General features: G+C 42.2%; 1 protein-coding gene across 1 annotated transcript; it reads right to left on the bottom strand.

The window, feature by feature from the left end:
- Window positions 1–8,392: 8,392 nt before the first annotated feature.
- On the bottom strand, window positions 8,393–36,682 carry Cd55 (CD55 molecule (Cromer blood group)). The gene is made up of 11 exons (XM_051148199.1): window positions 36,491–36,682; window positions 35,735–35,920; window positions 33,497–33,688; window positions 31,847–31,946; window positions 30,401–30,486; window positions 25,807–25,995; window positions 22,896–23,072; window positions 22,641–22,844; window positions 21,561–22,334; window positions 20,780–20,800; window positions 8,393–9,165 (listed from the first exon to the last, which is right to left on the bottom strand). Exons 1-11 carry the CDS (start codon window positions 36,591–36,593, stop codon window positions 9,107–9,109), a joined length of 2,091 nt encoding a protein of 696 aa, XP_051004156.1. The 5' UTR covers window positions 36,594–36,682; the 3' UTR covers window positions 8,393–9,106.
- Window positions 36,683–72,089: the final 35,407 nt, after the last annotated feature.

Genomic DNA, 72,089 nt, shown 5'->3' on the forward strand with positions numbered 1-72,089 from the left:
CTTATACCTTCTTTCCAACCCACCTGCCTTAGATAAGAGAGATAAGGGGTAAATGAGAACAGTAGTAGACCTTTTTGAACTCAGTTCCTGGGAGCAACTCCCCTGGCATAGTTGGCAGAGTTCAGCAGACCAGCAATTCAATCAAAGTTGCTATGGGAACCTGGAACAGTAGCCAGAACACAGAGCCCCGAATCTCTGGTGCGGTTCTTTCTAGGAGCGTCTCAAAGTGGAGTGATGAAGAGCCAAACAATACCAAGACCCAAAAAGCCCCCATCTCATGTTCGGGGCATATATATATCTCCTCTCAGAATCTGTACTAAGATGTGCTTCAGCTGGCAAAAACCAAGCTCCCACATGAGGTGGTTCGCCTTCTAGTGGATAAACATCACCTGTTCTCATATAAGTCCATTCAAGCAAAACCATGTTTACATCCACTACATATCCCACAGTTAGGATCAAAACATGTGTACACCCACTACAAAGGATGTTGAGCATTTCTTTGGGTGTTTCTTGGCCATTCAATATTCTGTTGAAAATTCTGTTTAGTTCTGTACCCCATTTTTTAATTGGATTATTTGGTTTGTCGGGGTTTAATTTCTTGAGTCTTTTATATATTTTGGATATTAGCCCTCTGTCAGATGTAGGGTTGGTGAAGATCTTTTCCCAGTCTGTAGGCTGTTGTTTTGTCCTGCTGACAGTGTACTTTGCCGTATTTGCTTTTCAGTTTCATGAGATCCCATTTATTAATGTTGGTCTTATAGCCTGTTCAGGAAGTTTTCTCCTGTCCCAATGAGTTTGAGGCCCTTCCCCACTTTTTCTTCTAACAGATTTTGTATGTCTGGTTTTATGTTGAGATCTTTAATCTACTTGGACTCGAGTTTTGTGCAGGGTGATAAGTATGAATCTATTTGCTTTTTTCTACGTGTAGACATCCAGTTTGACCAGCACCATTTGTCTTTTTTCTATTGTATGGTTTTGGCTTCTTTGTCAAAAATCAAGGTATCAGTAGGTGTGTGGGTTTATTCTGTGTCTTCAATTTGATTTCATTGATCTACCAGTCTGTTTCCATGCCAATACCAAGCAACTTTTACTACTGCTGCTTGAGATTAGGGATGGAGATACCTCCAGATCTTTTATTTTACAGGATTGTCCTAGCTATTTGGGGGTATGGGGGTTGCTTTTCCATATGAAGTAGAGAATTATTCTTTCAAGTTCCGTAAAGAATTGTGTTGGCATTTTGAGGGGAATTGCATTGATTTCTTTTGGTAAGATGACCATTTTTACCATGTTAATCCTACTGATCCATGAGCATGGGAGATCTTTCCATCTTCTAATATCTTCAATTTCTTTCTTCAGAGACGTGAATTTTTTTCGTGTGTCTTTTACTTGCTTGGTTCGAGTTACACCAATATACTTTGGGTTTAGGGTTTTGTTTTGCTTTGTTTTGTTGGTGCTATTGTAGAGGATGTTGCTTCCCTAATGTCTCAGCCCGTTTGTTTTGTTTTGTTTTTATAAAGCAGAGCTACTGCTTTTTTGAGTTGGTTTTATATCCAGCCACTTTGCTGAAGGTGTTTGTCAGCTGTAGGAGTTCATTGGTAGAATTTTTGGGGCCACTTATGCACACTATCGTACTGTTTGTATTTGGCAAACTTGAAGTAAACATCTTTCCTATCTTGTGTCAGGAACTTTTCAGTTTTAACAGTTTCTTTGATGGATGCAGCAATTTCTTCCATTATGTCTTCTACACCTGAGATTCTTTCCTCCATCTCTTCTATTCTGTTGGTGATGCTTACCTCTGTAGTTCCTGTTTTCTTCTCTAAGTTCTCCCACTCCAGAATTTCCTTAGTTTGTGCTTTGTTTTCATTTCTATCTTCAGATCTTGAATTTTTTATTTCCTTCATCTATTTGTATTTTCCTCTATTTCTTTGTATGATTTATTCAATTCCTTCACCTGTTTGTATTTTCCTGAAATTCTAACAGTGATTTATTCCTCTCTAAAGGCCTCAAACTATTTGCTTGTACCTTCTTGTACATCTTTAAGGATTTTCTTCATTTCTTCCATTATCATTTTCATAAGTATAGATGTAATGTCATTTTCTTGTGTTTCAGTTGTTAGGGGGTCCAGGGATGCTTGCCTTAAGATAACTGGGTTCTGAAGATGCCATATTGCTTTGGCTTTTGTTGTGTTTTTGAGCTGGCCTTTAGCCATCTTGCTGTCTATGGTGTTGGCTGGTAGATCTGTTGCCTGCTGGGGCACTGCGAAAGCCTTGGGCAGGAAGCTGGAGGTTCAAGGTACCCTCTTCAGATTGGCAGGTGGTTCTCAGGGACTTACCTGGTGCCCTACCCAGCTGTATGATCCTGTGGACCAAGTGGATTCCTCAGGATTCCAGGCATCTTCCTCTCAAGAAAGGAAGTTCTGGGGTGGGCTGCCTTGCTACTGGCTTTCTTGCTCCAAGGTTAATGAGGTCCCACTGCCCAGCCGCTGTGCTCCGTCAATGTGCTCAGACACTGGGCTCACTGAGTTGGAAAGTCCGCTGCTGGATCTGCCTACTTGGGTAGCAGAAGATATCCATCCATTCCTCCACAGAAATGGCTGACGCTTCGGTACCCTTAAAGTCTCTGCTGCCTGGCAGTGAGTGTGGGCACCTGAAATAGGAGTACTGCCTATCCTCTTCCTAGAAGGTTAACCACTTCACGGGAGGGTCTGAGGTTGGAGCTGTGCCACCTAGGTACCAGAAGGCCTGAAGTTGAGCTCATGCCAGCAGAAGCCTAGGAGTTTTTTTTCCAGGGTTTAGCTAAGTGACCTGGGGTTGGGCCTGAGAGTTTCCCACACTGTGGGCTCTTGTCTCACCTGGGAAAGATGGACATTTGGGGTTCAGGGGTCCACTGCAGGCCTGCCAGGTGCCCTGCTCTCACTGCTGTCCTACTGTTCAGTTACAGTGCATACTCAGCACCCGCCATCTGGGATCTACCTAGAGGTTCTTTCAAGGCCTCTAATTTCTTGAACTGAGCTACGTGATTTGAGATGCGTATATACTAGAGTTCAAGGATTTAACCCCCTCCTCCCCCAAAATGTAAAGAATTTCACACGTGATGTGCACTGGTATTTTCAATTTTTTTAGGTTTAATTAAAATATTTTTAAAAGAAAAGTTTCTCATTTAGTTTGATTTTTTATAAGGTTTTGTGTTTACTGAAAAGATTGTGTAATTTTTTTTCTTTATTCTATTAGTGTGGTAAATTACATTGGATAATTTTTTAATGGGACAGCCAACCTTTTACTCCTGAACAAATCTCAGTTAATCAAAGTTTGATGTGTTCTTATGGAGTTCATTAGTGTTAATAATGGGGACATGTCATTAAACAATTCTGTTGCTGGACAAACTGAGCAGAGTACTTAACTCAAACTCAGGTGACTGTCCCATTGGGGATACAAGCCTGTTGTTGGGTAGAGCATCATTGGAGGACACAGTTATAGTATTTGACTTGACTTGTAAACATTTTGTTAATGTTTTTATATTTGGAAGGGTTATTAGTAGGCAACTTTCTCTCTCTCTCTCTCTCTCTCTCTCTCTCTCTCTCTCTCTCTCTCTCTCTCTGTCTCTCTGTCTCTCTCGTTGTAGAATACTTATCAATTCTAGAAGGTTCTTCTATAACTCATCTATCTCACAAATAATTGAGACAGAGGCCTATTGGTTTATTTAAACAAGCTTTAAGAACAATAACTGGGCAGGTATAATTTATACTAATTTTCCAAGCTAGTCAGGCTGCCTCTCAGCCTCACTTCCCAAGTTACTTGCCAATATCCATCCTGTCTGGGCTGCTCCATCAGGCCACTCCCTCTCCCTCTCTTCCTCCCTCTTCCTTTCTGAGTCTGGTGTCATTCCTTCTATAAACATTAGGAACATTAGAACCTAAAAGCCAAGCTTTGGGGCATAATTTTCTTTTTCTGAACAGATTTTAAATAAAGTATCAGTTCTTGCTTGGCATGGTATATTGTACCTATTACTCAAGATCTTGGGTGGCAGAATCAGGATTACCAAGAGTTCAATTCCAGCCTTGACAAGTCACACAGGGAATATCAGGTGAGCCTGGGCTACAAAGTAAAACTATCTCAAAAAATAAATAAATAAAAAGAAACAAAGAAACACACAAACTAAAATAAAATTCATTGAGCTAATACAGAACTATCCAGGAATTTTACTCATTATTGGGCCAGGATTAATAATTTGTACCTTCTCATGAATTGGTCCATTAAAGACAAAGTTGCTAATCATATTACCTTTCTGCCAGTCTTTGCAGTGAGTGGTATCTGTTGTATCTCTGATACTAATTATTTTGTCATTGTGTGTCTGAGTTTTGGTACCCTGCCCCCATCTAGCTTTTGGGTTACAGGATTTCTTCATTACTGTTTCATTTTCACCACCACTTACTTTCATAAAAAAAGAAAACATTCTCGTGTATCCAGTCTTGCCTCAAAGACTATGTAACTGATGACCTCAAACTTCTAATTCTCCTGCCTCCACCTCCTTGGTGTATGTGCCACTGCACCCAATTCACATGGTACTGGGGATTAAACTGAGGGCTCCACACATGCCAGACAAGCAGGGGCTGGGCTAGGCTGGCTTAGAGGCTACCACGAGGCCCTGATGATGGAATGTGGGCATTTCACCTCTCTTCTAGCCAAGGTCATACCAGACAAGGCTAGCAGTGGACTGGCACCAGGGCCTGGCATCTGGAAACTGGCACTTGGCATTTCCCCAGTATGTACATATCATGTGCTTCCATTGCCCACACAGATTGTATCTCACTAAAGGGGAAGTTGAGATATGGAAGTTTTTTATCTGATGGGTTTTACTGTTTCCTGATTCCCTACTGGAGGTGCATAAAAGAACCATGCCATTAGCAAATGTGCTGGCCTGGCTCATCAGCCCTGTAGCTCCCCTACCCCAGCTTTTGATGCTCACTACCTCCTTCCTTTCCATGCCCATCCTCCCACTAGGGACCTTGTCAACAACACTGACATGGTTGGTCTGGGTCACTACAACTGGGCTACATCCTAGGCCCCTTTTCTTTCTTTTTAATAATTAGCTTATTTTATCCTTTCTACTCAACTAACATGAGCCTATTACATTGTAGAAATGCAGTTTGTCTATTTTGTAGGCTATCCATGTTACTCTTTTTTTTTTTTTAACCCCTGAAGTTTCCTCATAACTTGAATCTATAATTTGTGTATTTTATCACTTGCAAAAATTTTTAACAATACCATAGAATGATGCCAAGTTCTTATTTGCCACATTCAAAAGATCTGTTATTTTTCCCATAGTTAGCATCACAGTGACAAAGTAGTCAAGCATAAATTCCAAGTTTTTATATTACAAAGTTCTTTTAGGTAGGAGGTGTTCTGTGTGAGAGTTAAGTGTGGGACAGAGAATTAGAAACTGTATTGCATAATGACCTGATGCCTCATCAGATCTTCACTGGTGAATCTAGCATCCATTGATGGTGTCTGCCTGAAATCATTTACTGTGATTCTACTCACGCTTATTTTTCTAAATATATAACTCCTCTGTGTATTTACAATTCTGCTGAGAGTTTTCCTCTTGTTCATTTATATGGACTCAAACTATTCTGTAATTCCATATGTTATCTACTACCAACGTCTGGGCTTGAAGGATTTCAGGCTTCCCTGGTTGGGGCTTGCCCTTGCCGGGCTCTGACTCTTTTGAACATGTCACTGTCATGGTTGAATACTTACTTTCTGAAACCCTTCATTTCTGATACTTAGAAGATCTCTCACACTCATTTCTTCTTCTTTTTTTTTTTTTTTTAATTTTTTCCCTGCTTCCATTTTGGAATTGGCTACTTGTGAACCCTAATTTTGTTCACTGAAGAAAGGCATTTATAAATAAAAATCTTGAGGTCCTGATTTTAACAAGAGTTTTCAAGGCAGATCTCTCTCCTCTCTCCTCTTCTCTCTCTCTCTCTCTCTCTCTCTCTCTCTCTCTCTCTCTCTCTCTCTCTCTCTCTCACACACACACACACACACACACACACACACGCACACACAGAGTAATAATGATTAACCTCATATGCCAACTTGTGCTCACAAAAGGGTTTCCCAGATAGCTAGTAAGCCACTATTTCTGGGTGAGTCTTGGGATGATTCTAGACCACCTAAGCATTTGCGTCAGCTGTGTAAATAAAGAGCAATCTCACAGTGTGGGCAGCCACAGTATAATCCATTGAGCACCCACCCAAACAGGGTGAAAAGATGGAGAGTGGATTTTTGCTCTCTTCTTACTCTGGGACATCCTTCCTCTTCTGTACTTGGAAGTCAGAGCTTCTCTCTGGTTTTAAAAGGGCCCCAAGAGTTTTGACTATAAGTATGCTATCAATCACTGCAACAACAACAACAAGTCCTTGAGGGGGAAAAAATTAGGCAACACAGTTAATAGACATATGAGCAACTTTATACATACTGTTCGTTCACAATGACGATACATAGTAGTTCTGAGGCAAGTTTTGTTTTTTTTTAAATGAGAACAGAGTACATTGTTTATGGTTTCATCCTGCCATAACTTTAACAGGATCATGTTGCTTTTCCAGACTTCTTCAAAGGAACAGCAGTGAAATATTTTAAGAGTCACAGTGCTCAAATATAACTGTTAATAAGTTTCAGAAAGTGTCAAGTATTTCAACATAACCATGTCCAATTTTATATATTTTGTTCAGGGGCGTTCAGATATTAGGGCTGAAGCCAGACCTAGTACTGAACGCCTGCAAGCCTAGCACTCAGGGTGCTGAGGCAAGGGGACCATGACTCTGGCAGTGAGACCTTGCCTCGAAAAGTCTAAAAGCGTATAGTCAAAGTTCAAGTTCAGCATTTCTCAATATCCGAAGTATGTGGTATCACAAACCTACCCTCGTTAACTTTCAACTTGATCAGGGGGAACGAAAAAAACCTCCTAAAGTGAACACACAGGGCACCGTCGTCTGCTTCTGAACCCACTGTGCCGTGTCAGCATCCACAGTCCAGACACCACCCATCCATTTCAGAACTACAGCGTAAGTGCCCATTCTCTCCGGCATAAGTGTGTGGTATAACTGAAGTCTATATTCTTGCTCCCTGTATATATAAAGTGCCTCACTGTTAAGCTAAAGTTCACTTGAGGACAGACATTACACTGTGCTTATCTTGATAGCCTCGGCACCAGAGCAAGGTAGCATGCGTATGTGACACTCTGAGACGGTTCTGAATAACCAAATCACTGTAATTTCTGCTGTTTTAGGAAGTATCAGGCAAACTTAACACACACAGGTATACACGGATATGAGCTTCTTCTTGTAAGTCCTAGGAGAGCTTGCAGAATTCCCTGCCATTAGAAGCTAATTCCGACGGCTGTGGTCCGCCAGAAAGTATACACCATTTCCTCCAACTGCATGTGAAAGTTTTTGCATGTGGATTTTTTTTAAAGTATTTTAACACCAAAACCAACAAAATAGTTGAAGCAATGGATGCACAGTCATTGCTAGCCTCACAGCATGTATATTATACAACAGTCCACACTTAAAATACAACTAGAAATGAAAAGACTATATTCAAAGCCTACATGTTAATGTGGTTATCTTTCAGTGAATCGATACCAGAAAAATATTGGAAGTTGACGTGCCTGAGAAGGTAGAATTTCAAATGAGCTGAAAGTAATTCACATGGGGATAGCCAAAAGGTAACAGTCTTACTACTTATGGAGAGATGAAAAAGAACCCCTTATCTAGAAATAAAATGCTCACAATTAAGAAATTTCAAATATTAATGAGACAACAGTGTGATTATTTATTTATTTCTATTTAAATAAAATTATTTTTCATTACATATTATCTTGATATACATTCAAAACCAAAATGCACATTGATATGAATAAATATAAATAGATTTATCTCAATATTACAAAACAATAAGATTTATAATTTGGCTATGAACATATCACATCAGAAGCACAGAATCTTTTCATTTGGAGAGGTTATGTAAACACAGGGCACTATTAATGACCAGTCAGTGAAGGCACCTTCCTAAGGCTTTTTCACTGGGGGGAAAAGAAAAAAGAAGAAAAAAAAAAGAAGAAGAAGAAGAAGAAAAGAATTCCCTGAGAGCAAAACTGCAGCTTATCCTTCTGAAAAACAGCGAGCTACTCCCGACTCAGATCTGTGTTTAAAGGGAGATTAATCTTTAACCTTAACCTCTTCTTTCACTACCAACTAAGTCAAAAGGCTCAAATTTCTTCATTTTTCCTATCTATCTATCTATCTATCTATCTATCTATCTATCTATCTATCTATCTACCTATCTATAACGTTTATTTCTTGAGACTGACTCTCAAGTATCCCAGACTGGCCTGAAACTCACTAGGTTACAGGGAATGACCTTTAACTTCTGACCCTTATACCTTCACCTCCCAAGTACTGGGATTACGAATGTGTGCTGAGGGAGGAACTGGGGGATTCACGCATGGTAAGCAAGCGCTCCACCACGTCAGCTACTTTCCCAACCCTCCTTCCACTAGTTTGTTAGCATGCTCTTCCTTTAGGACATCTTGCCAATCCATTTTTCATGGAGAATGAAAATGAAAACACCTTCAGGTCACAGGTTAAATTAGAATGTTCCATCTCTGTGGCAATTTTGCTTAGAAGAAAGGAAATTTAGTTTGGGGGGGTCTTTATTCTACTTTTGCAATCTAATTAATAGTTTTAGAATAACATGATAGGGCTGGCCAAAGAAATCATGGTTTCCGTTTCCCCATACCACCATTCTAAGCATGAAAAATGTCCACATTTCCCACACCTTTTAGAAAAGAGAGCATTCAATGTTGTGAATTTTTTCAGTTCTGAAATATTTTCAATAGACTTATGTGCATCGAGATACCATTACAGACAAAATCGTTTCCTCGTCCTTTGTTAACTTTCCTCACACACCTTAGAGACAGCGATAGCATATAAAAAAATACTATTACATTTATTGTATCCATTCCTCATGGGCATTCTAACAAACTAGAAGTATTCTCAGTGGTTGTGTACACTTTCTTCTTAACTCTTCTTTGGCTAAGTCAACTAGCCAATGAGTGATAGCATCGCATGCAAAACTGTCAAGGTTATTAAACATGTACGCCCTGAAAGTTAAAGAAAAAAATTAAAATCAAAACAATTTAATTTACTGATGTCAAACATTAGCTCTTTGGGTGCTATGGAGTAAAACAGAAGAACTAGCCAATTAGGGGTTCAAAACAAATGTAACAGTAGTAAGTCAGAGAGCAGGGACAGCCTTCCGCTTACTTCAGCAGACCTCAGGAATCATGGAAACAAACCACGACAGATTTGTTTCTTAGCATCCAAGCTAGAGACATTGACATTGAGATTAAGAGTCAGTGAAAGACTCTGAACATGGAAAGTTTCAAGAGATTAAGACCCTTAAGAACACTCACAAGCACATGTACATTGAGCTACGTTCAAATAAACACATAAAAAGTGTCTTTTACGACCCATAAATGTAATCATGAAAATGTATCCTAACGCAGATGTTTCTAGGACACTGGAAAGTCTAAAAGTCACCAAGCAAATAGAAGAACACATATAAACCAAGCCAGTCCACTTGTGGTGGAAACTGTCATTAACAAACCCATTTTTACTAAGCTGATTATGGCAGTTTGGGAATTACTGCAGGGTAGGCTGTGGGAGGGCAACGTACAGGACGGGCTTAAACCCACACAAGAACCTACTATTGTAGAGGCTTCCTAAAATACATACGTATATAAAATGAGCTTAAAGGGAATTACCTTATACTAGGGCATAGCAGCCTCTCAAACAAAAAGCCCAGTGCTAGGTATGGGTTCAGTCTGTTGGTCAGTTGGGTCCTATAACCTTCCCCCAAAACTACAGGCTACAGTCATTACTCTTGGTTGCCCACCAGAACGTGATGGTTAAGACTTTGTGGCTGAAAACACCATATAGTTGAGTCATAAGACACTGGAAAAATCAAGCTGATACGGACCACCTCATCCCTACTGACTGAATTTCATAGTGCCTGAAGGTGCTGTGTATACTATTCCTGGCAAGGTCATCAACAGTCTTACCCATTTATGAACCCTTTGAGCTACAGTAAGGATTAGCATGGCACCATATGCCCATTGGGACAACACTGACATGAATGTTGGGGGACAACCAACCACTCATTGGATGTAAGGCCTTTCCCCAAGATAGAACTCATGCCTGGTACTGTTACCCAGGGTTGACTAAGTCATAGGCCTGAGGGGAAACTAGTCTGCTAGCTGAGCATACTATGAAACTGCCCCCCCCCCATGCCTATAGATCAGTGAGGCTCCGGCCCTCATCAGAGATGCTTCTTTTTGTTGTAGATGGTGACTGATACTGACTCATAACTGGTCAAAGTGCAGATAATGAGAGGAAAAGGGAGATATCTTTATCACAGCCCTTCCTCCAAGGCCATGCATCATCTTAGAAAACGAGGTGGTGATATTGTAAGCGCCAGCGTGTAGTGGGGGATGTTTGTGAAACTACGTCTTTCTAAGTATGACCTGCACAAAATAAAGCCAGCGGGAATTCCAGTTTGGATTGGGGAGGGCCTCATTGAGAAACTACTGGCAACTGATGAGAGAAAGTCTTTTGTTTTGTTTTGGGTTGGGTTGTTTGTTTGTTTGTTTGTTTTGTTTTTTATGGCTGCAGCTAAGGCTCCAGTCAACAGCCTTTTATACCCATGCACAGACTGGCTGCACTAATTGGATATGGCGGTTTTGTTTTTTTTTTTTTTTTTTTCTTAAAGAGTCTATGTACTTTGGAGAGAAAGCAGTAGTGTGGGCCTGAGAGCAGTTGGAGGGGAAGAAATGGGGATATTGATCAAAACACATTCATGAGCTAAAAAGATGGCTCAGTGACTGAGAGCAATGCCTGCTTTTCCGGATGACTGGGTTCATTTCCCAGCACCCCAACACACAGCAGCTCACAGCTGTCTGTGATTCCAGTTCCAGGGAATCTGCTGGCCCCTCTGGCCCACACAGGCACTGCATGCAGGTGCTGCACATGTATACATGCAGGCGGGACATTCACACATACAAAACAAAGGTAAATAAAACTTTAATAAACATTCATCTATGAAATTCCCAAACAATATTTAAAAAAAAAAAAAAATAACTGACCACGTATATCACAGCAACAGTGGAACCAGTATGTTAGACATTCATTCAACAAATAATAAATTCAACAAACATCTCCAGCAATAACTGAAACTTAACAGGCTATTACCCAAGTCTGTAGAAGCTATAAGCCAACTGTTCTAATTAATAGACATTTTGTACGATGCAGAAACGTGGTATTAGGCCTTCCATACCTTTCATAATTAATTAGAATTGCAAAGGTCTCACGTCACACTTAGGAAAGCTGGCAGTGGGCTGACATGCTCACGTGCTCATGTTAAGTATCCTAAGTACTGCACAGGAAAGAGGGAAGCGCTGACTGGATGATATGACTTCAATTTTTTTCTTTCTTTCTTTCTTTCTTTTTTTTTTTTTTTTTTTTTGGTTTTTTAATACAGGGTTTCTCTGTGTAGCCTTGGCTATCCTGGACTCACTTTGTAGACCAGGCTGGCCTTGAACCCACAGCAATCTGCCTGCCTCTGCCTCCTGAGTGCTGGGATTAAAGGCTTGAACCACCACGCCTGGCACATGACTTCAATTTCAATCAAAAAACAAAACCAAACATTTGCTCCTACTGCCATCCCTTAACACAGATACAAACCAACGCTTCCGGGGAACTAGATAAGCCTTCTGATGGACACAGGATGGCTGGACGGAGATACATAATCACCTCGCCCACCAACTGTGTCCCTTGTCATTTCTAATTATCTAACTACAAAGTCGGGAGACTGAGCAGACACTCACAAAGCCAGGGCTCACCCTCCACAGCATATACTTCTGAAATGAGTGTTTTCATTGGTTACTGTCTGGTTCGCTCTTCAGGTACTATTGTTGTTGTTGTTTTGTTGTGTACTGAGAGGGTCCCCCACCCATGCTCTGTAGCCTCTTCCCTGAGCCGCCCCCGCGTGCTGAGATTAAAATCACCAGCGTGTGCCACCATACCTGGTCATGCGGGTCATTATTTAAGCGTGCAGGTAAAAGGCATCATTTTAGAGGCTTGCATAAATTTCTCTGTTTCAGAAACTAAGGAACTGTAGGGCAGAACACCAGAATACAACTCAGGACCAATATTCCCTAAACAGTCCAGCACTTCCAGCCTATTTAAAATGTGATGGCAAGTGACCATGAGAGTGTGCCTACAAACTGGAGGAAACCAAGATGGGGGGGGGGGGAGTCTCACAGCTCATCACACCTCCAGTCCCCTCCCCCCAGGCGCCAATTCCAGTGAGCTGCTACCACTCTGTAAATGGATAATTTGTAATTAATCAGCAACAACAAAACCAGAAAGCTGGGGCAAATCCAAACAGGACAGGAAGCAGGTGGAGTGATTTTGTTTTTCTCAGAGTGTTTTGGCTGAAGTGTCTGCACAAGTTTTATTTATTCTATGACTATGTTCATTTTTACTAAGTTCTGAATTTCATTCTCCAATGTTCTGCGAAAGCGATGCCTTAGTGCATTTGGTATGGTAGAACCCAGAATATTTAACTGGTCTCAAATAAATTCCTGTAAAAACTATTTACCATGCTCAGCCCAGACCTAATGATCAGAGGTTTTGTTTTGTTTTGTTTTTTAACAAAAGAGTGAACCCTTTAGTGGTTTGAATAATATTCATGTACTTTATAAGCCCCATTTTGGAAGAGTAGAAGATAACGCATCTTTAAAAGCAGCCATCTCTTGATGCCTACTAAGGAATGGGGGGGACTGGCTCCAGGAGGCCCTGAGGAGGCAAAGATCCACAGGTGTCCAGGTTCTTGCTACGAAACTGTTTAGTAATCACAGATCAATTAGAATCTGCACGCCTTTAATAAAGCGTGCACACAGGCTGGAGATGGCTCAGCTGCCTAGAGCACTAGCTTCTTTTCCAGAGGACCTGGGTTCAGTTCCCAGCAAAGGCAGTTCACAACTATTTGAAACTCTAGTCCCAGGGAATCTGATGCCCTCTTCTGGTCTGTGTATGCACTGTATGCACTCAGTGTATAGATGTACACGCAGGCAAAATACACACACACACACGTGAAACAAAAGAAAGAAGAAAAGTGTGCATACGTAAACACTATTGCTAGTTTAATGAGGAAAAGAATGAGACCTACAGAGGGTAAATAGAAAAACAATCTGAGCTAACCATTAAAATGGGCAATTTGGTAGCAGCATTAAAAAGTAGTTGTTCTAATTAATTGGCTGAAATAGGCAGGAAATGAGTCAGTTTTGAAGTAGTGCAAGTGTACACAAACTATTTCACTTCTGAGTAGTTACACCTCCAAAATAAAACAGCATCAACTTAAATCACCCTGCTTGTCCACGGGATATGAGAGCCAGCCATGACGTTTATATTTAGTGTGTACATTCAAAACACACCAGCTGTTTCAAATAACACTGACCGTTCCTTACCCTGCTGCTCCCTAAATGACTGGATCTTTGCTTTATGCTAAGCAACGTTTTATTCTCTTTGCAGGTGACATTCTATTTGAACCTCACTCAAAGCCCAGCAGGGAGTTTGGTCTTTCACCATCTTCAAAAAGTCAGACTACTTCAAGCCACCGGCTATAAACAGGCAGCCAGAATTCAGAACTGATCCGGGTAGCTTAGCTTCATGCCTGGACAAGATGTGAAAACTGCCTATCACAGGCAGCTCAGAGACACTACGAGCCAGCTCTCCCTGGATTTCTTTGCTTTTCTACAATACAGATATTACCACAAATTCACTAAAAAAGAGTAAATTACTCATAGATCATGAAGAGGAACTTTGATATTAATATCATTTTTCTTTGAAGTGTCATTACTACCCTAGATACTGGTGCAGGGAGTGGGGAGTCTGTCCCTCCAGAGTAGTACTAACAGAGGGGAGGAGATAATGTTCCAAAAGAGGAATTACTCTAAGAGAGCGATTCGCTAACACAGTATTCAAATCTTACAGGGGGAAAAAAAAAAAACCTAAGAATAATTTTTTTTTTTTAAATCATCAGCCTGGTGTGGTGGCTCTAATCCCAGCACTGAGGGAAGCAGAGGCAGGCGGATCTCTGTGAGTTCAAGGCCAGACTGGTCTACAAAGTAAGTTCCAGGACAGCCAAAGCTACACAGAGAAACCCTATCTTGAAAAAAAAAAAATTAATAAAATAAAATAATCAAAATTTCTGCTTACCCTGAGTTTTCATAGTGCCAGAAAAACTGACTAGCACTGGGGTACCAATTACTATATCATCAGCAGCAAATCCTGGGGAAGAGAAACTAGGTAACACATGAGCGCCAACTACATACACTGTACTGTCACAGGGTTAACGCAGAACAGTGAGAAGGCAAGTTCAAGGAATAAACATGAGAAATGAATTGCAGTTTGCATGTGGTTTCCTTATGCCAGAAGACTCAACAATAAAGAGTGTATACCACCCACGACTCTTCTTGGAAGAAAAACCAGGTGAAATATTTTATAGCATCTCAGTGCTTCAACAGGAAGGCCTGATAGCACTGGGAGAGACACTCAGTGTTTGAACATAGCCTTGCTCCAGTTTAAGTGCATTTGCTTATCAGTTAAGTCGATGACTGGTGGTGGTGACAAAAGATGTAATTTTAGAGTTGAGAACGTGCCTTAGAAGTCACTAAGACTGGGTAGGTAAATAATCTGAGTCTCAAGGGAAAGTTATGTTTTAAAGAGAGGTTGTCCGTAGAGTTCATAATAAACGCGTGGCGTTTCCGCCTCTCAGGAGAGATGCTGCGCAGAGTAAATGACGTTTACTTTCCCTGCAGAGTATGTGTGTGTGCCAGCATTCTGTCCAGTGTAAGACTGCCAGAGCCCTTTGCAGGTGACTACAGGCCAACAGGTAAATTGACTAGCACCCGACTGCTTTCACAGCGCACTGCTTATGGCTGTTGCTTTGGCTTTGGTCATGGGAACAGGGCCTGGCATGTGACAGGCAAACAGTCACCTGCTCTCACCTTTCACCAGCCTTACTCTCCCTTCCCTTTTTGTCCCACCCGCTAATGGCCCTAGACTCCACCCCTTTGACTGGTAATACACAACGGAGATGGCACATGACACTAGAAGAGTGACCAAAGCTGACACATCTAATGAGGAAAACACAAACATTGCACAACTGTGCTTCCGTGTACAGCTTAAGAATCAGTTATTCAGAAGGCAGTAAGACTTTTACAGAATTTTACCTACTGTTTCTTTAGCTGCTGCCCCAAGGCCACACTGTTACCTCAAAAAGACAATGTAATCAGAATTACTCAGAAGTTTTCAGTTTCTCTTCCTGTGATGAATTCTCATTAATCTCATCACTTTGAAATCTAATTTAGAATCTGGATGAAAAATGAAGACAGAAAATACAAACATGAGCCTGAATGTCAGGGTAACCGAAGTTAAAAAGGCTACCTTAAGAGTGTAAATCAACGTGTGTGTTTAGCTCTTGAGAAAGCTGTGGAGGTTGGTGACTTAACAGAAACCACACAAACATAAGACACAAACATAAAACCCACGATCCTACACATGTTCCCAGTGAACACATAAAAGCATAACTCTCAAGTTGCAAGCAAGGCCTTTGACATCAGTGCAATTGCCTATGATCTCAGATTCATTTGGTAATCTATTAAAAAACAAACTCAAAGGTGAGCAACTACTACCAATTTTAGGCTTGTGTAACTTAGGATAACGGAAAATATACAATTATCTATGAAATTATAATAATTCACATGCCCCTAAATCATAGCATTGAAGAGAATCAAGGAAAATTATGTAACTTTAGAAAATGCCACTCCTCAATAAAAGGAGCATCTCAGGAAGAGTCCCTGTTAGAACTGCATCTCTGCCATGTTTAAAACACCGCCTTTAGTCCTTGAACTCGGGAAGGCAGAAGCAGAAGGATCTCTGTGAGTTCGAGGCCAGCCTGGTCTACAGAGTGAGTCCAGAACAAACCAGACTACCCAGAGAAACCCTGTCTTGAAAAACTATTAAAAAACAAAAACAAAGCAGGCGTGGTGGCGCACGCCCTTAATCCCAGCACCCGAGAGGCAGAAGCAGACGGATCGCTGTGAGTTCGAGGCCAGCCTGGTCTACAATGTGAGTCCAGGACAGCCAAGGCTACACAGAGAAATCCTGTCTCGGAAAAAAAAAAAAAACCTCAAAAAACAAAAAGCCAACACTGGAAAGATTTTGTATCTCATTTGATCACCTTAATAAAGAAGCACAGTGCTGGGCAAACTGGAAGTGCTTGGTAAATAGTTACTAAACTTCACTGGCAATATTATTTTTTGCAGGTGAGAAAATTAAGACCCAAAAAAAAAATAACCAACATTGACGTTATTTTTACTTATTGTTGTTGTATATTGCCACAACAACAAAATCTTACTTTTAACCCAAGGTTCAGGCCGCAGCTTTTTTGCATTAAAACATGAGGCGGGCTAGTGAGACAGCTCAGCCGTTGAGGGCGAGCACTCCTCTTGCAGAGGACCTGACTTCAGTCCCCAGCACGCATGAGTGGTTCCCTACAGCTCCAGGGGGATCCAACACCTCCTCACTCGAGTGTATACACCCACACTCCTAGGAATTATATACACGTGTGTCATCAGCTGAATGCTATAAGCTATCACTTTGATGGCTGAAAACTCAAGTCAGACATGTTTCTGCCAGCTGCTGTCCCTTGAAATGCCGCCTGGCACGTCCTCCTGCGGAAATGTGGGGCTGGCCCTATCTTTTCAAAATGACCCACCCTGGAAACAGACTGCAGCGGCTAGACTGCATTCTTGCTTATAACCCTACTTGACAAAACAGAACAAGAAGCAGAGACACTATGGAAAAAAAAAAGAATGTGATAGAGAAAAACCTAAAATTCCAGATTTCTAAGCACAGGCTCAAAAGGAAACTTAATGGCTACCTGACTTTTTAACCGAATAACCGGCAGATGGCTGTGGCCGTTCTACAGCGGACTTTAAGTAGGTCACGTGTTAGGACCCCAGAAGCCAATGTCAATCATCAAAGCAGCATCTTTCATTCAAATACTGACATGAGATTCAGGATTCCTGCAGGCACACTTGGGTTCGGGCTGATCTGCAGTTCATACCATATTCAGGATAATGAAAATGAGTACACAGGATGTGTTTCATTAAATATTTTCTATTTTTTAAAAAATGTATTTATTTATTATGTATACAGTGCTCTACCTGCATGTACACTTGCACACCAGAAGAGGGTGTCAGATCACATTATAGATGGTTGTGAACCATCATGTGGTTGCTGGGAATTGAACTCAGAACCTCTGGAAGAACAGCCAGTGTTTTTAACCTCTGAGCCATCTCTCCAGCCGCAATTACTTTCTAAATTTAATATTACTTCAACTGATCTCTCAAACTTCAGAAGATATATGAGTGTTAAGACACCGGGTTTGAGCACATGAGTAGAGAATCCAGGTACTTTGTCTAAATTGAGTTGTACAGTCTCCTGTCTTATTAGTAAGAGAAGAGTCTGTAACTTTAAAGTGTCTGTCACTAGCCTCTACTTCCTTCCTATTTATTGTTGAAACTTTGGACAAGCTACAAATCCAGTAAACTGCATTCGTCAATGGAGAATCATTTTTCTTTGTGGGTGTGGCCACCCCAGCAGATGGGCCCTCAAGCATCTGCATACTGAACTCTGAGTCATCAAGTACATTTACAAAGAGAGCTCATCAAGTTGGGAAGGGATGAGAGATATACTGAGGGAGTTGGGGACTGGAGGGGGAAACGGGATGGGTATAAATCAAATCCACTGTATGCATGTACGAAATTCTCAACAACAACAACAAAAAAAAAATATTTCAGCTTAAAAGAAAAGAGTATATACGCTACACCCCAGTATTGTTGTAAATTAAAAAAATATATACATGTAAAAAACATCAAATACAGCAGCACTTGCTACACGGTAAACACGCAAAACTTACTTGAAAAATGGTTCTTGTTTTTCAGTGTAGCCAGAGGGATAAAATGTGCACAAATCTTCCTCAGAAAAAGAGTGGAGACTGCATGCACACTGTGGCTTTCGAGTGTCTTGTGTATTTGTCCCTTAGACTATACTAGGATGGTTTGTATCCTTCACCACATATAAGTAACACAGAATCTGTCTCATAGGGGAGAAAAATGGGACCCAGGAACATTGACTTAATTTTGGGTTGAATACTTACTAAATTCAAAAAGCCAGATTGAAACCAAAGTTTGAGTAATTCCTAAGCGCCAGTTTTTTTTTTTTTTTTTTTTTTTTTTTTTCTTCTAGATGATATTGACTTTAAAAACAAATAAACTTCATATTGCCAAATGGGGCCTCCAAGAGGGTAAAAAGATTATTTTTATGTAAAAAAAAATCACAGGCATACAGAGAACATAAGCTGAATATTTCATGTGGAGTGATTAATTAGGAAAAAAATACTTAAACAGATTTTTGACAGAGGGAAGAGAAGACTAAGAGGGGTGGGGAGCTGACACAACATAGAGCCAGAGCCATTTATAACGCAAATTAAGAAGCTCTGATGGGAACTTTAAGGCAGCAGCATAAAGGCAACCGGCAGAGGGGAAGGGGCTCGCTCGCATGTGGGAGGTTGGAGCTGCTCTTAATCCACAGCCTGTGCTAGGAAAGCATCTGTGTGCTTGAATGTGAAACCTGGAGGCAGCAAAGGAAGCAGGAATGTGTGACAAGGGAGCCAGGAGGAGTCTACTAAAGCACACTTGGGAACGAGAAGGCTGTAATGGTATCCAATGCTTTGTGTGTTAATAGTTAAATTAAAACTTTATAAACATCAAACAAAGAAGATCTGATGGTTTCTATATTCTCTTAAGAGGAATTAAGTGGGAAAAATTACAGATTTCTTATATATTACCGTATGATCGACAAAAGCATTTTCCCATGTGAGAAGAAGGTGGGGCTGAATAAGAACGGAGTATGGTGACATGTGTGCATAAACCTCTCCAGGGACACTCCTTTGTGCACTCACTAAAAAGTCAAATTAAAAACACTCCCAGCTGTCTATAGAAAGAAAAAAAAAAAAAAAAAAAAACACGAACAGATAAACATTTTCCCTGTAATATGGGTTTCGTCTTTAAAATGAGATAACAGAATAAGCCTAAGAAATAACACCATATGTCTGACTGCACGAAAGCTGTCAGAGCCCAGAAATTACAATATATCCTACAGAGAGATTCCTGGGAATGAGGTCTACAAGACAGAAGGAATTCAAATGTAAAAAAAACGAGAAGGAGGTGGAATTCATCAACACCTGTGCCTGACATGTACAAGGCCCAAGTTACATGCCCAGTACTATAAAAGTTAAATTTATTTAAAAATATGAAATAACAACTATTTCAAATCTCCACTAAATACCACTGAGTAAATAAGAGAAGCTCAGGCATCACACTCATCACTTTGCAAATCATTAAATCAGGAAATTTTTTTCACTCACTTAGAATATATTTATTTCTACATAAAATATAAAATGGACAAAAGCAATTCCAACTGCTGGGATATTTCTAGATAAATCTTTAGCTTGAGCATCAAGTAAGTATGACAAATACTGGTAAAAGTAACAATAGAAACTAAATATGTTTCTGGCTCATGTCCCTTAGCTCATACATTCATGTATAAAACAGGGGTGTCACTGCTAAGTACATAATTGTGAAATAAACATCTTTTCATGAAGGGTGTTTTCAGTTGTACATTACTTTAATATGCCACTTCGCTATTTCACTATTTAACAATTTCTCTTACCATTTTGTTCAGGGGTTTGTTGGCCTTATTAATAAGTAACAGCAAATAATAATGTAATGTAATAATGTAAATAATAATATACAAAGAAAAATACTAGCCACATGCTAGAAGGGATTGCAACACTATGTTTTTACCTTCCCCAACTATATTAGCATCAAGAGAATATATTTTAGAGACCTTTGCTTGCCGGGAGTGGTGGCGCACGCCTTTAATCCTAGCACTCAGGAGGCAGAGGCAGGTGGATCATTGTGAGTTCAAGGCCAGCCTGGTCTACAAGTGAGTCCAGGACAGTCAGGGCTACACAGAGAAACCCTGTCTCAAAAAAATCAAAAAAAAAAAAAAAAAAAAAAAGAGAGAGAGAGAGAGAGAGAGAGAGACCTTCACTTAAAATTAGAGATGGAGGAAAGATATACTCAAAAGCGGGGCCTCTTAGTTACATATGGCCTATAACAGATATCTAAAAATGGTCAAAGAGTTGGTGAATTTTAAAGCTCTGTGGATAAACACTGTATTATTGACAGTTACTTTTGTGCTTCTCATATGCCTAAGACAATGGACTGACACAGCAGGCACTCAATGCTACCTGACGGATTGGCCAAATGACCCGAAGCTGTCCTAACATTACCTTAGAGCAAGGACACTGTTGGGAATATGGCAGCCCATAGTGGGTGCCTAGCGGTGTCCACAAAACCAGCCGATTAAAAGCATTTACCCGTCTTCCCTCAGGTGCCCATAAACACTGTATTCTGATAGTTTTCCTGAGACAGTTAAAAGGTAAGACTCTCTTGCAGAAATACGGACCGCTCTTCCCACAGTGACGGCAATTTCTTTTAATTCCCTGTGAATCAAACTTACCATATATAAGATGGTCAGCACCTAAAAAAATTAAAGGGATGGGAGGGACAGAATTATAAAACTAAGCATTTGAACTTTTCATTAATTTGCTAACTTAATATAGTATATAGTAATCACCTATACCTAAGACCTCAAAACCAACCCAAATTTCCACAAGGTAAACATTATGTATACACATGTATATATATACATACATATAATTTATATTTAAATATACATATTTGAACACAATTATACATTCTTTACTTCAGAAGCATCAACACTAATATTTGAATCAGCTGGGCAGTGTTACCAATGCTGACATTAGCCACAACAGTTATAGAACACCAAAGCAAACCCTACATATATATAATTATATGACTCGATGACAAGAAACAACTCTGAAAAGCTGAACTAGAAAACAAATGACAATATGATCTACTATCAAAAACTATCAACCCAAGTATGGAGGCACAGGCCGGTCATCCCACAACTTGGGAAACTGAGGCAGGGGTGTATCAAGAGTTCCAGTTCAGCCTGGACCCCATAATGAGACTATCTCAAAAACAAGAATGAAAACCCAAGACAAAAACTATCTGAAACCCAAGTCCCTTCCCACAGACTCTAACAAGACTCAAAGTTACCTTACCAACACACGTGTCACAGTGTGCGGTGGAAATCAAAACATGGCTATGGAACACTGTAGCCACAAGCAGCTGGAGGCTGGGGAACCCCGTAGTCTTAGTTAAGTTTCCATCATAAAACAGACCTGCACACAGGAAGCTGAACAAATTCAACTGACCTGAGGAAGGCTTTTCTTTGTCTTTGGATGTTCTCGTTGGATGATGTACCGTTATCTTGGTAGCAGGTACATCTGGCGTCACTGTAATACGAGCAGAAGTGAGCCTTTGGGTAACTATCTGGAGACCCTTGGTCATTGGGAAGTGTGAAGTGGTGGCCCTCTGTGTCGCTGGCAGACTCTGTGTCAACAGAGGTTTTGCTGTGGCAAATCTCTGGGTTGTTTGTGTAGTTTTTACAGCAGGAGAGTAAACTGTGGTGGGATTCTGGGTTACCAGGAGGGTTTTTGCAGATATAGTAACTGATGTGGGGGACATCTGAGCTGTTGTTGGTTTTGTGATTGAACTTTTTGCTGTGATGGATTTCTGTGGAGTTGGTGAAATTTCTGTAGCTGGGGCATCGGCTGTGTTGGCTTTCTGAGGTGTTGGTGGGATTTCTGTAGCTGGGGCATCTGCTGTGTTGGCTTTCTGAGGTGTTAGGAGAATTTGTGAAGTTGGGACATCTGCTGTATTAGTTTTCTGAGATGCCGGTGGGATTTCTGTAGCTGGGACATCTGCTGTGTTGGTTTTCTGAGGTGTTGGTGGGATTTCTGTAGCTGGGACATCTGCTGTGTTGGTTTTCTGAGGTGTTGGTGGGATTTCTGTAGCTGGGACATCTGCTGTGTTGGTTTTCTGAGGTGTTGGTGGGATTTCTGTAGCGGGGACATCTGCTGTGTTGGCTTTCTGAGGTGTTGGTGGGATTTCTGTAGCTGGGACATCTGCTGTGTTGGCTTTCTGAGGTGTTGGTGGGATTTCTGTAGCTGGGACATCTGCTGTGTTGGTTTTCTGAGGTGTTGGTGAGATTTCTGTAGCTGGGACATCTGCTGTGTTGGTTTTCTGAGGTGTTGGTGGGATTTCTGTAGCTGGGACATCTGCTGTGTTGGTTTTCTGAGGTGTTGGTGGGATTTCTGTAGCTGGGACATCTGCTGTGTTGGTTTTCTGAGGTGTTGGTGGGATTTCTGTAGCTGGGACATCTGCTGTGTTGGTTTTCTGAGGTGTTGGTGGGATTTCTGTAGCTGGGACATCTGCTGTGTTGGTTTTCTGAGGTATTAGTGGGGCTGTTGTAGATGGAATATTCCCTTTGGTATGTCTCTGAGGTTTGGATGAGACTCTTGCACCTGCGACATTAACTGTGGTATGTCTCTGAGGTTTGGGTGAGACTGTTATACCTGAGCCATTAACTGTAGAGTGTCTCTGAGGTTTTGGTGAGATTTTTGTACCTGGAGCATTAACTGTGGTGGGTCTCTGAGGTTTTGGCGAAACTTTTGTACCTGGAGCATTAACTGTGTTGGGGCTCTGAGGTTTTGGCGAGACCGTTGTATCTACAACATTAACTGTGGTGAGTCTCTGAGTTTTTGGTGAGACTGTTGTACCTGGACCATTAACTGTAGTGGGTCTCTGAGGCGTGGGTGGGACTCTTGTACTTGGAACATGAACTGTTGTTGGTTTCCGAGGTGTTGTTGGGATCTTGGATTTCTCTATAAAGAGAAAAATGTTAAGTTAAAAAATAGCTAAGTCTTGCTAACCAAATAAATCTTCCCTAGCCATTACTTGCTCAGTGATTATTCTCTCTCTCTCTCTCCACCAACATCTAGACAGTACTTTTAGAAAGCCAGTCCTTACTTCATCTCTCACTATGCGGCATCCTGTTTTATTAGTACACTTTAACTCTACACCGCAGTGAGTTTCATAAAGATATACCCTACAAATATACCAAGTGTTTTGACAATACGCACCAGCCTCCCTCTTTGTCCCATTATTCCTACCCATTCCCCCAAGACAGTCTCATTTTTCAGAAGACAATTGAAAACCACTCTACTGGGTTAAAAGGAAAAAAAAAAAAACATTCTCTGAAAGATGAATATTGCATGTTTTCCTAGATTTTATACAACTATATATTTTTTTAAAAACCCACACATGTATGTAAGAGATCAAAGCAGAAGCGATGTCATTTTTGCTTTGCTACTAATTATACCCACACATGACTAAAGTAGGCTTAGACCAATATAATAGTTCTTAAGCTTTTTTCTTTCTGTGCCAAGAAAAAAAAAAGGTCAGACTATCTTATGTGACACGTCTCTCAATTTCCTCTTCAAAACTGTCTTCCTCTACTCACACCAAGACCAAAGGATGTTTTTATATAAAGACAATGACAGCAGTTACTTTGTCTGTTGTCTTCAGGATGTGTTGGTGCATCTGTAGACTTATTCCTTCTGGTTGCCTTTGACAAACCTCCTTTAGGCAGCCCTAAGTAAGGCTGAACTTCAGCAAAGATTTGCCTTCCTCACCCAAACTCTGAGGATGCACACAGCTCAGGCTCATCACATCATTACACTTCGTATGTTCTCTCTGAGACATCAGCTAACCCCCTAAAGTCGTATATATAAAACAAACAAAAGAACCCAGTGGAGAAAGTTTACATAAGTTACATTGCTCATGGCCTGTCCCTGAAGCCACAGGTTATGTCACCCATGACACCCTGCCCTGCCTTGCCCCACCACACATGATGTTCTAAGTGTTCAGATGCTATACGTATTGTTTCCCCGCTTTAAATAAAATCTATGTCACAGGCTACTTAAAAGGGACAGCTCAAAATTCCTGCCACAGAATGCAGCATCTGCCAGGCAGTCAAACAATGATGGCGTGACTGGAGTCAATGACATCTCCATAGAGGTTATTTTAAGGCCCTCAGACATAAATAAAAATAGATCTTTGTCCCACTGCATTCTTATTTTAAATCCAAAGGGTTTGCATACTCCCATTGAATTTAAATTTCCTAACGACCTTTTTGTCATTGATACCTAATTTGTAGTCAGAAAGAATGCCATGAATACAAGTACCAAAGGTGAAGGCCAGCAGACCTCAGTTCTGGAAAATGTGATGCACAAAAGACTGATCATCTTTCACAATGGAGGTCAAGTTCTTATGAAGACATCTGCTTAATCTCCTATTCTTAGTGTTTTTTGTTTTTGTTTTCTATTTTTCCTTTACGGGACTAGGTATGTGAAATTCTCCAACTACGACTGTAGATTCATCTGGTTTTTTTCTTTGTGTCCAGTTTTGTTTTGTGTTTGTTTGTTTGTTTAATTTACTAAACAAGAGACCAGAGGCAGGTGGCATCTGGAGCAGTCACCCTCTCTGGTAACGTGTCTAAAGGCTCAGTGTTGACTGTTTGACAAAGCCATGGCTGTCCTTCTTCTCAGTGCCTTGGGTAACATGAGAAAGAATTCTGCTTTCTGTACACAAAAAGTTAAGCACTAAGCTGGACTTGCACTCAGGTGCTGATTCAGTGTCACTTAAGATAGTGTGACTAAGACAATAAAGCACAGGTCCTAGGACAAGAGGCCAATGCCACTAATATCTTGGGAACCTGGGGTCTCACTCTGACTTCCTGCAGCTACCTTACTACTCTGCTAGTGACTTCTAGGCATTTATTTATTTATTTATTTATTTATTTATTTATTTATTTATTTATTTTATTGAGACAGGGTTTCTCTGTATAGCCTCGGATGTCCTGGAATTCACTCTGTAGACCAGGGTGGCCTTGAACTCACAGAGATTCACTTGCCTCTGCGCCTCCCAAGTACTGGGATTAAATGCATGCACCACCACTATCTGCCTTCCATTCTGGGCTTGGTGGGTGAGGCAGCTTGGATCGTGATCTCAGCTGCTGGGGCAAGGCAACACCCAGCTGAGTGATTGACCATCTACTCTAGGCGGTCCTTTATCCAAAGCTCCACTGTAGACAGTTGAAAAGACCACTGAAAACAGGACAAGGTCCATCCAAGGAGCCTGCCCAAGGTGTCAATAAATATTAATGAGTTACAAGTCAGCCTCAGGAGTACAGGGTGCTAAATTCTGGTATTCATTTTGAGGAAAGACACATTAATATCATTTGTTTGTTTGTTTGTCAAGACAGGGTCTCTCTGTGTAGCCCTGGCTGTCCTGGAACTCACTCTGTAGATCAGGCTGGCCTCGAGCTGGCTTCCGAGATCCACCTGCCTCTGCCTCCCGAGTGCTGGGATTGAAGGCGTGCACTATGGCCACCCAGTTTACATTGTTATCTTTTACCAGGAAATCTTTTCATTTGATTGGTGAGTTAAGTAGTAACACTTGAGTTTACTTGTCTTAAGACCCATCTAAAGAGTTCAGTATACATAAACATATACTAGTTGAGGCCTCGGGCAATCAAAGAGGAGCACAAGGGATTACCTGTGCACTTGGGTGGTGGGTCACTCCATTGCCCCACATCATTGTTCACAGTACAATAAATCGAGCTGTTTCCAACCAAGATGAAGCCTTTGGCACACACGTAGGTGACAACCTGACTATATATATAAAAGTCACTCTCCTCTCTTATTTCTCCATTGTCGATTTTTGGTGGGTCTGGGCAATGAATTACTTTAAAAGAATAAAAAGTATTTTTTTAATGAAGAAAAGCCAATATTGCATTTTTAGAAATAAGACTAAAACATGTTTAAAATGTTTAAGACAACCTAAAATCAACCGTTTTTCTTAGTTCAGCCACTGACACTTGACAGTGACAAATACCTATGACAGTGGTTCTCAACCTGTGAGTTGTGGCACCAGGTCCGCATGTTCACCTCTAGGGTATGGTGTTTTAGGAGAGGCTGACTCGCTGAAACCTTACACAGGACAGAGCAGCTTAACTTAAAAAGTACCTGTAAGAGGAGATCTCTTTCTGACAGGTATCCTAACAGCAAGATCAATGAGCTTCATGTTCTTTAGCACCATTAAGTTAAGCAAGTAAATAGTATAATTACATACGCACATCAAATGAAACTACCTCAAATGCACGTGAGAGGGCACAGAATACTAGCAAAGTCATGACGGATTTTAAACTAAGCAAGAACCACCTACCTGTTCAGTTCAAATACGCTCTGAGCAGCTAACACACAAGCATCATTCTATGATGAGAAGCAAAACAAAAAACAAAAACAAAAACAAAAAAACAACAACAAACAAAAAAACCCAAGTGAGGAACCCTTCCCTGGTCTTAAAATTTTAGTAGCACTTGCAAAGCAGAGGCAGGGTGGATCGCTGTGAGTTCAAGGCCACCCTGGTCTACAAAGTGAGTCTAGGACAGCCAAGGATTCAGAGAAACCCTGTCTCGAAAAACAAACAAACAAAAATCTAGTGGTAAAAGAGACTGGAGATGGTACGTCAATACGATGTGAAGGCTGTCATAGAAGCCAAGGACGTTAGCCAGCCTGGGAAATCCTACTGAAAAACTAGGGAAAAGGTGACTGTTGATGGGGAAAACACAGCCAAGCAAAGAAGGGGTTGAAGGACCTTCTAGGCCAATCCAGCTACAGAACAGTGTAGTGGTATCAAAAATCATGAGGTAGGGTCTGCGTGAGAGCTTAGTCAGAAAAACACTTGCTGTGCAAGCACTTCCCTAAGCACACATTAGAAAGTTGGGCTTGAGGCTGGAGAGCTGGCTCAGAGGTTAAGGGCACTGACTACTCCTCCAGAGGTCCTTCAATTCCCAGCAACCACATGGTGGCTCACAGCCATCTGTAATGTGCTCTGATGCCCTCTTCTGGCCTGCAGGTGTACGTGCAGGCAGAGCACTATATACATAATAACAAATGAATAAATCTTTGGGGGAAAAAAAAAAGTTGGGCTTGCCAGTGTGCACCAGCTTGTGCTACACACTTAGATCCAGACTCATCAGCAACAACAATAAAAGTCTTAAATAAATGAACAGATTGTAAAGAATATGGCAAGGCGCAGGCAGTTTGTAAGGATAGAATGGTAAGCAGGAAGGCAGAAGCTAAGTGTTTTCTGCACTTAGCAGAGAGACAGTGGCAGCCTTGAACACCGTTAGGAATTAAGCTCTGTAAGTGCTCAGACACACTGATGGGCGGCGGGAGGAGGAAAAGACACGCCGCATCTGTGTCTCTGAAGGACCGTCCTGGGCAGACAGTGAATGGAATAGTAATGAGGTACAAAGAAAAAGCATTCTCTCTCACCCTGGAATTCTTCCAACTGAGGTTCTTGCATAGACAAAAGTTTACAGAAGTAGTTGTGAAAAATAACGTAGCGGTAGGGATTAGATGTGAGATGCTTAAACAGAGAGGAGCCGGGGAAGACAGTCAGAGGAGAGAAGCACTGATTATTCAAGGGAATATTAGAAATTAATATTCAACAGAAATTAATTACAAAATATAAAAGCAAAGTAACAACAGAAAGGTAGGAGAAAGCAGGTCCTCTGACAGTGAGCCTTAACTCAGGGGTCAAGGGCCGCCTTCATTGGCGTGTGACTGAAGAGGACCTTGGAATGTGCTCACACCCTTCCTTAGCTGGCTTCCTCTGGAAACCGACTAAGGCGCAGCCACACCAGAGATCAGTATATCCTCACTCATCTACACCCCAAGGCTGCACCCTGGTTGACAATTCACTTTCCATCAACTGTGAAGAGCTACACTGCAGTGGACTCAGTTTCCCTTATGGGCTGACCACTGGGCGTTTGATCATGCTCCGGTGGGTATATGGGCAACACAAGTTGGACTTGGTGCATTTTTTGGGGGGCTGGGGTGGGGTGAGGGGAGCATAAGGGTAGGAAAGTAGACCTGGGAGGAATGGGAAGTTAGTGTGACTGGGGTGCACTGTATGGGATTCCCCAATAATTAATAAAAATATTATGTTAAGGGAAAAAAATAAATCCACCTTCTACTTTTTGTTTTGGTAATTTCAAAACAAAAGAAAAAGTAAGTCAATGTGGAAATCAAAAATAGACTCTTGCTGTTGGGATTCACAAGAATAGGTGATAACACTGAATTAATTGATCAGGTACAAAGGGCTTTCCTAAGAAATGCACCTGTCAGCAAGCTGCTGATGGAGAGGTGGCTGAGAGCCAAGAAAGCAAGGGTGTTCGCCATAAAGAGCAAAAAAAAAAAACAAAAAACAAAAAAAAAAAAAACAGGGCTGCTGCTTAGCTGCAGCACAAACAGGAAGTGGGCTCTGTGCAAACACTTCCGCACTAGGATACATTCCTGGAGGGCACATTTCTGGGAACCAATGGACAGCGCCTGCTGGTGAAAACGCCGGCTTCACACAGGGAAGCTGCCCACCCAGGCTTTAGGCCAGGTTGCCTGTGGCAACAAACTGTGTCCCAGCTCCTCTTTGCTTCATCTTTTCATGTCATTACAAGACCATTTACTACTAATGGTAAGAGAATCGTGGTAGTGAGCAGAAATGGAAAAAAACAAAAACCTTCAGATGGTCCTGCAGTGGAAGCTTTGGTGTCTTTAAAAACTCAGTTATGTTATGTGAACATGCTTCTGTTCTAATCCCGGGTGTGGGATATGGGGCTGATCCAGATTGTCCACTGCAGCTATTTGCTTCATGCTGGCTCTGAGAGGGGCTCTTTGCCAAATGCAGAGAGTTTAATTCTGAGGACTCTGGAGAGGGAATCAATGCCAGAGCCCAGAGAGAGAGAGAAATGGGACTCTGAGAAAGAAGGTTCCTGATGCTCCCCCCTGCTGCTCCTGGTTGCTATTGATGCAGTTTGAAGAGAAGTTGGATATATCCTGAAGCAAAGATTGGACTTGCTCCCAGGAACCCAACAGCCATAACTAGCAGGAAGTGGCTAAGAGAACTATGCCCTTTCTCCCCACTAACCTTTCTCTTCTAGCTGGCGTTGGGTGTTGGAAGGGATTGGGATGGACAGGGGAGAGAGAGGCAGAAGAACACCAAATTAAAATAGAGGTTAAAAAAAAAAAAAGGTGCCTACAGGGTCCTCAGAAGAAAATAGAAATGGTAGACCTAGCAGAGTGGGCCATGGTGGGTGTGACACAAGTGGGCTCCTTGACAGCAGGCTTGCTATTTGTTGTCACATATCAACATCAACTGATTGCACACAGTGGCTACCAGAGTGTCACCTATTACTTCAACTTTTCTACACACACACACACACACACACACAAATGGAATTAGCATTAATTTTGACATTATGGTTTTAGAAGCTATTTTTGAGGAAGTTACAATTTAAGTATCAAAAGAATACAAGATGGAAGAGATAAACTCTACATTTTTAAAACATGTGGGGTTTAGTGGAACATGGTGGCCTTAGCATACATGAGGACCATGAAACACACAAATAAACTACACATATTTTACTTATCTCAATTTTTAAAGGCAGCCATGCCTCTAATGGGCCTAAATTTGATTGGATATATTTATTTTTTATGTTCTTTCTCATATTTCTCTCTTTAGAAGGTGAAATTCTCAAACATGAAAATGGTTTATCACACAACCTAATTTCTCTAATGAAAAAAAGCATATCATACCTTAAAACCTTCTATGTAACTACCTCAGCTGATAGCCATTCTCTAAAAGGAGGCAGGTAGGCAACACTGGGTCTGAGAGAAAGAATGGGTTTGCAGTAAGGGGCCTGTATGATATGCCTTCCAGTGACATTTCCTTCAGGACATGGGACCAAGGATATTTCCTTTCCTACAGCTGAGAAAGATCATGCTTCTCTGGCTATTAGACGGAATGGTTATACAACAAACGACCAAGCGCAAACGTAGACCAAAGTTGGTTCTTAATTTGTAATTATTTTATAGCTGAGAATACTACTGCTCAGGACCAGCTTCAGAAGGCCTCCATGGCTGATAAATTAAGACATTTATCACTAGTAGAGACACAATGAAAAGCGGGAGGGCACCACAAATAACAGATGTGGATAGTTCATAAACGACAAACAATTGATTTCATTGACCCTTTGGCCCCACAACTTGAGTACTTACTTTAAAAAAAAAAAAAAAGGGAAACATACCTACGCATTGCGGCAATGGGTCGCTCCAGTGAAGAGTGTTTTCATCAAGAACACAGTAACTAGAGGCTGAACCAACTAGCCTGTACCTAAAGGAGAGGGCAAGGCTGTTATATTCGCAGATGCTTAAGCCTTGCCTTTTCAGTTCTCCAGAAGTTCATTTTAAACAATTTACCTCACCAGAAGATGAAATAATAGTGGATAAGAATCTATATGGAAATTTTAAAGCATCTAGTTCACAGAAAAGACACTGAAATGGCAAGACTTCCAAACAAGCAAAAATGCTTCTTTCCCTCGCAGGATTTAAAAAAAAAAAAAACAAAAAACAAAACACCAGTGAGAAGAATGATAAAGCCATATGTCAGATGAAATCTTTTATTCTAAGTTCTAAAAGAACGGGCTTCATGAATAACAGAGTGCATTTCTACCTAAAGTGTTCACAGTGCAGCACGGGCCCGACATCACACTGACAACCCAACTTAATCCCCGTTGAATGAAGGCGCAACAACGTGCTACTATTTATTTCTCCGTTTTAAAGTTTGAAATGCGCCTTGCTTCATCTCACTTTGAAGAATACTTCTTGAAAATTTGATGCACATCTACAAGGTGTTTTGACCGAATCCAACCCAGCGTCCTCCCTTCTCCAAGTCCTGCCCTGGGCCTGTACCTGCTCTTCCTTCCCAGTTCCGTGTGTTCTTGTTGTAAACCCATTAACCCATGCTCAGTGCTGCCTGTTTCTCTGTTGTAAGTGGTGGTGGTCGGGGGGGGGGGGGGTGGGGGGGGGCAGGGGGAAGTGTGGCATTCAACCTGGAAATAGTAAGGAGCTTTCCACTGGAAAAGTAGCTGATGACACATAAATAAAGAACTTCCTTATTCTACACAAAGAACTGAAAAAAAAAAAAATGCCTTAAGGATCTTGTTTGGGGGGGGGGCCATTTTCACACTAGATTTTTTTGGCTCATTTGTTTGCATAGAAAATCGCAGGTACAAATTAATATTTAGGTCAGTTTAACATGGGTTTGATTTCTAACACTTTCAAGGATTGTTAATTTCGTATCATCAAAATATTTTGATTGTTTCTTTGCTAATCACATTTAGAATCAATCACATATGTATTGGAATCTAATAATCTAGAAAGGTTAAAAGTAGAAACATCTTCTTTTCCTGGTCCATATTACTAAGTACAACGTATAATGAGCTCAGGACAAAAGTTCTGTGGGGAGAGCTATTGTGTTTCTTAATTTTTTCGTAGCATATGAAAATAGCTTTCATTTGACATTCACATATGTACCTCACTGTGCATTGGCTCATCCTCACCCTCACTCCCGCTATGAGGAATTGTTTTAGACGCTAGCAACCTGTGACCATAGGTCACAAATCTATCAGTGTCCCCTGAACTCCTCATTTGTTTTGTCCATTAGTTAAACATAGAGTTTTAGTGTGACTTACCCTGTGTTGCACGAGAAGACTATTTCTGAACCAAATAATATGTCCTGTGATGTGTCAATGTGGCCATTTGGTAATTCTCCGGGATTAGGACATCGCTTTTCTAAAAAAAAAAAAAAAAAAAAAAAAAAAAAAACCAAACAAACCAGAATATCAATATTTGTTTTATTCAACTACCATACACAGGCAAAACAAAAACAAAACCTCTACCTGTACTTATTAAGAAAGCAATCATATACATCACATACACATATATAGACACACATTATGTTAAAAAATGAATGGGGAAGAAAGAGGTCTTAAAGGAAGATTAAAAAAGGAAAAGCAATGGGCTACAGGCAACATGAGAGCAGAAGGGAAGAGGACCTGGGACCAGAATCAGCGAGACTGTGATGGGTTGAGCAGTGCAGAGGAGAATGAAGAAGACCAACCAATGGCATGGATGTACGAAAATACCACAGTGAAACAGATCACTTCTATTTTATCGTAAGAAATAAAATTGAGCGGGGAGGTGGTGGCACACGCCTTTAATCCCAGCACTCAGGAGGCAGAGGCAGGTGGATGGCTGTGAGTTCGAGGCCGATCTGGTCTACAAAGATAGAGAAACCTGGACTAGTAAAGTGCTTCCTGACTTTGATCCCCAGGACCCGTATCAAAAAGCTGGGCATGGTAACAAGCACCTGTCATCCCTGAGCCGTGTGGGCAGAGACAGGCAGAGCCCTGGGGTGCACCAGGCAGCCAACCTAGACTCCTTGGGACACCCCAGGCCAATGACAGATATTGTCTAAATTCCAGGTGAGCAGATCCCGAGGAAGGACACCCAAGGATGCCCGTTGGCCTTCGTACGCACAGGTACACAAGGGCGTGCACGCGCACACTCCCTGCACACACAGAAACACTCAAACACACAGAAACACTCAAACACACAGGTAATGGTCAGGGGCCTGGGGATGGTAATGAAGTGCTTGCTTATTGTCGGTGTCAAGACCAGAGTTGGGGTCACCAGAGCCCATGTCCACAGCTGGGCACAGTGGCACACACCTATAGTCCCAATGACAACAATATGGGAGGCAGGTCCCTGAAAGCTGGGGGTAGGGGGGAGGGAAGGAGGGAGGCAGAAAGAGGACAGTTTAAGTGGCTTATGAGGGAAAGTTCCAGACAAAAGGCACCTAAAGGATGACACCCAGTGTGATCCTATAACACTCCCAACACATACACCGTGCACACATATTTCCACACCTACGCACTAGTACATTCATGCATGCATTGAAAACATACACATACAAGTGAAAAATATATATGCAATCATGTAATAACGTCTACCTTGATTTTTACCTATTAATTATACCTTAGGAAAACAGGGGGAAAATTAAATATCGGGCACAGATACACAAATACACAGATACACATCTGAGCCACTGATGTTTCTAACCCTTAAATTTCTTCAATTCTATATTCATGTTTTATTGCTTCCACACACACACAAAAAAAAAAAAAAAAAAAGCCACCTACTTAGAGTATGTCATCCTTTTAGGTAACCTTAAATTAAATAAACATAAAATCTATGAGGATCCCAATTATGTAAATATTTGCCTGGTTTAAAAAAAAATGGCACTCATGAGTCTTTGAAGACTCATTTTATGTGATACTCACTTTTACAAGCTTCATTCACTTTGGTCCATTCCAAGTTCGCAAGGCAAGTTGACGTTGCTGGGGCTGCAGAAACTCTGTAATATCCTGCCAGGCACTCATATTTCACAACAGTGCCAACTGGGAAATAATTCATACTGATAAATTCCTTTTTGGGGACTGCAAAAGACACCACTGGTGGACCACCACAGCTTTCTAAAAGAATTAACAAAGCAACGGAAAAAGAGGGATTTCAACTTATTTTATAGCCTGTGTAATCTGGTAATACCTGGTCGCTAAGCCATCTCCTTTTCACTTAACTATTTACTTATTTGTTTTATAGGGATTTTTATTTATATATTTGTTGTAAAATAGTATCACTGGGCTATCTGCAACACATCAAGTGTGTTCACATGCATACCTTCACTTTTTCTAGATGTCTGTGAACTTCTAAATGTTTTACTCATTTAAACCTCAAAAGAGCCCCTTGGTGACAGGGGTCAGATGAACCAACTGTGGACACAAAACATGCACCAACAGCTACGCAAATGTGCTCTGAAGAGCCAAGGCCTAGTGTAAGAAACAGTGTCTCAGGAGCCCAGAGGCACAAGCTTGAAGCCTGGCTCCTTGACATGAGAGGTACGAGTCTTGTCCACATTATTTATCTCCTGATGGGTCCCCTTAACTCTGAAATCGAGAGAGGAATCCCCACTTACATAACTTAACAATAACTTGAAGGAGTCCATGAAGCAATACGGTGGAAAAGTTACACACTCTGAAACGTGGTGAAAGCGCGTGTGTTTCTTACCTCGTGTGGGGGTTGAAAAGCCCATTTCCCTCATGGTTTCAAAAGTCAGTTTTGAATGACTCTGGATTTACTGTGGTCAATCATGAACTGCAGAACAATACTCTGATCCATGATGGGCCACATAGATAAATGTGGTTCCTGCAGGTACCTAGTGGAGCTGAACTATTACTGTTGCCTAGCAACACTGCAGTCATCCTAGTGTAATGTAATTCTTTACCAACACGTTTGCATTGGTGCTGGGAGATAGCAACACACACACACATTACACAGAAGTAAAGATAAAAGGCTTGATTGCTGCCTTTGAGTGTCCTAAACTGGGGGGAGCTACAGTCTGTCCAGAATCACTAAATCACACGGAGTAGATAGCATTTGATAATATAAGTGTGTATGCTGCCAGCTTGTGTGTTTATCACACCGTACTTTTTATTTTTGTTATTTTGGAGTCTAAAAAAAAAAAAAAAAAAGGAAAGAAAGAAAAGGAAAAAAGACAAGTATCATGGCTTATAATTCCAGCTACTTGAGAGGCTGATGAGTCCATGAGTTCAGGCCAGCCTGAGCATCATACATGCAAGTAAAAAGTAAACTTTTAAGGGGGAGGAGGTCTCCCTCAGTCACAGCCATAGGGGAGGGGAGTAAGGGGAAAATGGGAAGGAGGGAAGAATGGGAGGATACAAGGGATGGGATAACAAGTGAATGTAATATGAATAAATTAATAAAAATTTTTTAAAGTGAACTTTTGTTAGTTTATTATTTTTTAAAGAAAACCAGCATAGATAGCCTCCGTGTACAATGTATATAAGCCCTATGCAGCAGGCAGGAATGCCTTGAGAGCCACTCCCCCGCTCCATCTGACAATGTGTTCTAATTGTCAACAGTAGTAAAACAGCAGGCTATAAAGATCTACAGTAAAAGAAAAAGCAATAGGCTACAGTATAGAACCCAGGTGGATAGACAGACCACCTAGTTCTGGACCCTGTATTGTGTTCAGATTATGCGGGAGCACCTAAAAACTCTATCTTAAAGCTAACACAGGGCCCTATGTACAAGAGAATTTTTTTTTTACAAGTAAGATCTTAAAATGTCTACCAGGAGTTGTATTTGTTACTTAACAAAATGAAGTTGACAAGGACAAATCACGTGTGTGTGTGTGTGTGTGTGTGTGTCTCAAGGTAATTGCCAACTATATTCACATATAATTTACTCCCTAAACAATAGCTATCATGTATTTTCTCTATTAGCCTGTACAATAGAAGGGAAGACTCTTAATGAAGAAGCAGGACTCACTATAGGAAGTACCGCCTTCAATTAGCTCGAGTGTGAACTGCCAGCGCGTATACTCTGGGGTTTAATAACGGTAGAAACTATCAATTACCAGTCACTCCAAAGAGATGTAAAAATAACCATAACAAGATGCACATTCCCATAATATTTCTAAAAAGAAGCGAAGAACTTACTATTACAGAATGTTTCGAAGCTTGACCAACTGCCATTTTCAAGACAGGTCACTGTGGCTGGCTTATCTGGGATATTTTGAAAGCCATCATTACATTTATAGAATACGGCTTCACCCACGGAAAAACTGGTTTTTCCACCCGATGATGGTGTGGCATTAGGTATTTCAGGAGGTGGGCCACAGTCACCTAGAAAGATAAGAGCAGGTGGGAAGCAGAAAGAATGTCTTAACTTTCTTTCCCCAGACCTGGTTAATAAGGAAAGCAGCTATGGCTCTTGACTTCCTCCAGATACTTATCCTGCCCTGCAGGAACTTGCACCCACCGCCTAGGCGCTCATCGACACAAGACAAAACTAAGTGGAGAGCTAATGATTCCTCCCCCTCCCCCTCGTCCGTCCAAGTGGTTCAAAATGTACACAATTACCCACACTGACACCGCGGCTAGGCGCGAGATAAGACGCCCAAGTGGGTGGCGCTGCTCGCGGCTAGGTTCTCACGGACGCTGGTGGTCAGCCATCTGGCTTCCACTGAAAGAATAAAAGAGCCAGGAACCCAGGCTGGAGATTCGCATTCAGCCCTCCCTTTTGCTGTTTCCACGGTCTCTCTGGTTAAGAGCCCAGCACTCCACACACCGGCAGGCAGCGGACACCTGGCTGCGGAGCTAGCAACCAATTACAGAGAACAATGCCGGCCAAGCGTGCGCGCGCCTGGCCCTCAGCTACCCGTCGCAGCTCGCGCCCCACCCGTGGCCACTCACCCCGCACCGCCGGGAACAGCAGCAGCAGCAGCGACAGTAGTGACAGCAGCAGCGGCGGCGGCGATGGCGGCGGCCGAGTCCCCGGCGCGCGCGACCGGCCCATGGTCCCAGGTAGAAGACGAGGTGCCCGACTGCGGCTGGAGCTGTTTCGCACCGCGGTTAATTGAGCAGCTGCGTCGGGGCGGGGCGGGGTTCGCGGGGCGGGGTTCCCGTCACCCTGGGTGCCTAGGGCGTTCCCTCCGGGGCTTGGGCGGGCCGGAATCTAGAGTCACCCTGGGGACCCAGATGTTGGGTGGGCCTACTGCGAGTTACCTTGGGCGGAGGGTTTGGAGAGAGGGATGTCTTCTAAAGTAGGGCTCTTCTGACTCGGGGTGTCAGCGCTCCGGAATAGCAGAAAACTACCGGCACTCCCCAAACTGCGGTCTGCTGAGTGCTGGCAAAGCGAGGGGTAGGCGCGGTTGGAATTCCTGGGCCTGTGGGAGCTGAGAAAAAAGGAAACACCCAGGACTTCAGCTGGAAGATATTTGAAGGGAGGGTGGGAAGCGGTGATCAAATGTGTTGTCTTATAGGTTTCACCATGGTGTCAAAACGGAAAGTAGGATAGGATCCAAGAAATTAAGTGTAGGCTAAAAGGAAGCTGGAGGCCAGCCTGCCAGAACCCTGGCTCAAAACAACACTTAGAGGATTGTTGTTGTTGTTGTTGTTGTTGTTTTCAGACCTTGTCCGGGTGAGGAGTCGCCTTCTTAGCCCTGATTCTTGGTATGTACCAAGAACGCCACTTGAATTCTACTTGGGGATTATTTTAGTCCTGCTATAAAATGAAACTCAGAAATAAATAGTAGACCCTAAGGGAAAGATTTGTTTTCTGCTGTGAAGAATAGCCAATGATATGCAAAAGCTGGAATCACACTGGAGCATAAAAAAAAATAAATAAATAATTTTTAAAAATCCATAGGGAGAAGCTGTGCCCAGGACAAGCTGAACATCGCTGAGGACAACACTAGGAATTAGAATTACTTCATGTTGGTTTGTCACTGTGCAACCCAGTTTGTGAAGCCGCAGATCCCTGTGATACCGTCAGAGCAAAGAGCCTCGTACCTCAGTGTGTCTATTAAAAACAAACCAAAACAAAACAAAACAAGGGCGGGGGATGGGGGAGGCGGAGTGGGGGAGAGTGAAAAAGAGAGACACAGAGATGAAGAGAGAGAAGGAGGAAGGAAAAGGTAAGTTGCTGGTCCTCCCCCAATGTGTTTCTCTTTTAATTGAGTGTCCCAGTCTGGTTAGCAGAGTCCTAGCCTGGATTGCTTATTCCCATAGCTGCTTTTTGTGGCTGGTGAAGTCCCTCACCTGAAGTCTGCCTTCAAAGGTGGACCGGCTGTGGGAGTGTTTGTCCCACCGTGTGCTTAGAATCCTTCCTCAAGTTTTCTTGTGGCTCCTCTTGAAGAGGAAAGTGGGTTTTAGCAACAGTTGTTTCCTGAGATTCATGCTTAGTTAACCAAGCACTGTGTTGCCAGATGCAGAGACTCTAGGAAAGGGATTCCTATAGATCGTCACTGAACTCTTAGTGACTCATGCCTGTACACCTGGAAGGCTAAGCAAGATGTTTGGGGCGCAAGGCTAGCCTGGGCTTCAAAGTTCCAAGTTAGCTTGGCCTACATAATGGGGCCATTTCTCAAAAACAAAAGCAAAAACAAACAAACAAACAAAAAACCATCCTGGAGTTTAAAAGTCTCACAAAGTAGAAAGGGTTTTTAAATCATCAAGTGTGTTTCTTGTCCTTGATGTTAAAGACATTACTCTTACTTCCTTGTGTGACACACGTGTGTCAGGGCCCTGCAGTGACTGAGAAGCATGGCTCTTGGGCCTTCCTTCATGTATCCCCTCAGGGCTTTCAGTGATCATCTGCCACTTCTTTTCTGTCATGCCATAGGTAGCTTGAGTCAGATAGGAAGCTGTAATTTGTGTTAGATGTTTGTCATGGAATTATGTCTAGGGCTGGAGAGATGGCTCAGAGGTTAAGGACACCGGCTGCTCCTCCAGAGGTCCTGAGTTCAATTCCCAGCAACCACATGGTGGCTCACAACCATCTATAACATGATCTGATGCCCTCTTCTGACCTGCAGGTGTAAATGCAGGCAGAACACTGTATACATAAATTTATTATAAATTTATTTATTTATTTATTTATTATAAATAAATATTTTAAAAAAGAAAACCCTATTTAAAAAAAAAGAATTATGTCTAGCTAGAACAATGGGCCCAGCAAAGTGTCAAAAACTATCACCCAGTTTAGCAACACCAAATATTCTAAACATTCACTTTCTGAAGAGCTTTGGTCTCAGTAATAAGTTTTTTCCAAGGGTGGACTCTTAATGCTTGTCACCACCCAGATAATTACGACATTCCTGGAGAAAGCATTACAAATTTCACATGATACATTTACTCAATTTAAAAAAGACATGCATTAAAATGTGAACATTACTTCTTAGTTCTTTATTTAATTTAATTTAATTTATTTACTTTTGGGTTGTCCAGACAGGGTTTCTCTGTGTAACCCTGATTGTTCTGGACTCACTTTGTAGACTCACAGCAATCTAACTGCCTCTTCCTCCCAAGTGCCAGGATTACAGGCATGCGCCATCTCGCCCAGCTGTTCTTAAAAAATAAAACCTTCAAATTTGTAATTTAGAGCATTTTATTTTAAATGCTGGCCCAGATGCTGCAGGATATTTGATCCCATTGTGAATCCCAAAATTGTGAACTGTAAAAACCTGTTTCTAATTGAGGTATGGCTCAGTCTTTAATGATAGAGCTTTCTATTTACTGTAAACACGTACCTGCTTACCCCAGCACACACCTTTAACTCAAGAGCTTTCTGAAATCAGGATTAAATAAAGTTAGCCCTAGGCCAAGAGAGGGAGTAAGCAACCAGATTGACAGAAAGTGATCATGGTGGGGGGGGGGGGGGGGGAGACATAAAAAGTGAGAGGAAGTCTGAAGACAGAGTAGAAAGGAGGGACATTGAGTTGAAGGGTTTTTAAGACAGCGTGGAGAAGGAAAAGAGCCATTTTCCTTCTGGGATGTGAGCTGAATAGGAAGAGCTTTTTCCTTCTGGGATGTCAGCTGAGGAGGAAGGTCAGCTGGGTGCTTTCTCTGCCTCTCTGAGCTAGCAGGTTTTCACCTCAGCATCTGGCTCCTGAGTCTTTATTGGTAAAAATCGAATGATTGGTTTTGGGTTTTTTTTTTTTTTTTAAACTTTAAAACAACACCAAGATCGGCTGTATTCCAGTTGTTTTATGCATGTACCATTTTATAAGCATGGTTTCATAAAGTGGAAAAGCTATCAACGTTTCACAGATGAGAGAAGAAGAAACTGTACCGAAAGCTGTACAGTTTAAGAAGTAAACAGATTAGAACGCAAATCTCAAGTGATTCTAAAACTTAGGTGTGTGTGTGTGTGTGTGTGTGTGTGTGTGTGTGTGTGTGTGTGTGTGTGTGCGCATCTGCATTTATGTTTGTGTAGGTGTGTGTGTGTGTGTGTGTGTGTGTGTGTGTGTGTGTGTAGTCTCAGGTGTCATCCTTTGGAACACTTCACCTCCCTTGAAACAGGCTTCTCACTAGAACCAAGGGCTCATTGGCTGGGCAGACTGGCCAGCTGTGAGTCCCAGGAACCCTCCAGGCTCTGCCTCCCTAGTGCCTGGATTGCAGGTGCGCACTAGCACATGTAGCAATTTTACATGGGTCCCGGAGATTGAATTCAGGCCCTCACCCTTGTACAAGAAGCATTTTACCAACTGCGCTGTCTCCCAAGCCTATTCTCTGCAATGAACAATCGGGAGAAAGATTTGTTCTGCACACAGTATTAGGATTTATGCAGTGGGGCTGTACAGCAAACTAGAAATCACACCACACAGCGGATGCACGTGAGAGGTTTTATTCTGGGAAAGGGATACAGACACAGTCTCTGGAGGCCCCTGTGGCGGGAGAGGGGAGGGGAATGGGAGGAATTCCCTGTATAAGGTGACCTAGCCCATGCACATAATGTGCACATGCATGTGCAGAGTGCACAGGTGACTTAAGGGGCCTGAATCCTGCCATCTGGCAATGACGCGTTTCCAGGGTGGCTTGGAAGCTGCCTGTTTTCCCCACAGTCCTCAGGGCCTTTGGGGTGGCTGCATCACTGCCTGATTACTAACACAGAGCACCATTTTTGAAAACCTAGAGCGTTCTGGTGTGAACATCAATTCCGTGCTTTTAGCTGGCTTCACATTCCACATTGATATAAAAATGTCTGGGAACAATATTTAATCCCTAAAGAGATCTCCAATTCCCAAATGACACATTTATGTGATTAGGTCAGAAGACATAAAGATACATAAGATAAGTCTGTGGTTTTGAAGGAATGAGAAAGCACAGCTCTTGCCTGAGTAGAAAAAAAACTAAGTGTTTAAACATTTGGGGAATGTTTAGAATTTAGGAATATTTCTTTTTGAGATTCTGTAATCTATGCGATCAATACTCTGAGTATGCAACAGCACCGGAAAGGAAAGTGGGTAGAGCAGACTAAAGATCCCTCGAGTCTACCAAACAGGACTAGTGAGTGCCAGGGTGATGGGACAGAGGGGATAAAAAGAAGGAAGGACGATGCATGCAGAGATTAAGAGACAGGCTAGAGAGAGATTAGGGGAGCCCTCATGTGTCTGCTCATGAGTGTTGGCGGACTGGGTGTGTGTGTGTGTGTGTGTGTGTGTGTGTGTGTGTGTGTGTGTGTGTGTGTGTGTGTGTTTACAGGGAAGTGTGGGCTAATTTTGTATAGAGTCTCGAAATGGAGTACCTCCAAAGGCACAGCAGTTAGGAGGTTAACAGGAAGAGGTAGAGGGGAACAGAAATCCCTTAGTTTCAGCTTTTTTAATAATAAACCTATTTTAAGGAAATACACCTGTTGCTCTGAAAGAAAGACAGAGACAGAGAGAGATCTAACACAAATAATATAAACCCTTGGGTTTCCAAGCATGCTCAGACCAAAGGCGTTTTGAAGGAGGAGTCCTCTGCATTTGACAACTGAGTGGAAGCCAAGCCTTAAAGGCGACTCTGAAATGTGAGCATCTGTAAGGCGAAGGGATAGCTTTAAAAGCCCCCATTACATTACTCCAGAACCAGAGGGCAATTTAGGGAAGAAAGAACCACTTGGCTTTCGGTTTGGCTACGTATAAAATGCATCAGCAGCATGTCTAAGTGGAGACAAACAGGATGAGATTGCAATGGGGCAAACTGTTCTGGAGCCTGGAGAGAGACCAGGCTTGAAGGGGAGGTGGGGAAACAAGGGCGGGAGGGGGGAGGTAATGAAGGAGAGAGCAAACAGAAGCCGTGAAGCCACATCTTAGAATCAACAGTACAGGTGAGAAGGTATAAAAAAAAAAAAAATGGAAGAGGGTACTACAATTTCCAAGAGACAAAGCTGCCAAACTGCCAGCCAAATATTGTTATTCTCCTTGGAGGCCGAGGCTGCCGCCGCCGCCACCGCCGCCACCGCCGCCACCGCCGTCACCGGGATTCAGGAAAGGTGAGGAGCTTAAACCACATAAACCACTCAGAGTCTGAAGGTCTCAGGCTGCTCCACCTCCTTGCTCTTCCAGGAAGTCCCTGCTGCAATCACAAGGTCATAACCTGATGGAGTATTTTCCTCCTTACACTCTACAAGGTCTGTCCCTTCCGCCAAGGAACCTTCTGTATAAATTCCCTCGTGTATCTTTAAACAGCCAACAAAGACAAAACAAAACCTTTGGGCTAAGGTTTTTTTTTTTGTTTTTTTTTTTTTTTACTGCAAATCTCGGCAGCACTTCACTGCAAATTATGCAGGACATGTCTTCTAAAATGTAATGAAAACAGATGCGCACAGACACAACAAACTGTTGAAAACATTCATACATACTCTGATCGTGATTTCACCTGCAACTCCTCTCAGATCTTCCCCACGCACCCAACTCCACGCCCTTTCTAACAGGCAAACAAAACCACCAACTAAAAAAACAGAATAAAAAGGGAAAACACAAGAAACATCCACATAACCGCCACTAAAACAAACAAAAACAAAACAAAAACAAAGTTGGAAACCATGATATGCAAGTAAAAGATTGATAAGACAAAAAAACAAAAAACAAAAAAGCAAAAAACAAAAAACGAGCGTGGGGGGTGGAGAGCCCAAACAAAGCAATATGATACAAAAGTCTACAAAATACCATTGCGTTCATTTTGCGTTGGAAATCTACTGCTGGGCACAGAACCTATTCCTAAATGTGATTAATGTGCCCACTAAGATTCCTGTGGTGAAAGCTAATTTTTCCTTTGTAAGTGGAAGCCAATTGCCGATAGCATCGAACACACCATTTTAATTAATTAACTTAGTTAATTGTTGGCTTTTTGAGACAAGGTTTCTCTGTGTAGCCTTGGCTGACCTGGTCTCTCTTTGGTAGAGCAGGTTGACCTGAGGAAACCCACCTGCCTCAGCCTCACAGAGTGCTGTGGTGGTACATGCCTTAACCCCAGTCTTGGCGTCCAGCAAGAGCTGAAGACTCCAGACCCAAATAATATGCAAACAGCAAAGAGCATTTATTCTGCAGGATCCAACATGCGGGGGGGGGGGGGGTGTCACCATTCAGACACGATGGCGACACCCCACCCCCCCCTCACCCTCCCCACCCCATGAGTTAGCAGACTTTTTTTTCTTTTCTTTTTTTGGTTTTTCGAGACAGGGTTTTTCTGTGTAGTCTTGGCTGTCCTGGACTCACTGTGTAGACCAGGCTGGCCTCGAACTCACAGTGATCCACCTGCCTCTGCCTCCTGAGTGTTGGGATTAAAGGCCTGCACCACCACACCCAGCAGCAAACTCTTTTTAAAGGTGTTTGGCACCCTATGCGCTGGCAGGCTCTTTCTTTGTAAAGGCATTTAAATTCCAAAAGGGGGTTAAGTAATCATTAGGTTAGAACACAGGATACTCTGGCCAGGTCAGGGGTTTATCCAGACCCACAGTATATCTTCGTAATTATACCAGCAGTAAGAATCCATCTTTAATTGGCTATATCTTTCTCCAGGCAGGTGGCTAGGTGGTCTCTGGTTGGCTGCTAGCTCTTTGCATCATTCCCAGGGACTGCTGACCCCATCTCCGAAGAGCAGAGGCTCAGGCCTGCTCTGAACCAGCAGAGACTAAAGCCCTGTTGTGGAATCAGCTTGGCTCCTAGATCAAGCCTTTTGAGGCCTCAGTGTTCCTCAAAGGTCTTGAATAGGGGTCCCTTCTGGGCCCCACACCAGCACTTGGGGAGGCAGAAGAGGCAGGTAAATCTCTGTGAGGGCCAGGCCAGCCTGGTCTACAAAGCAAATCCAGGTCAGCCAGGGCTATGCAGAGAAACCATTTCAAAAACAAGATAAAAAAAGTGGTGAGGGGATTCGCCACCCCAACCTATTTCTTATAAATGACTTTTTGATTTTCATACAATACATTTTGGTCATATTCTTTCCTTTTCCCCATATCTTCCTCTCCTCTCATATCCCCCTACCCCGCCCTTATTCTATAGTCTTTCTCTTTTCTAAAAAAGAAAGAAATGAAGACCAAAAAAAAAAAAAAAAAAAAAAAAAGCGTGTGCACATGCCCATTTGTGCAGGGGGTGCATGCACACACGGAGTCCATTTTATTCCTGAGCATTCAAGAAAACTGATCTTCGCTTCCCTTCCAGCAGTCAATTGCAAATAACTTCGTGGTTGAGAGGGGGACCTTCAAGCCCACTCCCCCTTCTCCCTGCTGGGATTTTTGTCTGCTTTGAACCTGTGCAGGTCTCATGTGAGGTACCTTGTTCTCTGTGAACTCACATGTGCATCAACCCGGTTCTGTTTAGAAAGTAGGATTTCCTTGGAGTCACCCACCTCTGCCTCTTACAATCCCACTACCTCTTCTTCCACATAGATCCCGGAGCCTTGAGGATGTAGCACAGACATCCCATTTAAGGCTGAACACTTCAAAGTCCCTCACTGTCTTCATGTGGTCCAGTTGTGGGTCTCTGTATAGATCACTGTCCGCTTCAAGAAGCTTTTCTGATGGAGGATATAGCAGTTTGCTGATCTGTGAATATAGAAGAGTGTGGTTAGGAGTCATTTTATTGCTAGGTTAGTTTAGCACAGAGGTTCTTAACCAGTGGGTCTTGACCCCTTTGGTAGTTAAATGACCATTTCATAGGCCATATCACATCAAATAGCCTCCATGTCATATGTTTACATTACAATTTATAACAGTAGCAGAGTTACAAAGTAACAATGAAAATAGTGTAATGGTTGGGGGGCCACCACAACATGAAGTGTATTAAAGGGAGTTGCAGAATTAAGAAAGTTGAGAACCACTGATTTAGCAGAATAATTACAGTAGATTTCCCCCTATGGTCCATGACCTGTATAATCCCTGGTTCTTGGCCTCATACTCCCATAACACTTGGACCACTATGGGCCCAATGGTATGTCTTATAGGCAGGTTGCTCTTGTAGCTCAAAGAGGGTTCATAGTTGGATGGCATTGATGATGGATGACATTTCTTCTGCAGTCATTGGTGTAGTGCCTTTCAACACCACACGTGCTGGTCAGTAGAGGTGATGCTCAATGTCTCTCCATGAGCGTGGTCTCTTCAGGAATATGGTCCTCCTCCACGGTTGTGGAGGAAAACCCAATAGCATCAGCAATGGCCTGTAGTACTGGGGGGACTCCATAGCACTCCTTTGTCCAACAACTCAAAAGATGTGACTCACTGTTGTCTACTTGGGCTACTGTCTCCCGCATAAGATGTTAACTCCAGTTAAATTCCATGTATATATATATATATATATATACATATATCTATCTTAGGAAGCTTCTACAGTAGTCGGTTTCTATATAGCGTTTCAAAAGGCCTTTAGTGTTATTTGTCCCTCCCCATATTCCCTCCTTTACTTACCCTTACACACACACACACACACACACACACACACACACACACACACACACAATTTAATCCTAATTTCCCGCTTATCCCTTTATAACACTCTATTTTTCCCTTCTTCCTTCCTGGTCCTTCATTAGCTACCTAACCCCTGTGGATATTCTAAATGAAACCCACATCACTTAGGCTAACACCAGCATTTAAGAGAAATGCATTGTTGGTCTTTCTGGGTCTGGGTTTCTCCCTCAGGCTGTTTGTTTCTAGCCCCAACCATTTTCCTGCAAACGTCAAAATTTCATTTCACTTAGCAGGTGAATAATATGCCACTGTGTAAATAATGTGCCATTTCATCATCCACTCATCGGCTGGTGAACATCTAGACTGTTTTCAATAAGGGGTTCGATTTAGCAATGATCCGCTAATTAAGGTGTCAATGTGCTACAGCACCTAGGGTTTGTATGTTTATTTCTCACTAGGCTGAGATTCAGTACTAATTGGTTAAAGTGGCCAATAAATATGTGACATGTCCACCTGGAAGAATGGCCTCAGCCTGCTTCTGGTGTGTGTGTGTGTGTGTGTGTGTGTGTGTGTGTGTGTGTGTAAAACTCCAGCCAAATGGGAGTGTAATGATGGCCTCACATGAGCAAATGTTTCTTTGACAGGGTCTGGTTTTGTGGAACTCCAGTGAATTGTTGCTGCCAAAGCAGAGGAAGAGAAAGGGCAAGAAAATTCAAGCTGGGGGGGGGGGGACAGATGTTTATGCACGTTGGGGGGGGGGAGCTGTGGGGGGAGACAGAAAGAGACAGACACACACGCACACGCGCGTGCACACACATACACACAGTTGTGTGAGAGAGCACATGTAAACACACCCACGATAAAAGACAACACAGCACAAAGACAGAGTAGGCAAGTCTCAGATTCAGACAAACACAGGCTCAAACGGTGGCACCGTTGCTCCTTGGCCTCTGTTCAGGCCCACTATCAGCCACTCTGTAAAACAAACTGGCAATAAAATAAATATGTGTGATCATATTACTGACCTTGTAATGTTCTGAAGAGTAAAAGAAGACATGCCAAACATTTGGCATTTTGTTTAATGTACAGTAAATACTCAGTAAATCGCTGGCAGACATTAATGGCAGTGTCTGACATGAACAAGCATTTCCAAAATTGAGAGGGACCTGCCCATGGTCCAATGATCTGTCAAGACAGAGACTAAATAAACCTATTTAAAAAATAGCATATTTCCAAAAGAGATGCAAATGGTGTAGAAGTAATCCAGTTGTCCTCATTCTGTCTCCACCCCAGGAGAATTTATTCTCTGGCAAAAAGTATCACTTAGCTCATGGGCTCAAATATTCAAAATTGTTTAATGGCTGGACTTTTTCCCACCATCGCAGCATCCCATCTGTAATGTATTTGCGTTCACTTAGGGACTTGCGACTGAAGAAGCAGATCTACAGTCTGTGCCAAATACTTACACAAGATGAGGGGAGAAGAAAAACCGGTAGGGGCGCGTACCATGCTCCTTTCTAGTTTGAGACCTGGCCTTGCTAAGCCATCACAGCGCTGCTACCTTTGTAAACTGTTCTTACATATATGGTGTCGGGGGTGTCGTTCTGTCAGGAATAGGACAGGCGAAGCCACTTCTTTCCCCCTTCCTGACTCAGCACGTCCATCGGCTTCAGTCCCGGTAATGCTGTATTGTGGGCTGGTTGTAGTTTACGTGCCACCCGGGACCCAAGTTTCACGTGTTGGGCTTGGTTTCCAGGAAGATGGTCCTGGGAGATGCTCTGGAACCTTGACGGGCTTAGGCCAGGAACAGCAGCTCTTGTGTAACTACGACTCTCATCTCCCTACTCTTCACCTTCTCGTACACTGCACTGTTATAAAAGGACCACTCGTGACCCTGCCCAACTCCTAGTTAGAGACGCAATCATTTTCACTTGTCCTTGGAATATATGGACTGTCTTCTTTTACATTTGATTGATTATATCAAGTTTTTGTTTCAGTAGTAAGGTGGTTGGTGTGTGTGTGTGTGTTTGTATGTGTGTTATCTATTTCTGGAATTCCTTTTTGTCTGCATTTGTTAGCTTGGGCTTCCGTTTGTCAAGTTGGAGCCATCCCCTAGTATCTTATACTTTCAGATATGGCTTTCTATTAAGGAGTGACTATCTGGAAAGTTCTGCCTTCGTGGTTAAGACTGGCTTCCTGATGAGTCTAAGTGAAGACCTATTAGGGTCAGGAACTCCGCTGTGTATATCATCAACTAAAAGCATTTTAACTTAGCTGCACTTCTCTAGAAACAGAATTTAAAAGAAAGAAAGAAAGAAAGAAAGAAAGAAAGAAAGAAAGAAAGAAAGAAAGAAAGAAAGAAAAAAGAATAGTCTTGTCTAAGTGAATAGAGAAGTAAGCAGATACCAACCATCTCGGATCTAGGCAAAGAGGACTAAGACATTAGCATTCAACATCTGCCAATCCTATTTCTTTTCTTCCCCGTCGGTTTTCCGGTGTCAGGATCTGCAGCACACTTGGGTGGGGGCAGGGTCAAGGATGCCTGTGGGGCGGTTTCTGCAGAGGCCCCACAAGAGTAGGAGGGTAGTGGGAGCTGTCCCCCACCCTCACCCCCACCCCAGCTCTCTTGGCAGCAGGTGAGCTAAGTGAGCCACCAGAATCCCAGGTCATAAGTGTCCCCCACCTCCATCCACCTCAAGGGCATCTTCCCAAAAGGAGATGGCTTCTCTTTGGGCAAATCACAGTCAGTAGGCCCTGAGCAAGACCCGCAGCCCTCTAATCTGGGACTCCTTTCGATGTGGTAAAGTGTGTCCCATGATAGAGAAGTTATGGGACCGTTAAGGCCAGAGAGGAACTTTGCCGGAGCCTTGCGGCACCACGGCTGATTTCCCAGAGAAACTGGTGACTGCCCTAAGGGCTTTTAACTGGACATTGTGGTACCGGATTTTCTTTTTTTCCTCAAGGAGAGAAAAAGATAGAGGGTTATGGCTGGCACCCAAGAACGCTGTTGGAGTCCAGGCAGAGGGTTAGAGGCCTTCTACCAATGCCAAGGAGTAACCTTAGCCAGAAGGTGTCAGTTGCCCCTTCACCATACCCAGTCCCTCGAGATGGCAAACCGAAAGTAAGAAAAGGACAAAACAAGACTGCCAGCCCTCGTAATGGAGAGGTAAGATCAGGCAGGCTGATCGAATTCCCCTGGGGGGTTCGGGGGGTGCGCATACAACTTCCTTCTGTGTGTCCTGGTGGCCCCACGTGGCCGCCCAGCTGCTTCTCAGCCTGTCACAACCAATGAAGCATGAGAAGGAAAGCAAAGTGGGAACCGCGGGGTGAAAGAGACTGCAGGCAGCAGTGAGCACATGGAGAACAGAGGCAGCTCCATTGAGACAGCTCGTGTAGTAGGGAAACAAAGGCTGCTTAACCATTTAGGGAGCACATTGGAGCTAGTTTCTATCTTGCAAGCGTTACATTATTCACACAAGACAGTTTCACTTATGTCCCAGAAGCGCCACAAATAAGACAAAAGACACAAACATTTGACTTTCTGAATATGGGCTCCTTCACACCATATAATATTCTCCAGAGCCAACCATCTACCTGCAAATTTTCTTTACAGCTGTATGTAGGTTTGATTTTCCACTCATCAGTTGAAGGACATCTGGGTTGTTTCCACTCTGCTCCTGGCGAATAGAGTGTCTCCGTAGTAGGATACTGAAGCCTTTGGGTATATGCCCAGGACATGCATAGCTGAGTTATATGATAGATCTATTTTTAACTTTTTGAGGTGTCCCCACACTGATTTCCAGAGTGACCGCACCGGTTTGCAGCCCCACCGGCAGTGAATGCGGCGGGCCCCCCTTTCCACATGCTTACCCATGTTTGTTGTCGCTTGCTTTCTTGTTCTTAGTTATTGTGAAGTCATTTAAATTGGCATTTCCCTGGTTGCTGAGGATAGGGAACCCTTTTAAAGCTATTGCTTGGCCATCTTTATTTCTTCTTTTGAGAACCCACTGTTCAAACCCATAGACCATTTATAAATTGGGCCATTTGTTTTCCCAATCCTTAGTTTTTTGTGGGATTTCAATGATCTAGATATTAACCCCTTGTTGGATACATTGCTAGCAAAGATTCCCTCCCACTCTGCAGCTCCCTTTCCTTTGCTGTAAAGAGATTTTACATTTTTTGAGGTCCTGTTTGTTGGTGGTTGGCCTCGCTCCCTGGGCAAATGGAGCTGTGTTGAGGAAGTCCTTTCCTGCACCCACGTGCTGTACAGTGCCCTTTCCCAATCTAGCACTTTCAGAATCCCAGGCTTCCTGTTGAAGTCATTGATCCAACTGGAATTGAATGTTGTGCAGGGTGGTAGAAATAACTCTAATTTCATTCTTTCCTATGTGGACATCCTGTTTTCCCAGTACTGTTTGTTAAGGGTGCTCTCTTTCTGTAAGTGTGTAATTTTGGCAACTTTTTGTTGTTTTGTTTTGTTTTTGGAGACAGGGTTTCTCTGTGTAGCCCTGGCCGTCCTGGATTCACTTTGTAGACCAGGCTGGCCTCGAACCCACAGAGATCTGCTTGCCCCTGCATCCATGAGTGCTTGGGTTATAGGTGCGTGCCCAGTGCCCAGATTAATTTTGGCGTCTTTATCAAATGCCACATGGCTGCAATTATGTGCACTAATATTTGGGTTTTCTATTTTGTTTCAGTGACTTTATGCCTGCTTTTGTGCCTGGCCCCTGCTGGTTTTATTACTACAATGCTATAATATAGCTTTAAATCTGCCATGGTAATCCCTCTGGCAGTCCTTTCTTGTCCAGGGTTGCTTTAGCTTTCTGGAGTCTTTGGTGCTTCACTGTGAATTTTAACATTTTTTTTTTCTGTTTCTGTGAAGAACGTCATAGGTATTTTGATTGGTATTACATTGAATTTACAAGCTGCTTTAGTGATATTGTCATGTGGACAATAGTAATTCTATCAGTCTATGAGCTTGGAAACTTTTTCCATTTTCTAGTGTTTTCTTTCATTTCTTTCTCCAGTGATTTAAAATCTTCATGGTAGAGGTCTTTCATCTCCTTGGTTAAGTTTATTCCTAGATACTTTACCTTTTTTGAGGCCACAATTGTAAGAGGGAGTGCTTCTTGTCTCTCTTTCTCAACCTTGGGGTTTTCTGTTCTTGTCTATTTTGTACTATATACTTTTTGTGTATTGATATACATGTGCCTTTCCCTAATTTGGGGAGTCTTCCTCTTTGATAGTGTTTAAGATATGGTCTATGCCATTGATATGGAATTATCCTCCTCCTACGCCTATAAATCATAGATTAAGTTTTTTTCATAGTGTCCCAAATTTTCTTCATTTTCTTTCTTTCTTTCTTTCTTTCTTTTGTTCCTTCCTTCTTTTTAAAAAAAAATTATCTTATTCTTTCATGGACTGGTCCAATTAATCTACTTCATCTCTGATTTTCTCTCTTCTGCTTGATCCATTCTACTGGTGAGGCTTCCCTTTGTTTTTAAATTGGGTTAGAGGTTTTCCAATTCCATCTTCATTTCAGTTTGGGTTTGTTTGGCAGTGCTACCTCTTAACTGAATTTACTTTTGAAATCCTGAGTGGCCTTTGTCATCCCATCCAGCTCCATACTTATGTTCTCGTCAACCATTCATTTCTCTGGTCTCTAGGGTGTTCCCTTGTGTTCTCTTTAAATCCCTTACATTCTTTGATCATCTCCCTGATTATCTTTTAAGTTCTGTGTCCTGGGCTCATCTAGGCAGTTCTCCCTCGAGAACATCTCTGTAGAATGGAATGCATGGTCTCCTTGACCATTGATGCTGTTTGTATTTGGGGGATGTGACCTGGACGTGGTGTCTTGCTCTTTGGTTCTGTGTCTGATGTGAGATGCTAGCCTGAATATCTCTCTCTCTTTTTTTAACCTTTATGTATTTAATCACTTTACAGACTGATTCCAGCCCCAACTCTCCTCTCCTCCCAGTCCCCCCTCACACACCCCTTCTGTCCCTGCCCTTCCCTCCCCTCCTTCTCTCTTAAGTACAGGCCTTTTAATATTTCCCGAACTTCATTGATTTCAGATCAGGTGTAAAGACCTGGTAGCTCAGTTGTTCAATGTTTTCGCTTTTATTGAAGAGATGGATTCCAGTTCAGTGGTTACTGAGAAAGTGTGCAAAAGTGACTCCCAGCTGGGCTGAGCTGGACTTTGTACAAGCTGTTAACACTACAGCTAGGCCTGGAAGGATGGGGACAATGGAGGAAGGCAGGGACCTGGGCACTCACCTGGCTATGCTTGCGCACAAGTCACATGACCCAAGCTAGGCCTGAGAGTGTGGGAATCATGCAGGTGGGCAAAGACCTTCCAACCTATTTTTCAGTCATCAGCCATGTTTTTCTTTTTCAATCTTCTAAATATCTACTGTTTTCTCTCAACATCAGTGTTGTTTGTTTGTTTGTTTGTTTGTTTTTTCTTTGTCTCTGTAATAGTCTTTGACATGAACTGCTGGTCTTGAAGTCTTCCTGACCTCACCTGAGTCCATTATAATCCATGTTATTAACATTATAGTGGAGGGGCCTGGAGAAATGGCTCAGCGGGTAAGAGCATTGTCTACTCTTCCAGAGGTCTCGAGTTCGATTCCCAGAAGCCACATGGTGGCTCATGACCATCTGTAATAGGATTTGATGACTTCCTCTGTTATACATGCAAATAGAATACTCATGTAAATAAATTAAATTTTTAAAATATTTTATTTATTTATTTAAAAATATTTTAAACCGTATTTGGCTTAACTCTTCCGCTAGACTCTGAATGCTATCACTGTATCTAAAGCCCTGCAGCTCTGCTCCCTGTCTGCTTTCTCTCCTGCTCCCTTCTCTGTAACCTTTCGCCTTTTCTTTATTCTGTGCTCTCAGGCTGAAGAGATGCCTCAGCTGCTCAAGTCTAGGCTCACAACCAAAATTCTTCTGTACCCTCTTCACCTCAGTTACTTTGCCCTTTACCTACACAGCCTGTCTGACATGTATCTACCTGATTTCCCTTATTTCAGGAAGTACATTAGCCATTGTCATCTCTGTGAAGCCTTCTGTCCTAGTTTGATGCCCTGTTGCCTTGATAAGACACTGAACAAAAGCCAGTTGGGGTTTGTTTGTTTGTTTGTTTTAGTTTCTGGGTTATCCCATTGTCATCAAGGGAAGACACAGCAGGAACTCAAGGACCTTAGAACTAGGAACCAAAGCAAAGACCATAGATGACTACAGCTTACTTGCTCACTTCCAAGCTCATGGCCAAGTATCTTTTTAATGCAGCCCAGGCCCACCTTCCCAGAGACAGTACCACCCACAGTAGACTAAGACCTCCTTCCTTAATTAGAAACTAATAAGATACTCCACAGGTGTGCCCACAGATCAATGTGATAGAAGCTGTTCCTCACCTGAAAGTCTCTCTTCCCAGATATGTCTAGGTTTGTGCCAAGTTGACTAAAACTAACAAGTGGCACGCTCTATGACTTCCATGCAATGCACAGCGTCCTGTCCCATTACGGTATTCAACAATACTATGGATTTGATTTTGCCATAAGTCCAGAGCATTTCAAGGACAAAGATAAAGGATTAATTGTTTTTATTTTTTATTTTTTTTTAATTAATTGTTTTTATATCTCTACACCTAATGCAGTGTATGGCATATAAGATATGCTCAATAAACACAAGCATGTATGGATAAAAAGCTGCCGTAGATATTTAGCTTAATCTGATGCTCGTTTGTTGCTAGTTGTGACCTCAGGTATATATACTCAAAGCTCTATAATAAGAAAATCATAAAATGAGAATGCATCAACCTTATTTTTTAGTATTTCATATATCTTTTTTAATCAAATTCTTTCCTGCCCCCCAACCTCCCCCAGACCCTCCCCATTCCTATGCAACCAACTTCATGTTCCTCCTTTGTCTCAAAATCAAAGCAAGCACACAAAAACCTGGAGTCCCTCTTGGCTTGGCCAACTGCTGCTGGCGATGGGGCCTGGCCTGTAGTGTGGTTGATATACTCAGTGTCACTCCACTGAAGAGAACTGATTTTCCTATGCCTACCAGCTATTAACTGCAAATAGCTTACTTCTTGGTTAGAGATAGGACTTTGTGCCCACTTCCTGATTCCTGGGATTTGGTCTGGTTTAAACCTGTGTAGATTGTGCACATTGTCACAGTGTCTGTGGGTTCATATGTGTATCAGTCCTGTTGTGTCTAGAGAATCCTGTTTCCCTGGATTTGACATTCTTCCTGCTTCCTCTTCTGCTTAGATCCTTGAGCCTTGAGGGAAGGGTGTGAGAAAAATGGCCCATTTAGGGGCAGAGTGCTCCAAAGTCTCTCCCTCACTGCCCTTTGTCCAGCTGTGTACGTCTGGGTTAATCACCATTAATCCCATGGCTTCAAATGAATAATTAAATGTCCCTCGGTTTTCCTAGGAACTATGACTCACAGGATCTGGGTGTTATATAAGATGCATCATATTAGTAACTATATTTATAGCTACACAGGCACACAGCAGAAGTGAAAGCCTAAAATCAATAGAAAAATAAAAATAAAAACAGGGAATATAAATAAATAAATAAATAAATAAATAAATAAAATCAATAGAAACTCAGGGGCAGAAAGAATGACTTAAAGGAAACATGTACAATGAGATAAATTCATTTTTATAAGATGCAAACTCATTTTCCGTTTAAATTTTTATTTAAAAGAAATAAACAACCCAGCTTCACTAATTCCTTGGTTTCTGTTAGAACATAAAAACTGCTCCACATCATTTTGAAATCATTCCTCCTACACCCTCTCATAAAGCATTTCTTGCCCTCCTAGAAAAAGTTCCATTAAGCAATCATATTCTACAACTTTTTATTGTGATCAACGACTGATCTCCCTACCACTGCTACTCGCTGAAGAATGCGGCACTCCCATGGCGTTCATTTTTATCCACTGTCCATTTGTGTTTTCAGAATGACGCCATATCCATGCTTGATGATTTAGACCATGTTTTTCCTTGTCTGAGTCACCCCCAGTGACGGTGTTTCTTGTCTCTTTCCCTCTGCTTCTTCCTGCCAGGTGGCACACCCTGCACTTTGTCATCATCTAACACTGTTTCACATTGGAGAACATTTGTTTTAGATGTGGGACTCTGGGATAACTCTTAACCAATTACTCTAGTTCGCTATTGGTTGCCCTCACTGAGACCTGCAGTTTATTCAAGGTTGCCCACTTTAGACCTCCCTCTCTTCCCATCTGCCTTCGTGCCTTCCTCGTTTGATTGACAGCTACCGAGTTTTGCTTCTCCTTCTCCTTCCTTACCTTCCGGGTGCTCCCACTGTACCTTCCCGATGCCACACAGCCCTGGGTGAGCCTTGTGGTTCCCACTTTAAAATCTTCGGATGAGTTAGTGGAGAAAAGAAGATGATCAAGTAGATACGCCACAGTTCACCCAAACGCACCTTCTCTGACCCTCTGGCGGGGGGGGGGGGGCGGTGCGGGGAGACTTTCTGTTCTAATTATCAGGTAAAGGGCGAGCAACAGTCCCTCCAAAACACACACTAAGATGCTATTGACAATTCAGTTCCCTGCCATTTTAAGAGAAGGAGGATTTGTCCCTTAGCAGCCAAAATCTGCTTCTCTGTATCCTCTCCCCCTCCCCCTCCCCCACACCCCCACTTCTTATCACCTTCCTTAGCTCCAGCCCCAGCAAGGCCAAGCCTGTGCTGACCCCTTCTCCTCCTCACAAAGACACTGCCTCCTCCAGGAGCTTTTAGCAGAGGGGTAAATATAGGGCAGACCACATTTTTTATGGGGAACGCTATCATGTCAGTTCGTCCTGATCCCCATCATAGCCCCCGCTTTTTCAAGCCTGTGCAGTGTGAATATTCACTTCGATTCACGATAGCCCTATCCCACCTCTGTGGGTGTGTCTGGCCACGTGATACAGTGATCACAGGTAATCCAACCATGAAAATGACAAGGAATGTTGCCCAATGATAGACAAGGAAAATGGTGACAAGTTCCAATAGGGAAGAGGCCCTCTTTAGCTTGCTGCTGTTTCTAGAGAGAGAAGAAACGGAGACAGTCTCGATGGGAATACGTTTGTCCGTGTTGTGTATCAAATGTGCTTGTATTCCCGACCCACGAAAGCAGACGGTCCTCAACCGCATCTCCTTTCTTGAGCTTCCTTATTCCTTATGGCGTTCAAGTAAGACTTCCCCACTGTCCGTTCATTCTGGTCCTGAAGTCTGTGGTCCACTGATGGCTGGCAGAATAAACAGGGACCACAGCTTTTACCTGTCATCCCTGCAGAGTGCCGATGTTCTTTCACACTTATCTCAAGCTTCACACTTAATACCAAATTAATATACATTTTAACCACAGGAATCACATTAAGGCTGGCGCCCTCATGCATGTGTGCTGCCAGCACACAAGCTCACTCTGCTTAGGAAGCTTAACAATGTGGAGAGACAATCCTTTTCCAAGAAGGGAAATAACTTTTCTAAGAAGGGAAAGGAGTCAGCAATCGCAGGACATATTAACAGTACCCAGAGCTTTTTTTTTTTTTTTGGGTGCTTTTTCTTCCTGGCCCCAAACTCCCAGAATACTGACTCATGAGATTCAAAATATATTTACAAATACCTAGACCATAGAGGTAGGCTTTTCCCCTGACTAGCTAATAACTTAAAATAACCCATTTATACTAATCTATATCCTGCCACATGGCTGGCTACCTCTGCTCACCTACCATGCCTCTGTCCTCTTCACATCTTCCTGGCTAATCTCCTACGCCTGACTCTATTCCACAACCCTTTCTGCCTGCTGGATGTCCCACCTTCTACTCTACCCTTTCCTATAGGCCATAGGTTTTTTTCTTTTTGTTTTTAATTGACAGGCAATGCATCCACACATTCCTTCTACACAGAGCTGTTGACCCCAGACAACTGCCTGCTCTAACTTTAAGCTGTGTCCTTCTAAGGCCTGTATGAAACAACCCAGCACAGAACAGCTAGCCAGGAGAAATGACTTAAGCCCGTCCCTATTTAAGAAACAGTCACAGAATCTCTGTGAAGAGAGATTTCTCATTCAGGATCACGCAAGTACCTGTGCGCTTTTGTAAAAGTCAGTTTATGCATGTGTACCAAGTCTGGAGATACACAGCCTCCTTAAAACACCTCGCGGGGATTCGTGTTCCATTCCTGCCAAGCCCGCTCTGCTCTTCCTTAGTTCACTGACCTGAGACCTTTGTAGCTTCCTTTACCCACCACTGCAGAACTTCCTGTTCTCTGGTTTCTTTTTTATTGTGCTTTCTTTTGTTTTGGTAGTTTTGTTCTCCAAGAAACTCACTGGGTTATTCTTCTGCACGGTTTTTGTAAATCTACTAAGGTCCATTTTAGCAGTTTTCAAACACATCAGTCACCCAGCATATGGAATATTCATGTGAAATTATACTTGACCTTTCCAATAAGCATTCATGGCAATGCTCTCAGAGGGTCATAATTCCATAATTGGCATAATACGTCACAGTTGCATTGGTCAGGTGCCAAAGTTTTAATTTAAAAAACAAAACAAAAGAGCTCCCCAACATATCTCCAAAGCTTCTAATTGTTTCCTTTTACTGGACCTATTATAATTTCTAATGTTCCCATCAGAGGAATATATCATGTGGCATTCCTTCTTTATAAAACTATATTATGGGTGCCAAATGAGAACAATAGGAATAAGCTGTACAGGCCATGTGTTGTTAATAAAATATAATTAACCAGTATATTTTAAACAATGACTTTGCATCCTGAAAGCAATTATTTTATTTTTAGCCCAAAGATAATGTACCCCGGAGTTTGAAAGGGAGGTCAAATAGATATTTCTTCTTATTTATATATATACAGAGGTTTATCGTAATAGAAGTTGAATACATGTGTTTGATTTTTAAAAAATAAATTGCTTAAAATCAAGTTACAGAGACACTAGGTTACTTCAAATTCAGTGCCTGCTAAAACTTGTTGGCCTCTGTGGAAGTCCTTGTAACCAGGCAAACAAGTTACTGCTATGGCATTGTCTCCTGGAACAAATTAAGGCCCGAGGTCTTTGGGGAGCTGGGCCACTTTGGACTTCAGCTCAAACAGGAGCCTAAAGAATTCAACCATAGAGCTCACGCTGATGTACCCACAAAATACAGAAAATTGGCACCCACTTTTCCTGTTATATGTGAGAATTTGCTCTTCTTCTTGGGTCTCTAATTTGTCCTTTGATATAAGATGGAGTACCAAGTTTAAGTATTTATCTCTTAAATGAAGGTGTATTTTGCTTTAAGAGTAAACAACTATAATAAAATAGGCAGGTAGGATGTAGGCACCGGGTACAGGAATAATAGTGGAAGAACTTGGGTGTGTGAAAACAGGATTCATTAAGATGTGACCACGCTCTAACATATACTGCTAAAGCTGTGGCACTGCGGTTTTACGGGAAAGGAAGGAGGGTGTGTCTGTACCACTAAAAGCAAGATTCTCCTTACTTCAAAGTACTAGGCCACTACAAAGTCCTTGCAGAATCAAGGAATTAGTCTTGTAGAGTCAGATTCAATATTTTTTTCATTTAGCCTGGCTTTAGGGGAGCCAAGGAACATACAATTGCAGCCTGGAAGAACCAGAAGCTGCTTGGTCATCATCATCATCATTTATTTATTTATTTTGGGTTTTTGAGACAGACTTTCTCTGTGTATCCTTGTCTGTCCTAAAACTAGCTCTGTAGACAAGGCTGGCCTTGAACTCACAGAGATCCATCTGCCTCTGCTTCCTGAACTCTGAGAGTAAAGGCGTGCGCTACCACCACCAGCAGCTAACTAGAAGCTCCTTAATCCCATCACTGTGTAACACCACCACAGAACGCCTCCCCCTTGCCCCCCATGTGTGGAATTTTCCAGTGTGTGCCTCCGTTACAGGTGAGGTGGAATGAAGCAGAGCATCTTCCTCCTGTGACCGCTTTAGTTCCCAGATTACAATGCTACTTAACATTTCTGTTACTCTTTGTTTTGCTCTTGAAGAGCCCACATTTTTCTGTTTCTCTATCTCTGGTCTTAGAATAACTGTAAAAATACGGATCTGTATTAAGTAGCAAATAAAAAGCTGGGAGCATAATTATGTATTGAGTGTGATAACAGGGTTTCTCTGTGTAATAGAGTTCTGGCTGTCCTGGACTCACTATGTAGACCAGTCTGGCCTCGAACTCACAAAGATCCGCCTGCCTCTATCTCCAGAGTGCTGGGATTAAAGGTGTGGGCCACCACCCCTGGCAACTACAATACTTTATACCAGCTACTGGGCTCTGAGGCTCAGCAGTCCTCGGAAATGAATATTGATCCAGCTAGGGAAACAGGGGCCAGAGGATAAGCCACTGCCTCCAGGCACAGATTAAATGATGGAACAGAGGCCCTGTTCAGATTTCTCTGGCTGAGCAGTGGTGGCACACGCCTTTAATCCCAGCACTCAGGAGGCAAAGGCAGGCAGCTGGCTGTGAATTCAAGGTCAGCCTGGTCTACAAAGCGAGTCCAGGACAGCCAAGGCTACACAGAGAAACCCTGTCTCAAAAACAAAAACAAAACAAAACAAACAAATAGATTTCTCTGGCACCAAACCCTTGTTTTTTCCACGGAAATATGCAGTGAATTAGAAATGTTATTTTTAGCACTGGGGAGACAGAGGCAGGCAGATCCCTGTGAGTTTGAGGCCAGCCTGGTCTACAATGTGAGTCCAGGACAGCCAAGGCTGCACAGAGAAACCCTGTCTTCAAAAAACAAAAAACAAAACAAAACAAAAAAAGAAATGTTATTCATAATAATAGTAACCTCTGTGTTCCACCCAAGAGACCTCAGAGATACATGCAGGAAGAGCCAAAGAATCAACTGAAGAAAAAACCCAGAAAGCCGGGAAACTGTTTCACATTGTAAGGACAAGGCACAAGAGATTTTATTCTTTTTAACTCCTGACCCTTTTGCAAGCCTAGTTACTGATCTCATTTCTGTCCTCGGGCTCCTCCCTTCTACCCCAAAAGGGCAGGTTGTTCTGTGCTTTTTAAGTTATGCCCCTTACATGCAATAAACTATCCAAATATCTTCTAATTTTCAATCTTCAAATCCTCTTAGCCCATCCTCTGCCCTCTTCATCCCCCCACCTCCTCCTCTCTCCCTTTCTCTTTCTCTAGTGGGCAATGCAAGCAGGGGACTGGTTCCCAAGGCTTGACTCCTTAATGAATGGAAAGCTACAAGCCATGCCCTTAGGGAGCCCTTGAACCCAGCTCTCCGCAGCTTCTAAGTGTTCACAGTCACTGGCCGCCAAGGATACCTGGCATTAAAAGCAGCTGCAATTTTAAATGGCAAATCCTCTAGGAAAAGACTGTTTATACCTTTCTCAGATTTTTCTACTATTTTTAACCCCTTTTGTGCCACTTTTTTCTACATGGCAGCCTGTAAGAGATGGCGCCCTAAGGAACTCTGATCTGAGGTGTTGGACTAGGAGGCCCCTAAGCCTTTAAGCCTTTTGGCGCCTGCTAACTGTCTGTTCTGCACAAACCCTTGTGCAATGAAGTTTGTACTTACTCCCACTCAGGTGCGTAATGGACCGTGAGAGTGCTGGGGTATTGCTTACATCCTTGCACTGAACAGCCCCCATCTTCTTGCAAAACTCCATTTTCTACCTTATGATGTTTTCTTTTTCTTTTCCTCTTTTCCTTTTACACAAATACTAACCACTTCTTACATCTTTTGGGCAGCAAAATAACCTGTTTTTTCATGGCTCAGTATGAAAACACATAACTCACAGCTGCCCCTGTCATGACATAAGCTGATTCACAGCCCAATCCCATTGTCTCTGGTACCCATAGCGTTCCTGAGGGGAAATAATTATTCTTTTGCAAAGCATTTTTTTTAAATGCTTATAAAGCCAAGATGCATTTTTGTGAGATCTTTTCCCATCTGGAATTCATGCCTGACTAATTTTCACTTGTGTGGCCCCCCCCCAAAATATTGATGTTTCAGCCAGCTCATCAAAACCAATATGCTTGAATTAAAAAAAAAAAGAGGAAGTAAAACCAAATTAATCTACAAGTGCTTGGCATTCTAGAAGTTTGAATTTTGTCATAAGTCTCCATGAAATTTAGGCCTAAATAAAAGGGAAAACTCAAAATTCTATATTATATAATAATCTGACTATCATACTCCTGATAATAAATAAAAATTTAAAACATAAGGATAGGAAACCGTTTAAAATCATTTCTAATTGATACTCAGTGCTCTTCTGTCTTCTCTCTCAACATTTTCCCCTTTTATTTTTACTCAGTGTTATACTGTGAATATTCTAACAAAAGATCTTAAAATAGTCACAAAAATTGTCTATTTCTTACTAGTCAGTGTTATATTCATCCTTCTATTATTGAGCAGTTGGGTTATTTCTAGTTTGTCACTACTGTAAATAAAGAAATCTGTCTCTGTGTGTATTTGTTTGTTTGTTTGTTTTGTTTTGTTTTGTTTTTGAGACAAAGTTTCTCTGGCTGCCCTCAAACTCAGACATCCTCCTGCCTCTGCCTCCCAAGTGCTGGGATTACATGCATGCACCACCATGCCTGGCCAAGAAGCAGATCACATACTTCCAACACACAATGGTACAGGATATTTATTACGATTCCAAAAGGAAGGAAAGGGAGTGTAGTGAGGAAATACTGTACCAAACCAAGACCAAAAACCAGCAAGGGAAACTCCAAATTCTGTATCTCCGTGTCTGATGTCAAATGTTGGCTCCTTAGATCTCTAACTCCTTTCAGCTTTGTTGACGTAAACATACCTCTCTTTTTCGGGCTGGTTCCAAGCCTGTCTGAAACTTTCTCCACCAAGTGCCCTTGACTCTGGCATCTCCTACATCTTGGAGTCTCTAACACAACCACAGCTTCATTGGGGGGCACTTCTGGGCCTCCATGTAGGGACACCCCTGACAGACACCTCCTAATGCTTCTCAAACAGCCACTTCCTGGTGATTAAGCACCCAAGTATGTGAACCTGGGGGGGGGGGATTCTTATTAAAACACCACAGAAATGAATAGAGATTTCCCTAAGGAAGATATGCAAATGACCACAGGTATATGATAAGGAGCTGGAGAGCATGAGTCATAAGGAAAAAAGCAAAGCAAAATCACCAGGAGATTAAAAGAATCACTCCTATTTGAATACTGTTTTCAGAGCAGAAAAACAGAATATAAATGTTTGTGAGAGTGTAGGAAAATAGTGAGCCCTGAACATTGTTAGTGGAAACGTAAATTCACATAAGCAGTAAGGAAAGCAATAAAAGTGCTTCAAAAATTAAAACTAGAATCCCTGTATGGTCAAACAGTCTCACTTCAGGGTGTTTCTTTAAAGGAATTATAATCAGTATCTCCAAGGGCTGTCTGTAGTCTCATGGTCATTGCAGCAGCACTGTTGACAATAACAACATGGAAGTACCCAAAATGTCCAGTGATGGATGAATGGATAAATAAAATATAGAGCAAATACACATAATGGGACAAAAATCTTACCATTTGCAACTACTGGATGCCTATGGAAGAATAGGCTGTGAAATAGAGTAGACATGAATACTGCATGTATACAAATGATCTAAAATAAATTCACAGACTTGCATAGTAGAATGCTGATAAGCAAATATCCAGGCTAGGGGAGATGGAGGTGTCAGCCAATGGACACACGTTTCAGGTGCAAGAGTTAGTAGGAATACCAATACAAGGTGAATGAGGCCTAAAAGTCCAACCATCATATCTCTTTTACTGATCTATGATTCATGTAATTGGAACTTACTCCCAAGTTCCCCATAACTTTCTGATAATGGGCTTATTGGGTAAGAATTTACCTCACCCTATTTTCAAACAATCCAGCAAGTATTTTCTGAGCTACCACAGTGTGCAGAGTGCATTATACAAAGAACTATGGTGGGTGTTGTAGAAAAATACAGCCGTTGCTTCAAAAATACCTGCTCTCCAGTAGAAGAGAGTTAGGACATTCGTTTTCCGGGGTATTCACTTCCTGCTCTTCTTTACTAGGTCCAAAGCAGGGTCATGAGGTAATTAAAGGAGGTAATGGATTTGATTTAATGGAATCCAATCATTAAATCATTGATTTAAGGAGGACATTTGATTTAATGGAAATATCTAGCAACAGTTGCTTTGAGTTTTGTCTTTGAATTAAAAGAAAAAATTGTTTGAGATAAAGCCTTAAACTCTGGAGACTCAAGATCTCTTTACAGGAGGATTTGCACAGGTGGGACTTCCTTTAGGAAGGATGGTGAAAGCAGGTAGGCAGTAGAATGAAGGCACTTGACTCTACTCACCATTCCATTAAAACCAATACTTCCCACGGGGTTTACATCACGATAGATGTAAATGGCGCTCTGCTTTGCCAACAGTGTTGATACATATACACGGTCCTTTCCCAGAATGTAATGAGATGAATCCAACTCTTAAAGTGTAGTCAAACAAAAGTCAAAACGAAAGGCCTCAACCTAGTAGGATGCAATCTGTGTGTAGTCGCATGGCAAACAAAACAGAACTGAAAAGGTGTTCTGCTTTTGTCTTGGTGACACCCACTTGTCACAATCAAGACAGTGAACCTAGAGGCTGAATGTCAACTGCTGGCAATATGAAGCCATATTAATTTACTTTTAAAAATCAGTGAAAATTCAAGTTTAAAATTTAGTTCCTCTTTTGCATTAGTCATGCTTCAACTACAGAATAGTCTATGTGGTTACTGCACAGCAAAGAGCATGGGCGGGCCGCCCAAAGCGCAGGAAGGTTATTGGATAGGATTTATCTAGTGCTGGGCAGCCAAGTGGCTCTTTGTAAGAACATTGGTATGTTCCTATAAAAGCTCTCAAAAATGGGGTGTGAAGTGTCCATAATCTATGAATTTTATAATTATAGATATGAAAGAGGTCTTCTCCCCTACAGTGGGGTTCCTTCCCAGACACGGGATTAGGCACAAACCACAACCAAACACCTGTTTTCACAGACAGATGGTTTATTAAGAGAGGAAGAAAAGTTAAAAGTGGCTGCTTTCTGACTCAGGCAGAAAACAACAGCAAATGGCCTTGCAAGATAAATTTTTAAGATTTATTTATTTATTTATTATCTATACAGTATTCTGTCCACATGTGTGCCTGCACGCCAGAAGAGGGAACCAGATCTCATCATAGATGGTTGTGAGCCACCATGTCGTTGCTGGGAATTGAACTCAGGACCTCTGGAAGAACAGAGAGTGCTCTTAACCTCTGAGCCATCTCTCCAGCCTGCAAGCATAATTTCTAAGTAGAGAAAAAAGAGGAGGTCTGTGTTAGAATAGGCTAGGATTTGGTGGTATATTTTGATTGGGCATGTTAATTAGCTAACTGAAGGGGGCTTTTGATTCCTGGACTTCAATACTTTGATAGCTGGACCTTGGTAGTCAGCCTCAGTAGGAGGAAGTGGCCAAATAAGGGAACAGATCTTGGTGACTAACTTATTAGGAATGTAATCTAAAGGTTTTTCCCAAGACAGAGGGAATGGGGGAGAAGGGCAAAGCCTGCCAGTGCCATGCCTGTCACCCTCAAGCAAGCAAAGTCCCTTCAAGATGTAATATTGAATTTTTAAAGATAAGGAAAAGGGAAATGATTCTCCCATTTTCTGTTGTAGACTGTAATATTCATGGGCTAACAATTATAGAATATATTCTATTTTTTAAAAGCACTCCACAAACTAGATATGGCTGCATATACCTGTAATCCCAGCACTTGGGAGGCAGAGACAAGAGTGGCTAATAGTGGCCCTCCTGTCCCTAAAGAAACAAACAAAAGAATCTAAAAATGTCAGGATTTATTTTTTCCAGTGCCTCTCTATAGGCCTCTTTTCCTGGTGGCACTCAGAGGAAGGATAGCAGGCTACCAAGAAGAGACTTGATACCCTATGAGCATATACAGGGGGAGGAGGTCCCCCTCAGTCACAGTCATAGGGGAGGGGAGTAAGGGGAAAATGGGAGGGAGGGAGGAATGGGAGGATACAAGGGATGGGATAAACATTGAGATGTAATGTGAATAAATTAATAAAATATATATATATAAAGAAAGTATATATATATATATATATATATGAAAACAGACTATGGAAACTCCAAAGATTACCATAATCACTGTTGAAGTTATTCAGTTATAAAATGGATGACAACATGTCCTAATTTCCCTGGGTGTTCCCAGCTTTCAAGATGTTTTCTTGCCATAATTAGGATCTTTTCTCTTTTGTCTGGGTGATGTATTCTGTCTGAGTCTCCTCTATGATCCAACTTCTGTGACCTCTGTTCACCCCATCGACCTGCCCTAACACCCACAAGTTCTTTTACAAGACTCATGGCTTCTCTCTCATTTTGTGACACACAGTCAGAGCCATCTGTGTGACCGCTGGATTGGACACAGATATCTAAAATGCACCTTGAAGTTGTGTTAGCTGAACAATGGCATTCAGTTCTCCTTAGGGCCTATGATCTTCCTGGATATAAGTTTTTAACCAGGATTTCAGCACCAGGCATAGCATTCCTCCCGTGGAGTGTGTCGGAAGTACAATGAGAGAGCTGTTAGGTTTTTTTTTTTTTTTTTTTTTTTGTGTCTAATCCCTGTGGATACCAATTTTCTGGAGAGACAGGATGATAGACATTTAAAGCAATCTCTTTGAGTCACTATATACTTCTGAAGTTCTTTCATCTCCTTAAATATACCAGTCTCTGATTAAAGGGTTTCGTTGTTTTAAAATCAGGGTTATCACTTCCACATAGTAGTCACCTTTGATTATTTGGAATCTGGTTAAGTACTCCATTGTCTGTACATCTCCTCATCAAAGCAGTAAGCTTTATTTGTCTATTTATTGTCCAAATTCCCCCAGAGACACTACGGTCTATAAAGATGAAGAGCCGTGTGTGTCTTACTTGCTTTACACCCTCAGCACCGGAAGACAATCCAATACTTGAGTTAGGTTTGTGGGGCAAATGAAAGTGTGAGCTCAAGTGTCTGTCTTTGTGTAGGCTCTAGCACCAAGGAAAACCTATTTATTATCCTCAAGTAGCATTTGGCTAAGACTCAGCTACAATGGTGTTAAGCCAAGGCAAAACGGGTTCATGAAACAGGTACAAAAATTCTACAGCAATTCAGAAAGAAACAACAGCACCACCAGAAAGTGAGCTTTTAAGGTAGGCCTTAAAGTAAGGCTGGGATATCCAATTCATGGCTAACCTTGTATGAAAGGCAGATATTGTTTTTGATACTTAGTATGGTAGTTAATTTCCATTGCCAATTTTTTCAGGGGGTGGGGGAGTAAAAACACATAGAAAGGTCCCTGGGGCACACCTTTGGGTATGTCTGTGAGAGTGTTTTCCAAGATGAATGAACTGAGGAAGGAACCCCGCCCGCCTTGAATGTGGGTCCTGGACAGGGTGAAAAGAGGAAAAGGAGAAAGTCACTGGAGATGGAGCCACTCCCAACACTGTGCCTGTCCCCAGCACGACCAATTTCATTCCATGAGCCAAAAATAAACCCTATGCCCTCAAGCTGATTTTTTTAGGCATTTGGTCAGAGAGAGGAGAAAAGTAATAAATACAGCTAATAAAAAAAAGTTTTAAAAAATGGTCCCCGCCTTCAAAGGGCTAAATGATCTAGTCCATAAATATGTACTAAAAAGCACAATGGTTATATTCTGAAGTTTAACAGTATAAACAGAGTATCATAGGAGCACCTAAGTAGGAAGGTGAAGGATAGAAAAAGGGAAGGCAGTTCTCACTGGGTGTCTTTTCCACTGAAATAGAGACTACTAAAACAATGCCTTGTAGGTGTAGGTTTAAATGAACTTAGAATTAGCCTTTGTTACTTTCTGTTGCCTGGCAACCCTCAATCTACTTCATGGAGATGGTCACCACTGGGAACATTTTTTTTTTTTAAGGCGAAACTTTCAATTCCCCATTTTCACAAAGACTACACACACCGTCAAACTTTCTTCCCAACAGCTGCCCACTTAGGCCGTGACCTTGACTATGTCAACAGTGTTCCGTTCACATTTTTCCCGTAATTCTAGGTTCACTGTACCAGCAAGAATTGCTGGGCTTGTAACTTCAGTAACTCTTGGGGACATCTTCAAGCTGGCCTCTTCCAAAGGGAGCTAGAACATTCTTCAGTGGAGATCTATTTATTTCCCCTTCCCTCTTGGACGCTCACTTGGGGAATTGTAGGCTACACTGCTCCTGCAGAGTCCCTGTGGTGCCTGTGCTAAATGGCGTGCCTGCCCCATTTGGCTGCCTCTGCCCTTGAGATCTTCGAAGGTTGCTCAGCAGCAGCCTGAGCCGAAGGGTTAAGGGAGGCAGACTGACAGGGTTCTAGACTCGGCTAAGGAGCTTATCACACAAACCTGATGACCTCAAAGTTTAATCCCCCCGAAGCCTTCATCACAGTGGAAGGAGAGAACTGACTCTACAAAGTTGGCTTCTGAACTCTGCAAGTACGGTGTAGTATACCTGTCCACACATACATCATGTGTAAACCCATCCACGATAACATTATACAATTTAATTTAAAAAGTAAAGTTAAGAGCAATAGAGATAGAAAAAGTCACCCAATGTTGACCTCTGGCTTCTAGTTACACAAGTATAGCCATGTTAACCTGCACGAGAAAGCTAGTAGTGAACACATTTTCTTTCTTTGGGAGAGAGGGGTCTTTGTGGAAGAAATTATAAATAATGTGCCGATCTAAGACTATGATATGATAGAATGGTGAGACCACTTCTTTTTTTGTTTTGTTTTGTTTGTTTGTTTGTTTGTTTGTTTGAAGACAGAGTTTCTCTGTGTAGCCTTGACTGTCCTGGACTCACTTTGTAGGCCAGGCTGGCCTCGAACTCACAGCGATTCACCTTCCTCTGCCTCTTGAGTGCTGGGATTAAAGGTGTGTGCCACCATACCTGGCTATGACCATTTCTTAATGTCCAAATCTATATTTTGTCAAAGGCACTAATGCAATTTATAAGCACACCCGACAGCCAGCATTCTGTACTACTGGTTCAAAATGACTTGAGAATGTCTCCTTGTCCTACCATCAAGAGGCTGCTTTACAAATGGACTTGGCTGCCATGATGGTTTAGAGAACGCTGTCATAACGTATAGGTGTTGACCCGGTATGGGATCCTGTTAAGTGAATGTGGGCGCTGTTGAATAACAGTCTCCTCAGATCTGAACCATCCCCCCCTGCAGAGAAGCCCCTTAAGCAGAAGGTAAACTTCTCAAAACAGCTTTAGGAAGTCCCTGAAACTGGGCCCCTCTGGTCCGGAGTAAGAGGTTAAAGCTGCAAAGAAGACGTAGACAAGTCACGCTGCAAATACTAACACCAGAGAAGCTGCCTGGAGAAGGAGAAACCACCCTAGCTGCCTGGAAGAGGTTTAGGTCAGAGTCACTTGGGAAGGACACTCTCCAACCTGTTAGCTGTCTGCAAGATGTGCAGTGTGCTCCTGATTCCTGGCTCTGTGGGCTGTCAGCCATGTTGGGTTGGGCTTTGGTGATGCTGCTGTGTCAGAGTCAGTTCTGCTCCTGTAAGTAACCCCTCACCCACATTCCTGTAACCCCTCACTTATATTCCTGTAACTAAGTAATAAAAACCCATTGGTTCACTAAGTTGGACTTTGGTGGTGGTATCCATATTTGCTCTGTCATAGGATCCCTATATGGTGAGGATGGATGGGTAATGCATTGAGCCACCCAGGAGACATTTTGACACTCAGCAGGCATGAAAAGAAGAAAGGAAGGAAGGAAGGAAGGAAGGAAGGAAGGAAGAAAGGAAGGAAGAATAAGAAAAATGGCCAGCATAAAAATAAATGATTTCTGAATACTCACTTACCAAAATTAATTCAAAATCGAATGGGAAATGAGTTTGCACATATCTGCCACTGCTCATCCATGTGACATGTGGCTTCACTTGGATCTTAACATAGAGCAGTTTGTGACACATGTCGTGTTTCACCATGCAACAACAGCAAATGTACCTGAAACATTTTGGCTTAGGTTCAACATTATTTTTAATTTTTTTTTTTTTTTTTTTTTTTTTTTTTTTTTTGTTTTTTCGAGACAGGGTTTCTCTGTGTGGCCTTGGCTGTCTTGGACCCCCTTTGTTGATCAGGCTGGCCTCGAACTCACAGCAATCCGCCTGCCTCTGTCTCCCGAGTGCTGGGGTTAAAGGTGTGCACCATCATGTCCATCCTTAAGACTATTATATATTATGAGCTTCAGACTTTCAGTCATATACATATGTATATATATGTGTGTGTGTATATATATCATATATATGCATAGATATAAAATCATATAAAACCATAAGTATAGTGAAAAACACACACATATAAAAAACAGTGGTGTAATTATGGAAAATAAAGACTTAACAGTTTCCTTCTCTGTTTCTTCAGCCTTAGTATCAAATTAGCATGTTGAATAATACAATATTTGATTTTAAGTATTGCTCTTTGGGTTGCTAACTTTGTCACTGGGGAAAACAGGGCCTCTTGTGTAGCTTCTCATTATTCTAGATAAAGTAGTTATTTTAAAAATGGGCTTAGACGGAAGCTCAGAAAGCGAAAGAGAGGGGATAAAATAAATAAAGAAAAGGGCAAATGAGCTGGAGAGCTCAGCATCTGCCAGGATGCTGGAGGGAAATGGATAAAGGAGAGGTAAGGTTGCCAGGACTGAGTCAGAGTTAAAGATGGCAGGCAGGCTCAGCCCTGGGAGCAGCTCCAGGCAGCTCTGTGGTGGAGAGCATCAGGGGGAAGAATGGGGCTACTCAGAGAACCAGGGCAAGCAGCTTTAGAATTTGGCCCTGCATTTGGAAAATAAAGGTAGAAAAAGAGAAAAGAAAATGTATGTGCTTTGTGAATTAGAACTCAGAAAGTGGGCAGGCTCAGCAGTGAGGATCTGTAATGAATCATCCCGAAGGAGGTTCTGGGAGTAGAAAATTGTGGACTTCCTGGCAAGAATAGATATTTTAGAGACAGTTATGCCCCACCCGTTGGCTGTCAGACTTTTGAAAACAGTGTACCAAGAGAAAATGGTATTTCCCAGGAAGTGTGAGGCCTAAAGTTGTGAAGTTGTCTTTAAGTGTAAATTGCTGTGGTGTGTGTGTGTGTGTGTGTGTGTGTTTGCTTCATGCCTATAAGCCCTGCTTGCCCATAGACAGATAACTTGCTGAAATGCTGGGGGCTGTTGCTCATGTAAGGTTAGAAGCTATGTTTTTCACTTTTGTAAACAAGGTTGGTTGCCCCAACTGCACAGGACATGAGAGGTCGGTAGGCAGGAAGTACATCAACATGAATGCTTGCCTTTGATTGGATGATGGCAGGATGTAGTCTTGTGGTTTAAGCACCTAATATAATTTGTGGCATTCTCCTGGTCAATACCCATCACCCTGGCCAGTAATGGTGGAACCAATTCAAAGGGAAGACAGAATAAGGTTGGGATCACTAAGTACTGACTACAAAAAAAAGTAAATAATAATGAAGAAACCCCAAAGTATAAAGTGTGGTTATAATTATGTATGTATGTATATGTACACACACATGGGAAGAGAGATGGCGGGGGAGAGAAAGGGGGGAGCGGGAGAGGGAGATATTAATCAAATAAAGTATGTTTCAAATTTGGCTCAAAATTTGTGTTAATGGTCTTATTCTCGCCCGGTGCTATCAACAGAAACTCATGCTGGGAGGAGGAAAAGGTGGGGGCTTTGGTGCCACCTAAGTGAGGATGAGCCCTCCACCTGAAAATAGATTCTCCACTTGCCACACCTCCTTGTAGGAAGATGGAGCCCAGCCAGTGGTGGATGGGGCCATTCCTTGGGCAGCTCTGTTTGGTTATGCATACCTCTTGGCTTTTTCACACATTAATCTTGATGGAACTTCTTCCAGTATTTACACTCCTGCCACAGCTCACCCTCCAGAGCTGTGCTCCTATTTTATTTTATTTTATTTTTATGAACAGATGGGTGGTGCTCATTTTCCTACAATTCATGCTGATGAAGGGAAGTCCCTGCCTAAGAGTGACTGTAAGACTCCATCCCTATTCCTATTTTATCTAGTCATTGAGGAGGAGGATTTGCATTTTTCTTTCTTTCTTTTATTTATTCATCTATTTTTTAAAGTAGGAGTTGGAAAAGATCTCTGTATCATGAGGAGTTTAATTTGAAATTGTTATATATCTTAATACAAAAGGCAGCAGAGTCCTGGCCATGTTCTCTTGTACTGCTGAAAGTGGGGGTGGAGGTGAGAGAGAGAGAGAGAGAGAGAGAGAGAGAGAGAGAGAGAGAGAGAGAGAAGAGAGTGGGAAGAGAGAAGAGAGAGAAGAGGGAGGGAGAGAGAAAGACAGAGAGAGAAAGAGAAGAGAGAGGAGAGAGAAAGAGAGAGAGGAAAGAGTGAGGAGAGAGAGGGAAACAGAGAGAGAGGGAGAGAGAGAGGGAGAGAGAGAGAGAGAGAGAGAGAGAGAGAGAGAGAGAGAGAGAGAGAGAGAGAGAATATGCTGGCACAAGCATGAATGCTTCTTCTCTGCTGGCTAGCTTTCTTAGTACCAGAGGGTGCCATAATGGCTGCTGAGAGAGAACAGTTATAAACGTCTTATCACTCTGAAACCCATGAGCGACAACAATGACTGGCTTGACAAGACAGCCCGTGGGCACAATAGTGGCACGAATGTGACAGGAATAACCAATTGATTTCTGATTGGACTTATGGCCTACGCCAAAGGAAGAAGTGCATGCTTGGTACTGTAAATCTAGCCAAGAGCTCATGGCTGAGGAGCTCCAATTTCCTAAAGAAAAAAAAAAAACCTACTAATAATGTATCATTTTGATACAGGGGTTGTGGATCAAAAATAGAGAGAACCCAAAGGGAATTCCTTTAGGCAGACAAATTGGAGTTTTGTTGCTCTAAACACCTGGAAGTTTTCTTTATCCAAATTATTCTGAATAATTAGGGAGTGTTTTCCTTGGGGTAGGGGGAAATTTGAATGTTTCCAAGAATAAATACTTGGCTAGAATAAGATGAAAAGTTTGCATGAGCAAAGAGCATAAGAAATACATGCTAACTGATGGGTATAATATTGTTAAAGTCCTTGAGACAGACATTATGTTTATTAACATCTAAGGAACTATTACCACCATAAAAATCCCCTGACATTGACTAGTTTATAATTTTAGTTTTTAAGTGGTAATTCTTTTTTATTGATTAAACTTGTTCTTCATAGTTGTATACATGTGTGTAATGCATTCTGATTCCTCTTACTCTCATCACAACACTCTGTCTGTCTGTCTGTCTCTCTCTTTCTCTCATTCTTTCCTTCCTTCCTTTCTTTCTTCCTCCCACTCAGTCAACCCTCTATATCCTACTAGCCTTTCCCATGTTCATGTATTTTGGTGTTTCATGTGTGTATGTGTGTGTGTGTGTGTATGTGTGTATGTGTGTGTGTGTGTATGTGTGTGTGTATGTGTCTTACACTATGTTTAGCTTAGTAACCATGGGCTTGGAACTATCTGGTGAGCTCACCCAAA

This window comes from Acomys russatus, chromosome 6 (genome assembly GCF_903995435.1).
Source record: "Acomys russatus chromosome 6, mAcoRus1.1, whole genome shotgun sequence".
NCBI classification, from domain to species: domain Eukaryota; kingdom Metazoa; phylum Chordata; class Mammalia; order Rodentia; family Muridae; genus Acomys; species Acomys russatus.

Coding starts and splice junctions, on each gene's coding strand:
- Cd55 (XM_051148199.1), bottom strand. CDS start 36,593: ATGGGCCGGTCGCGCGCGCCGGGGACTCGGCCGCCGCCATCGCCGCCG. Junction 35,921..36,490: donor GCTGTTCCCGGCGGTGCGGG/GTGAGTGGCCAC, acceptor TTATCTTTCTAG/GTGACTGTGGCCCACCTCCT. Junction 9,166..20,779: donor TGCTGACCATCTTATATATG/GTAAGTTTGATT, acceptor TTTAACTTTCAG/GGCGTACATGTTTAATAACC.